The 72,089-nt window shown below is 44.2% G+C and overlaps 1 protein-coding gene across 1 annotated transcript; it reads right to left on the minus strand.

The window, feature by feature from the left end:
- Positions 1-8,645: 8,645 nt before the first annotated feature.
- Positions 8,646-27,835, minus strand: LOC144180162 (uncharacterized). Its single transcript, XM_077708549.1, has 4 exons — positions 27,643-27,835; positions 27,409-27,497; positions 11,161-11,392; positions 8,646-8,749 (listed from the first exon to the last, which is right to left on the minus strand). Exons 1-4 carry the CDS (start codon positions 27,833-27,835, stop codon positions 8,646-8,648), a joined length of 618 nt encoding a protein of 205 aa, XP_077564675.1.
- Between the last annotated feature and the right edge of the window lie 44,254 nt (positions 27,836-72,089).

Raw genomic sequence — 72,089 nt, forward strand, 5'->3', positions numbered from 1 at the left:
TCTGCCCATTACTCACGTAGGAAAGGCATTTGTAGCCAATTATCAGATTTCTGCACATGTTTTTCCCTCTCTCCTACGGACATCTTTGATCTATAGATCTCTCGAACCCGAAAACAAAGCTACGCTCCAAACAATGAGCATAAGAGCGGCTGATAAATAAATTTCAGCCGCACGTACGAACACCAACTGCAGAAAAATGCAATGCGTGCATTCCTCAAGATATTGGGTATCTTTATAGTACACTTTCGCCGCTACAAATTTTGTGTCAAGAGGGCAGTATCGACCTAAGGCATTCGGAAACTTTTATCGGCCGGAAATACCGGTCGATTCCGGAAAATTTGGTGCATACAAGTTTTTAGTGCATGACCCGTTGCAAATAAGCACATTTTGGGGAACAGTTTCGAAGATGGTAACGCATACTTTCAGAAATTCAAATGGTTTGCAACAATGCGGGTTGAAATGAGAAGGGCGCTTTGGGAGTGGGTTGTAACGGGAAGGGCGTTTTGGGAACGGGCTGAAACAGAAAGCGCCCAAACGGGAAGGTCGTTTCGGGAACGGGCGCAAACGGGACGGGTCAAGCGGGAAGGGCGTTTCGGGAATGGCTTCAAACGGGAAGGGGTCAAACGGGAATGGGTTCTTTCGGGCTACACCCGGAGGAAGCAGCCCAACTAGTCACGGCGCACATAGTCGACGCCGCCGAAAAGTCCATGCCCCAGGCCTCCAGTGCGTCCCGCAACCCAGCCCTGGTGGAACGAGGACTGCAGGCGGGCGCGAGAGGCCCAGAACAAGGCGTGGGGTGTCCTTTCGCCGGTACCCCACGTCAGATAACCTAATTTCTTTTAAACGGGCAAAGGCTTTGGGGAAGGGAGTGCGTCGTGAGGCAAAAAGGGAGAGTTGGCGCGCCTTCCTCACTTCCATCAACTCATACACTGACACACACAAAGTCTGGACACGAATACGAAAACTAAAGGGACAACAGACACACAGCCTGCCCCTGGTTAGTATAACAGGGGACACACTGGAAGACCAGGCTAACACACTTGCACAACACTTTCAACACGTGTCAAGCTCTGCACACTACACAAACACTTTCCTGAAACATAAAGCCTCTTCTGAAAAGAAGTCCCTACGTAACAACAACAAATCACAGACTTCCTACAACTCCCTGTTTTCACTACATGAGCTGAGGGCTGCTCTAAGCACGTGTAAACCCTCAGCTCCAGGCCCAGACAACATTACATATACAATGATACAGCACTTACACACAGACACCCTTGTAACACTCCTCCACCTTTACAACAATATATTTCTTTCGGGGCACATTCCAAAGTCTTGGAGGGAGGCCATAGTTGTAGCATTTCTGAAAGAAGGGAAGGACCCTTCCTCCCCTGCTAGCTATCGACCCATTGCCCTGACCAGCTGCCTCTGCAAGCTTCTCGAGAAGATGATAAATCGCAGGCTCGTGTACTTCCTTGAGTACAACGGTCTTCTCGACAGCTTCCAGGCAGGCTTCAGGGCGGGGCGATCAACGAACGATCAACTCGTAGCTCTTGAAACATATATAAAGGATGCCTTTGTGCATAAACAATTTTGTCTTACGGTGTTTTTCGACATAGAGAAAGCCTATGACACCGCTTGGCAGTACGGCATCCTGAGTGACCTGAAGTCAATTGGTGTTGCGCGCAACATGTTCAACATTCTTTGTAGTTATATGTCGGAGAGAACCTTTGGCGTCAGAGTTGGTCGTGCACTGTCAAATGTTCACGTGCAAAAAAATGGCGTGCCGCAAGGTGGAGTGTTGAGCTGCACCCTCTTCATAGTAAAAATGAACTCTCTTGGAAAGGCACTGCCACCTACAATCTTTTATTCCATGTATGTAGATGACGTGCAGATATTCTTTAAATCGTGTAACCTGTCCATCTGCGAACGTCAAGTCCAGCTCGGCGTCAAGAAACTTGCCGGCTGGGCTGACAAGAATGGCTTTAATCTTAATCCAGCGAAGAGCTCTTGTGTTCTGTTCTCCAGGAGGCGTGGCGTCCACCCCGACCCTGACATCACTCTTGCGAATGTGCCAATTCCTGTGAACAAGGAGCACAAGTTTTTAGGTATTTTATTCGACGAAAAACTTACATTCATCCCGCATATCAGACAGCTCAAATGCAAATGCTTAAAAACAATGAATATTCTTAAGGTCCTCTCACATCAATCTTATGGGGCCTACAAACAACTGCTGCTGCGCCTTTACACGGCCTTGGTGGGGTCTCGGCTCGACTATGGCAGTGTCGTGTATGGGTCTGCTACAAAAACAGCACTGCAAATGCTCGACCCAGTGCTGCATCTGGGCCTTCGCCTCTCATGTGGCGCATTCCGCACTAGCCCTGTTGAAAGTCTTTATGTCGAGTGCGACAAATGGTGCCTAGGGCATCAGCGGGAGTATGTTTACCTGTTGTATGCATCCAAGATCGTGTCTCTGACCAACCATCCTTTTAATTCCATCATGAACGATACATCAAATTTACAGCTCTTTTTAAACAGGCCATCTATTCCCTTACCGTTCTCTCTCAGAGTTAGGGAGGAGGCTACTGCACTCAATGTCCCCCTTTAAGACACGCACAAGACACCCATCCATAATATAATTCCACCATGGCATCTACATCCTATATCATGCTACCTATCATTCACATTAGTAGAAAAAAATAGGGTACCCAGAAGTGCAATTCTGCAGCACTTCCTATTCCTGCAGGACAAGTACAGGTGCACAGAATTCTATAGCGACGCGTCGAAAACTGGTTTTACTGTATCTTGTGCAGCGCACGGACGAAATTTTTTTGTAACTAAAACAATGAATTTTCATAGCAGTATTTACACGGCAGAAGCCTATGGCATTGTAGTCGTTTCAAACCACATCCTCGAACATAAAATTCCCTAGTCCATCATCTACACAGATTCTCTAAGCGTTGTACAGGCACTGTCATTAGGAAAGTCATCTAAAAACTATGTGATCAATGCTCTTTTCAAGGTACTAATGACTGCATATGCCTCAAATCTTCAAATAACTATATGCTGGGTACCAGGTCACTGTGGGATCCCTGGAAATGAGACTGCTGATCAAATGGCTGGTGCTGCTGCTCTCATGACCACAGTTGACATAACAACAGTACCTTACACCGACCTAAAGACACACATCAGACGACAGCTTCGTAACACATGGCAATTACACTGGAGTCAACAAACAGACAACAAACTACACATAATAAAACCACAACTGGGACGCTACATAACTGACTCACACAACAGATACACTGAAGTCGCCCTGGCTAGGCTGCGGATAGGCCACACACATGTTACGCACTCCCACCTGCTCACTGGAACCTCGGGACCCACGTGTAGCAGGTGTGGAAAGGACCTATCCGTAGTCCACATACTAATCACATGCAAGGCACTTGACACAACACGACACAAACATTTCCCTGAATTATACAGACGACGCATTCCTTTGCACCCATCATACGTTTTAGCCGGCGAACCAATGTTTTCTAGTCAACGTGTTTTTAAGTTTTTAGCTGAGGTAAACTTTCTACAGCTCTTGTCATATCTCGTGTAATCACCCTGGCCCTATACACCAGCCATCTCCATTGTCTTTTGTTTTGCATCACCTTTACTTTTAGTCACATGTTTTAGTACTTACGGTCTGATCAAAACTCAATAACTTCTTCTTTAGCGCTGTTTGCCCATAGTCGGCCTTGCGCCAATAAAGCCCAACCATCATCATCATCATCAGATTTCGTCAGCTCATCCCATCAGTGTCTCATTTGTCCTGCCGCCATGTAACAATATATACTATGTTATTACAACAATCTGTATTATACCCAGCACACCTACCAAATATTACCTCCTGGTAGACCAGCTGATACAAACCATGGCTGACGATGAACCGATGTATTTATAAGATGAGGCGATCTATTTACAAACAGCCATGACAGAGTTCAGTGAGGCTACACCCACCTATTCCTCTTCGTCTTCGACGTCGGGCAATGGTTCAATGGGGCTTTATCCGCCTGTCCATGACACATATATTGAGATTTGTAGGCTATGTGATGGTTTTTATGAGCCATGCCCAGCACACTTGCCTGCTAAACGGTACATGCATTTTTGAAATGCCTTGAGCATCTAGCGATAGCCCGATTACTTGAAAGTGGTGGATCGTATGGTTCTAGCATGTTTGAGAAAAGGGCGTAGTATTGAACATGAAGGTGCCTATGGAGGGATGCGTATGCCTCCGCTTAGTTCTACGGGTTTATAGCTCTATAAACTACAAGCGCATCCCTGTCCACTTTGACAAAAATAGGTGAAGGTTTAAAAAAGTTTGATTACAACGGGAAAAGTGAAGATCCTCTTGCGAGGTCACCGTGATAAGAGCTTTGATATGTTGGGCAGCAATGGTCTTTACAGAATGATTACATTCAGGCATGATGATATGCTTACTCTTTGCATAAACCCAGCAAAGTGATACCAGCGCCCAGAAGTTAAATTACACGCAAGCTCGGTTCACGCAAAGACATCCATACTTTAAAATTACATGGCTACAAATGGGCGCCTGTTACCCTAAAGCAATTGAGGAATTGTTTTTAAATTTATTCTGAAGGTACAAAAGGCACTGCTGACTAAGTTAAGGTGCAGCAGCCATACTTTTATGCCAATTATATGCACATCTTCCCTTTTATCAGCCAAGTACACAAAGATACCACGTTAGTAAAAGTGCTCACTATTTAAGCAAAACAATTTCAGATTCTACGGTCTACCATTGCAACTTGAGGAGCGCTGCAGAAGAGGCAGGCGCACTTCGTTGAAATTGGAAATGGTGGACACTAGGGGTGCGCCTAACTGGGTGAATAAAAATCTTCGCATTCCTCAGCCGAGTGATCGGTGCAGCATAGATGCCCTTCAACCCTACCGCCTGTCATCTGCGGGATACGAAAAGACGCCTTCGGATTTCTTAGGAGAAAAATGGCGAGTGAAATAACAGAGCAACTAGAAGATGAACTTTGGTTTATTTACATTGAAATAACAAAAACGTGCCCATCTTCAGCGCTTCCGTATAAAACTACAACAGTATCCCCATCTTGATCTTTTACATTTCAATCTGTACGCTGTGCTTTTTTAAGCTGTTTCTGTGGCCTGCTGTGGCTCGGACGCTTTGCTCTTTCTATATCTTTGAGACGCTCCAAGCAAATACTGCAATGACTGATATGCAGATATATATCCGAGGCACTGCGTGCTTCAATCTTAAATCTCGTGTTTATATGTTGCTGTTGCCTTTCTTGTTGTTCTTGCACAGCTTTCATTCTTGGCGCGGCGCGCCATCTCTGCAGATGAACTGGGGCTTTCACAAACAGCGCGCTGTCACAAAACCGTGGAAATTGCAGCCAGCTTTTTTGCTCTTCGCGGTAAACATACGGCATCACTGTGAGAAAAACATTGATGAAGATGCATCCGAGAATTTGGCGGTGCTGGTAAACAATTTTCTTCTTGCTGTCTCCTTGCAATCAATGCGCTTCATGCCTATAACCCATGGCTCATTTTTGGGTGGTCCCTCGCAAGGGCTTGGGAACTTTTTTATGCTGAAGTAACGCTGTTTGAAGTACGCCGCAATTATTGCTAACGGCACAAAACTTCGATGATAACGTACACTTTGTTTTTATATTATAGTGGTAATCACGTAGGCTACTCTTCTCCTTAAAATGCTTGGAAGGGCGTGCGCAGCGTTCAAGCAAATGGAAGGCGGTATTGATTCCCTGTGTGCCAAATACGTAAAACGGTTTAGATGTTATTACCCAAAACCTTAATTCGTTAATTTATTCATAATTGTAGTTTTTCGCCAGTGTTTTAGAGACAGTATTACGCAATACTGAACCTACATGCATATGTTTCTTCAAACCGTAGAATGTCGTATTACGAACGCTAAGATGAAGACCGAGTACTTCTGTTCTCAAGTGCCCGGCAATACTCGGGAAACGAAGATGCCTCTTCTGTATGTTCCTACCGTATTTACTGAAATGCAACCAGACTTAATGTCTGGACCTTAAAAGATCACCTGAAAAATAAACGTTCAAAGCACTTGGTTAGTTTCGTTCAGTTTCGAATACGCGGAATTGTTTTGAAAACTTGCGCCTGCGGCTAACATTCTTTGTATATTTTGTATTTTTTTATCACGTAAGCTGTATTTGGGTATTGTTTGCTTTGTAGATTTTTGGGCAAAGTCTCCAGCCGCATATTGTTTCGATGGGTCCGAACTATACGCAACCCTTCGAGAAATGGCAGGGATGGCAGTTTCCATCAAAAATTGATGCGGCTTGCACAAATGGTGCAAGGCTGGAGAAAGAGCAAAGTTTGCGGCCCCTCTCCCTTCGTCTGAGACAGGAGTCTTGCACCTGTCATGTATTTCCGAACTTGCCTCTGAAATGTCTCCATAACTGGCAGGCCCGGATCGGTTTGTCCGCAGCCTTTCACATCGCCCAAAGTGGACGGCATAAGGAAGCACTAGAACCAGCACCAACCGGCTGCGCGCACTCGGCGTCTGTAGCGCGAACTTGGCGCCTGAGCTCCCTACATGAGGTGTGGACGCACGTGATCTGGCGAGTAGAAGAGAACACGAGAGATCGTCCCACGAATGCTGGGCAGAGTGTTCTCGATCAAGCTGGCCAGCGACAGGCGGCTCCTCACGAGGCGCAAACTCACGTGGGCTCAGTATTTTTATTGGCATTTTCTGTGCCATTTCCTCGCGTGGTGAAAGCCTGGGTGACGCCGGGTGTACCTCGCGATGACCACGCTTACGCGCGCTCGAGTTTTCTTGGTTTTTGTAATCTTACCCATTCAAAAATTTTGTATGGTCGGCTATAGAAAATACTTTTTACGGTCGGCTTTAGCTATTTGGCCTGATTATCTTTAGCCATTTCTACGGCTGTCTTTAGAATTTTTTATCGAAATTTCTACGGGTGTCTTTAGCCTTCTCTATGGTCCTATGAACAGTCACCCACAGAATTGTTAACTTTTTCTATGGTTTGCTAAAGACATTTTTATGGTATGTTGTATATCCTTCTTTAGACAATGTGCTATAGCCCTTTCAAATGGGTCCTGCATACGGTTTCTTTAGACGTCTAAAGGTTTCTCTATGGCTTTCTATTGACATCTTTTTCACCTATGCCAGAATTTTCTTTAACCAGGAAGCTATAGCAAGCCATAGCATTTTCTAAATAAGCCTGTAGACTACTGCTGACTTCTCTATGGCTTATCCTATCTACACCTTTAGCCTGAATGCTATAGCCCCACCTATTGGTGCCTGTATCACTTATGCCACGATTTTCTTTAGCCGTGAAGCTATAGCCAACCATAGCATTTTCTAAAGAAGCCTGTAGACTACTGATGTCTTCTCTATGGCTTATCCTATAGACACCTTTACCCTGAATGCAATAGCCCCACCTATTGGTATCTGTATCACTTATGCCACGATTTTCTTTAGCTAGGAAGCTATAGCCAACCATAGCATTTTCTAAACAAGCCTGTAGACTACTCCTGACTTCTCTATGGCTTATCCTATCGACACGTTTAGCCTAAATGCTATAGCCCCACCTATTGGTACCCGTATCACTTATGCCACGATTTTCTTTAGCTAGGAAGCTTTAGCCAACCATAGCATTTTCTAAAGAAGCCTGTAGACTAATGCTGATCTCTCTATGGTTTATCCTATGGACAACTTTAGCCTAAATGCTGTAGCTCCACGTATAGGTTTTAATTTCAAGTGCTTTAGCTGCCTACAGTGTTTTGCACAGTTTTGTAAAGACACCTTCGCGACCACTCTTACGCCGCCTTTCAGCTGCCTTAGTCTTTTGTATGGTTTTCAAAATACAACCTCATGATTTCTCCTGCGGTGCTCTTAAGCAGCACGCATGCCACAGCTGCCTAAAACATTTCTTCTGGTTTCATATGTCCCCTCTGAACTTAGGGACAGCTAGAGACTTTTCAAAAGCTTGTCCCACCACAACTGTTTTCTTTAGAGTAAAATGTGTGTCCAGCTTTCGTTGCTTTTTTTTCTGCCCAAATGGTGACATAACAAAATATCAGTTCACTAGAAGCACTTCTTTTGGCATATTTTTTTTGGTCGTTACTGATATTTCGTTGTCTCCTGCCCAGCTGCCTAGGCTAAACTGTGTAGTATGCTTTTTGCCATGCCTTGCTTCTCAGCTGTTTTAACTAACCATAGGCCTAAAATCTGATTAACACACCTACCCTGAAAATGCGTGGCCTTCATGCAATAGCCATGCACAGCTCCATATGCACAAGTGATATGTATCTGCCATCACATCTCCAAAGGCTTCTCAATGCATGGTATTCCTTAAAAAGTGCACCTAACGCATATTTCACCATTGAGAACTCTGCTGCCTTGCGCTACAGGGTATAAGTAAGGAGTAGCCTACTGTTCCTTTAGAAAAGGAGTACAGTTGACCATTCCGAGCAAGACAGATCTTAAACAAAAGCAAGAACTACTGTTTATTGGTGCTTAATTTAGCATGGTTTTTCTTTTTTCACTTTACTTGTCCATGGGAGGAGCCGCCTTCTCCTTGTTCAAGATTGATGACAGGGACACTTTACTTGTCCGTGGGAGGAGCCGCCTTCTCCTTGTTCAACATGGATGACAGGGACGCCCGCACTGGTCCCTCTTTCAGCAAGCCAAACTTCTTGCATGTGTACTCTGAAAAATAAAAGAAGACCAATCATTAAAATTTGCCTGTCCATCATGGGCAGAGCTAAGTTAAACAAAAAATTTTTCTCCGAGTTAAGATACCGTAACTTGTTTTGGGGTCTAAGAAATGTAGGCACATTTGTGCAATAAACCTGGAAATCCCTGATAATGAGAGGTGAATCACTTTTGAAACCAATCATTCTAACTTTTACACCTTTTATTTAATTGCTTCAAATGGCTAATCGTGGTAAATGAGGTGCAAGAGGCAACTGACCGGTACAAATTACAACAGGCCAAGCCTACGCAGAACTGTTCATGCCAGCCTTTTTAAATTAGCGCTCCATTAGCTGCCTCTGACCTGTTGCCATGAAAAATTTGCCTTGAGACCAGATCAACTCAAATGCAACATCTTATCATGATCGTTCAGAGCAATCTGCTTGCGTAGCATGGCCACGTGGCAGCAGAGAACAAAAACAGACCAAAAAATTGGCAGCATTTCTGCTTCCTCGAAAGATGAGTCTCCACCCCCGTAACAATTCTCTTCTTTATGCCCTATTACTAATCATGCTCTTTCCCTTCCCTCTTGCTCCTCTCCCGAAAACGAAAGGGGTTTTACTCAATTCAAGTAAGTTGTTACCCATTCACACCGCTCGCTTGCCATTTGTGGAGAGTGCCTGCCTATTGCTGTATCTAGTTTTTTTCTGCTTGGAGTAGCTCAACCAAGTTTTTGTTTTAATGTTTGTTTTTGTCTCACCTCTCCGACACTAGTTTTAATGCATCGTTTGTTTATTTGCAGTCATCAAAACCAATTCAATTTGTACTCAACTCGGGTCTTCTAGCATGATTACACGCTTATGTTTGGGCTCAAATATGCCCGAGGTTTCCTTTGCACCAAGTACTTCGGCATGTGTAGGTTTATTTGAAATGGTTTTTCCTCTACATACAATGTCTTTTTCAAGCCCTGATTTTTTTCAACTGTTTTTAGCCGGGCAGCACAATTGTTGACACACACAGACAGGCAGACAGACCAAAATTTTTGCATTCCGATAGTCCAAGAAAGACTCATCTTTAAAGCTAAGATACCAAAATCTCACTGCAATGAGTCGTTTTGTCTAAGTAGGGTAGAGAGAGAGCAGCGCACACTCCCGTCTGTTGCCGCAGTACATGCGTGTTAGGTAAATAAATGTCACCACCTAGTGCCAAAGCTACATGAAATCCACTTTGCTGCTTCAAGACAGGAAAAAAAGGCAGCGTATTGAGCATGGCAGGACGCAAAAGCGCACAGAGACGTCTGGACCCCAGAAGTGCATCGGATGGTGTGGTGATGTGCTTTGCTACCCACTAGCGCACCCCGGTGAATTTTGATCCCAGGTGTCCTTGCAGCAACTTCTTACTAATGTTCTTACACACCAACGTTAATTTGTTTAAACAAACAAAAGTGCAAATTTTTACAACAAAAAATTCACTGCCATCCTCAATAGCATTGTGGAAGCTTTACACGAACCACTTTCAAGCGAAAATGAATGCTCCAAATACAGTTTCAACTTATTAATATCTACTGACACCCCGCTTCCTCGCAATTTCGGATTCATGTGGGTACCATGAACAATGCACTGATAGGATCTTATATATCTTGGATCAATTTGGTTGTTTAATTTGCAATCTGTAGCTGTTATTTGATTTTCCTTTTTTTGTTATTGGCCGCTATTACGCATCTATGCCCACTCTAAAATAAAATGTGTTATACTGCTGCCTCACATGGCTTCCAAATGCACTTCTCACATTCAGGCTTGTACGTACAAGTTAGCATATAGCTTGTTTTCAAGGCATGGCAGAGCCTAGGCACCACGCACCAAAAGGTAGAACTTAACCTATGTGCACTAACTGGAATCACAGCTAACAAACACAAACTACACGTGCCCACATGAGAGCCACACAAAGCAAGCTCACAGCCGAGCAAGCAGGCACATGCTCACTTGAGTCTCTTCAGATTGACTTGCCCGAGATACACCAAAGAAAACGAATGCAAACCAAAGACGCAAAAATGAATGACTGGATGAGGCCATAAAGAGTGCAGTATTAGTGGAAGGAGGAAACCAGTACTGGTTTTTCATACTCCACTGAGAATTTCCAGTTTCATGCAAGCTGTTGTATCCATCAGCACATGTGTTCCCATGCAAACTTTAAAAGCTTTCATGACCAGTGGGGCAGGAGTGCGCTGGTCAGCCGTAAAAAGCAGGTCGAATGGTTGGGCCCCTACTGCACCAATTCCAAAAGTTTTTTATTGGAAAGACATTATACAAGCTTCTCAAGGCCTTGATAATTACAGTGAAGATGGAAACCAATTGTAGCTCCTGACTTAAGTACACCAAGTAGATGCACTTCTTTACTAACCCAATGTGAAAACAGTATATACTCACTGACGACGGCGTTGACCCTGATTGGGTCCAGCTGCGGTTTGGCCGCCTTTTCTCTATGGGCATTGGACTGTTTGCCCATTATAGAGGTGCCGGCCAGCTCTCCTGGCTCGAAGAGTTGCCGGAGCAGTTCTCGCGCATACATAGTCGGGCTCTTCGAATGGCTGATCTCCAACATTTTCAGGAGCGAGCTCCGGACAGAAAAGCCCTCAATGTCCGTGTCGCCTTCAGGTTCCTGCAAATAAAATAAATTTAGTTATGTCACAAATAATATTTGGCTTAAAATTACATATTCCTGACATGAAACTTATTTAAAAATTTGATAATACTTCGTGAGGATTACACTTATGCATACCTGCCAGGTTTGCCGGGATGGCATTAGGGAGATCTGACCGGGGGGGAGGCGGGGGTAGTAGCAACAACAGAATGGGTTTTTACACACATTTTGGTGTTTACTTACAACATAGCAGGAAATGAACCATTTCTTTAAACTACCAGCAGGCTATATACAATGTTCACCCATGTGACACTTCGCCAAAACAACGTCGCCAAGGGTTGTGTCAGACATGGGTGCCCGGACCAGGGGGCGATTTTTCTTTACTACGCCGAACTGCCTTTCGCATTCAATGTTGCTGTGTGGTATTGACAGGATTCAAAGCATTACTGCTGAGATATGGCCAAACTTCAGGGATCCGTCTGCACATTGGATGTGGGAAATGGTGTTCCACTGGACATCAGCTTGCTCCTCTTAACCTCCAGAAAGCCACACAGACAAAATCATCTCAAACTATTTGTACCACATCCAGAAGGTATTTCAAGGGCTAAAGTTCACTCATGAGGTACAATTGAATGGAATCATAGATGTGAGGTGTGCACCTGCGGTGAAAGCCATGAGCACGTATGTTAAGCGTTTCAGCCTAGGTATGAACAGAGAATTTAAAATTACAATTTGGTGTGCTGAAAGCTGGTCAAGCACAGTATAGTGATAACTATCTGTGTGGCTTCCTCGTCAAGTCGTGTCTCTCAGGGCCCACGCGGCCCGCCTGTCATCTTTTGGGTTCCCTCAGGAACTGGTGGCGTCTGTCGCTGAAAGCCTTACCAAGGCAGATAAGACCGGTAGCGGTACCGCAAGTACACCAGCTGATGCGGGCGTGCCCAGCTGTCAGCGAGAAGAACGGGCAAGATTGCTAAAAAAAACATGCCACCAGGTTCATCCCGAGCAAAGGAGTCATCGTTAAGAGCATTCCTTTGTGGCAAATGCTACGAGATCAGACGGGACATCGCATAAATGACTAAGGGAGCTTCCAGCAGCAGTGGCGTCACTTTGCAGTGGGAGCCCACTTGGCAAGCGATGTGTACACGCGGCAGCATTTCATGCCCCTCGTGTTTGAGAAGGCATGCATGACCAAGCTAACATAGATCTGTAAGGCTTTTCACAGGAAGGCAGGCATATGTGTGAGCGTGCCATCTATTAGCCTCGTCCTGATAATGCTACCACCATGCGTTACATGTCGTGAATGTCCTGTGTGCATCTTTCCTCGTCCATGCCTCATTTCTGCTGGTGATATGTATTCAACTCCAGAAACTGGCCAAGAACATAGCCGCCTAGAGCCAAATCTGTAAGGCATCCGACATGTCATCAGAATGCAGGGGTTCAGTCGCCACCCTGGATGAGGGTTTTTCTCCACTTTCTTTCCTGACATAGTTTTAAAATTTGCTGACTCCACTAACCGTAATGCAAAAAAGAAAGTCAACCTGTTCCCCTGTATTGTAGATGGCCTTGCTTGCATATGCTTACAACAGAAGTGACAGAACTTGATGCTATGCAGCAAACCAAAAGCAATCAAATAGTGAATTTCACTCTTCAATCTGGAGGGGCAGCTAAATTCCATCAAAACTAACAGAATTCAGTACAGAGCAAGTAAATCCAAATGAACCAGCCGCAGGCGACTGATTACAGCCAAACATGGACCACCTGCAGTGGGATGAGCTGCTTTGGAAAGACCAGTACAGCAAATACCCTGCCGTCAAAAAATACACCTCTAGATTGCCAAGTGGAATTTCCCATGAAAAGCGTATAACTGGCAGCTGTTTTTCACAATGGCCGTAACCCTTGTATGGTACACGAGTATGCTGGTAAGGAGCACATGGGACCACCACCTGGGGTTCAAGATGCATAAATACCTCCTATAAATGTTGGAAATTTTTGATTTGAAATATTAAACACATGCTCCCTGAGAACAAAACAATTATTAAAATTTAGCTTAATGCTTCTTCCTTATTTCCCCTTCATTAGGCAGTGCTAACCCCAACTGCAAGTATTCAAACACTTCCCACTCATCGAACCCACTCGCACAACAAATTCTGTTTGCCGCCATAACGTTTTGTTGATGTAGCTCTAAAACTGACAACACAACTACAGCCCATTCATCCAGCTCAGTAGCATGTGGAGCATCAGCATCATGACATGCAAGTTTGGAAACAAGCATTGGCTCTCAAAATTTACAGCAAAACAGGTATTGTGAGAAAAATAAACAGCGAAAATTTAACGAAGACATGAGGCAAAGAAAGGAGAACACAACTTGCATCTCTGGTAGATTTATGCCGAGGCTTTTTTTCATATTAGAATGTACCAGCTGGCCCAGCAAGCTATACTACTAGAGGTGTTTTGCTTTCCATGTTAGTTCATTGGCCGTCAGATGGCTATCACGAGGAAAATTTATGTAATGTGCCTAAATTTAAAGTAGAAACACCATAGTTATGCAAGCCATAGACTGAACGATATGTAATCTATATTGGTCATACCCAGATACACTAAATGACCTGTACAAATCTGCATGCATCCCCTATTATAAACATGACTGCCAGTATAAGAACATTAAATAGCTTTAAAAAGTGTTGGCTGTAGTTTTATTTTCTTGGCCACACCTTCAAGACAGATGGACCTATGTGAAGTGTTTACTTTGATGAATTTTAGTTGTCAAGGTAGCTTTCTAACGGCTTTCTTTATAGCATAGCTTAAAATTCAGAGGGTTTCAAGAGCGGTAGTTACACTTCGGCTAAAAGGGGCACCATAGTTTTCTGAAAAGGCAACACGTGCTCAGGACTAATCCTCATCACAAGGGGATTTTTAAAACTCGGTAACGTGAGTACGTTGGTTTGAATTACATACCTTTGCCTGGCTGTTGGTAGTGGAGGCAACGGATGTTGCCTCCATTTCCGCACACACCACTCGCAGGTCTCTTACGGCACTTGCAAGGTCCACAAAACAAGATCAATAAATTACCTTTCAAGCTATAAAATGTGTTCTTATAAAAAAACATGTACAGTCATTACAAAATTAAAAACAAAAACAAAAATAGGAACTACAATGCACTAATGGGACATAGTGGTTCTTCAGGATTAAATAGTTGTGACCGATTGATTGTGTTGTTTAATGTGCTGAAGCTACATTTGGCCTATGAGGAATGCTGCAGTAGAGGGCTCCAGAACAATTTTGACCTCTAGGGCAGTGGTTCTCAAATGGGGGCATTTGAGGGGTCTGCAAAGCCTCCCTCATAACTCCTCTCTTCCCCCCCCCCTTCTTTTTTTGATTTTGCCAGCACTACTTCATTGCAATAAAAAAAGGTTTCGCCACATTACATGCACATTTAGTTGCTTCACGTAGCACATATTTTAACATCTGCTTTGTGCACAACACGCCAGCTATGAGAAGAAAAAACAGACGCAGAGAAGGCAGCTAACAGGTGTTTAAAAAGGCTTTTAGATTCAACAGCAAATTGTTTAACACTATGATGCGCATCATCATTAATACCACGCAGACAAGGCGGGTGGATAAGTGTGTAGGTGACGCAAGCAGCAAATGCAAATAGTTATTATAACACCGATCAACTTATGTTCTGTCTTGGGGTCCCCCATCACTTTCGCAAAGCCAAAAGGGGGTCCCTGGGGCAGTCATGGCTGAGAACCAATTCTCTAGGGGATCTTTACAGAGTCTAAGTATAGACACACAAGCATTTTCACTTTTTGCCTCCATCAGAAAAGCAGCCACTACAGCAGGAATTGAACTCCTGTCCTTGAGCTCAAATGGTTGTGCCGTCCGAGTTTATTTCAAATGTTATCACCCTACATTATAGTAATTGAGTCATGCATTAACTGGATCTTCACAGAAAGAAATGAAACAATTGTGCACTTGTGTTCATACAGCAAATTCGACGAGACCATGAAAATTTGTTCATATTATCAGAAGTTCGTCTTAAGCTGATATTTTGTACTGTGCATGCCACAAGCAATCAGAAGGGCTACTCACTTTAACCATGAAATTCGTTATAACGAAGTTTGTCTTAATGGGAGTTGACAGACATAATTTCGGTATTATATACCATTTTCGAATGACTATGCTCAACGTAATGCTGTTTGCCAACTTCACTTTTTTCAGAATCGCTGCTGTTAAAAAGAACAGCAGCGAATATAAAGAAAGTCAAAAAGCGTTCTCCGCCATTTCTGCTTTTACTATAACAAAAGGTGGTTTAGCGTATTTATCAGAGCACCATTATGGGCTAGTTGGTCACAGCAATTGTTAAACATGATTACTACACACACAACAGAATGGGCTGGAGGAGCCCGCAGGTGAAGAGCTCGGCAACAACTAATCTTTTCCTGCAGATGAAATAGCACCACTAGCGTCACTAAATAAGCTACGCTTAAGAGTACCGCCACTTCGTGCATAAGCAAGCATCTGGGGGCCATTTTGTTTCTGGCTTGCACTGTTGCCATCTCTCCCAACGAAACCGCCGCTGGTTGTGATGGGCAGGGTGTGACTAGCCGCTCTGGCGTTCGCGCAGCAAAGAGAGAGGGAGGCGCCAAGAAACAAAATGGCTGTGCCCATATGTAAACAAATATGTCGTGCCGACCGACCAATGAAAATCCTGGCAGCACACAACAATGACAGAAAAGAGTTCCGATACTCTAAAAGCCTTTATTTAGTCAAGCTAAGCACCACGACCCGCCGCGGTGGCTCAGTGGCTAAAGCGTTTCGCTGCCGAGCACGAGGTCGCGGCGGCCACTTTTCTGAAGGAGGCGAAAAGCAAAAACGCCCGTGTGTACGAGATTTTGGCGCCCTTTAGAGACCCCCAGGTGGTCAAAATTAATTTGGAGCCCTCCACTACGGCGCGCCTCATCGCCTGCGTTGCGTCGCGCGTTAAACCCGACAATCAATTGAACTATTACCACCCAATTACTCCTACTTTCATTGCACTATTTCATGTGCAGTAAAGAATGAATTAGCTAATGCCTAATAGTTATCTTGCGTGCTTCGTCCACCCTGTTGTCTTGTGCACTAAGCAACTACGTTTGACAATAGTGCATTAAGGTCGCCTAAGACAGAAAATACAGCCTGCTGGTGGATTTATTTAACAGTTTGCACAATGCAGAGAATGGCAGTCCTGCAGTGTACAAAAAAATGAAAATATAGAGTCAGAATACCAAAAACTGGTGCCAACTTCAGATAATCCTCATCTTGGCATGGTAGCAAGCTTCCACTTTTTGGCAAATCGTTGATGCAAAAAAAGGATACAAATCCTTGCACATAAACAGACCAGTTCTTGAGCATTGGTGGGACAGGCCACCTCTGACTGGTGCAATCTTTTACAACTGAGGGACCTAAACTTTCGGTCCTTGAAAGCTGTGCAGTTGAACCTCGTTATAACAAAGTGGTATCGCTGACGTAAATTAGTTCACTCTATCTGATATTCAATATAACATTATAGATAAAAATCGGCTCAACAAATCGGCAGCCTGGCTCTCGCAAAAATACTATAAAAACACATTCTGGCCTTCAAACCCACTAGAAACGAGGTAATCCTTATGTCTTCTTGTGGCATTTCAAACTAAATGAAGCGGAACATGAGAAGAAGAAATTACAACAGAAGAAAGTCCGTTGGACATTACAGGCCTGGAGTTTTTACTTGTATTTTGGGTTGTGCAACCAGTCAAATGCACTGCGTCGGAGGACAAAATTCTGAAACTTTTTCAAACAATAAAAAATGCCTGTTATCTCAATTTTTCATCTCGTTTTAATGCTAGCTTTCAAGTTTTGAGCCTTGCACAAACAAATAACTTCTTTGTCATAGCCGTAACTGCAAGTGGCTCTCGCGGTTCGGTTTCGTCCTAAAAAGAATAGGTGCCACAGAAATGAAGTGCGACCAACCAAACTTCATATTTTTTATCACTATAGCCGACAATTCCCTATATCGGTGTTCATTATAATAAGGTTCAACTGTAACAGGTATTTCGCTTCAGCATAAGAGCAGCACAGCAATTTAACTTACCATAAACTCCGTCTCTGTACGATGTCATGTACTCTATCGTAGCTTGAAGTTTCTCGTTTTCTCCCTCCAGGTCAGCAACCTTCAGTTTCAGACTTGCGATGACCTCCAATTAATCCTCGCACTTGTCACAAGACTGAGACAGGAAAATGATGCCGGTATTTATCATTTTCTCACAATATACACACATCCTGCTACGGTAGTAACTCAGTTGCAACTACACCGCAGAATATTTCGATAATTCAATGCACCAAGCCCAACTGTATACACAGCAAGAGAAGTACCCATAAATGGTGCGTCCAAGGGAAATATAAACAAGTGCAATATTCAAGTGCCAGCCTCTTTGACATTTCAAACTATCCTTTAAAGGGACACTGAAGTGACTTGTAAACATTGCGGGATTACTAGCACAAATTGTAGTCCAGAGTCCATAGGCCATGTTTGGACCACTCTGAGTGCGTTAAGCGAATTTATTCTGTAGAAAAATTAATTAAAAAATGCTGCCCTCCTCTCTGCATCCTCGCCCATTTTCTGGGGTGTATTCATGTGACGTCAGGAGGAAATGATTTGGCTTGACTGCGCTACTGCACGGCTCGCCGACCTTCCGACAGGGTCAGTCGGCCCAACGTTTAGTCCGCTGGCCGCCGACGGGCAGTCGAAATTCATTCACTCAGTTGAAACTAAGCCACGACACGTTTGTGAATGGAAGAATGGGCGTTTCTTTAGTTTGTACACTGTGTCAAGGTCCAAGTCCAGGTCGCTCCACACAAACGCTACGCAAGTGCACATGCGACGCTTCGCTGACTGGTATATATGCTAGGAGGAAAATCTAAGGACACTTGAAGGCGGGAGAAGATTCAGCAAAGTCAATATAGGTACTAAGGAAATAAAATCAACTGAAACTTTTACCGTACAGCGTAAACCTAAGGAGCAGGAAGCACTTTTTGCGCTGGGTGAACAAGCACAGCGGTCAGCAGCACGACCACACATCTGCGAACGCTTTTCTGTCTAAGAAACAATTGCTAGACATAATATAATGTTGAAATTTGGGGGATGCTTACAGCACGAGCGCTATAGAACAAATAGTCACCTAAGCTGCTTGAAATGCTAAAACTAAATAAAAGTGTACACTGGTTATATATTATATACCTTATATTTCCAACAGCGGCAGCGCTGGCCCGTCGCTGAGTGGTCTGGAGCGCTAGGTATGTCATTTTGCAAGTCGCAAGTTCGAATCCCCGAGGGTACATTTTTTTGTAAGTTGATTTTTTTCATTTCCGGCCGATGTTTTCTATACTGAGTTCACCATTTTTGGGCCGTAACATTCACTGCTCCACGAGAAAGTTCGCAGAACGCGCGCAGACTGTCACTGACGCGCTAGCGAGTTCTTGTTGGTGGGCTGTTGCCATAAGCAGAGACTGCTTGCGGGCAGTGGGCACAGGCCAGAATAGCAGACCCTTGGCCTGCTGCAAACACGCTTTTTACGATACAGGCATGAGTGAGGCAAGCTCCAAAGATGGAAGAAAAGCGCATAGCATATGAGCATCTGTGGGGACGCAGAGGGCATTCATCCACTGCGTAGCCCTCGGCTAGTGATTGCTACGATTCCAAGCCATCCTGGGAGGCTTATCTTAGGCATTTTACAGTTGTCAACACGGCAGAAGCGCGGTACGACGATTACTGAGATACCGAGAATGCCCATCCAACGACGTTGAATGTCAAGCATGTTGTTTTACAAAACCGAAACCAAAACTTGCTTGAATGTTAACCTTGGACATCGTCCAATCACGGTGCACCTCCTCCCGACGTCACAGCCTTTAGTGGGTGAGGCAGCCGCAGACCACGCATCGTAGTTTTTCTTCTTTCGAGCTTTAAAAATAATTACCGACTTGTCAACCGAATAAACGATGAAAAGTGTGTTAATTTCAGCGAGTCTACGCAGTGCAAGCAAAAACGGGAGCTTGACAAATTCACTTCAGTGTCCCTTTGAATGAACCCTCAAGAGCAGTTTCCTACCCCTCTACATTTCGGTTTGTTTTGCATGATGGCGCCATTCGCGAAGAAAAGTTTGAAAGGCAATAATTTCAAAGTACGCTTTTCTTTTCCAATAACATGATTCACCCAGGGAAGCGGCCATGTTACACTAACTCTGGGTCATCCTGGTGTAGTTTCACAGGAATGTTCCCTTCAGCTATTACCAATTACATGATGATGATGATAGTTTGATTTTATTGGCGCAAGGCCGACATGGGCAAAGAGCGCCAAACAGAAAGTTATTTGATGAGGAGACAACACGAAATAAAATAAGTTAAAAACTATGAGTACGGCTGGTGTAAAGGGCCAGGGTGAAGAACAAGAGTGGTTAAAAAAATAAATAAGGTGGCTGGTGTATAGGACCAGGGGTAAAGCTATGGGTGGTATGAGATGAGTTGTAAAAAGCGAACTTCTGATAGGAACTTAAAGGTGCGCTGAACAGAAAACATGGCATCATCTCCTAAGAAGTATGATGGGTGTGGTGGAATATGTCGTGTGTGTAGTTGAGGGAAGTGTTTGCGTCGTGTAGTGTCGAGTGCCTTACATTCTATGAGGATGTGGATCACGGATAGGGCCTCTCCGCACCTGCTGCACAGAGGTCTTGGAGATCCAGTGAGCAGGTGCGAGTGCGTTGCGTGAGTGTGCCCTATCCGTAATCTAGCCAAGGAGACTTCAGTGTGTCTATTGCGTGTGTCGGTGGTGTATGGTCCCAAGTGTGGTTTTATTACGTGTAACTTGTTGTCGGTTTGTTCGCTCCAGTGTGTTTGCCATGTTTTGCGAAGTTGTTGTCTGATGTGTGGTTTCACGTCGGTGTAGGGTAATGTGGTTATGTCTACTGTATTCGAGAGTGTAGCAGCAGCGGCCATTCGATCCGCTGCTTCGTTCCCGGCTATACCACAGTGGCCAGGGACCCAGCAAAGGACTAGTTCAAATTTGTGGACATACACAGACATAATACCCTTGACTATTAGATTTACAACGTGATTTTTTGAAGACTTTGTTGACGACAACGCCCGCACGACACTGAGGGAGTCTGTATATATAACGGATTGTGGGATGTGACTTTGAAGGATACGATTAACAACAAGAAGTACACCATAAGCCTCTGCCGTAAAGATACTCGTATTACTGTTAAGAGTTTTAGTGACATTAAGGCCGGGCCCATGCGCCGCGCAGGACACAGAGGTGGCAGTTTTAGAGGCGTCCGTATAAAATTCGGAAAATTGATACTTCTGCTGCAAATAGAAGAAATGCTGCAGAATTGCACATGTGGGAGCTCGGTTTTTATCTACATGTGTGAAGGATGTGTCGCATGATATAGGGCGGAGATGCCATGGTGCTATAAAATCTGTTTGATAACTTTGTATGGTGTCTAAAAATGAGACAGAAAGCTCTGACGCTTCCTCTCTAACTCTGTAAGAGAAGGGCGCAGAGAACGATGGTCGGTTTAGGAGTAGTGCAGTCATAGACGTATCATAAAAAACTGATGTAAAAGGATGGTGAGGCATTGATGAGATTTTAAAAGCATAAAGCAGGTCTGTGTAGGCTCGCTGACGTTCTACGCTCCATTTGTTGCACTCTACATACAGACTTTCGACTGGACTAGTCCGAAAGGCACCACATGACAAGCGGAGCCCTAGATGAAGCACAGGGTCCAGCATTCTGAGGGATGTTTTAGTGGCTAGCCCATAGACAACGCTGCCATAGTCCAGTCGTGAGCCTATCAAGCTGGTAAAAACACGTAAAAGAAGTTGTTTGTCAGCACCAAAAGAAATGTGCAACAGAACCTTCAGGATAGTCAGTGTTTTTAAGCATTTATGTTTTAGTTGTTTTATGTGTGGGATAAATGTGAGCTTTTCGTCAAAGATTATACCTAAAAACTTGTGTTCTTTCTTGACAGGAATCGAGACACCATTGAGATGATTGTCTGGATCCGGCCGGATGCCACGCCTCTTGGAAAACAAGACACAAGTGCACTTCCCTGGATTAAATTTAAAACCGTTGCTGTCTGCCCAACCAGCTAGCTTGTTAACACCAAGCTGGACTTGGCGCTCGCCGACAGACAGGTTACAAGACTTAAAGGATAATTGAATGTCGTCTACGTAAATGGAGCAGGAAATCGATGGTGGTAGCGCCTTCCGAAGGGAATTCATTTTTACAATAAACAAAGTGCAACTCAAACCTCCACCTTGCGGCACGCCGTTTTCCTGCACATGAACCCTAGAAAGTGCAGTTCCAACTCGCACGCGAAACGTTCTTTCAGACAGGTAACTGGCAAGCGTGTTCATCATGTTACCCGACATGCCAAAGGACTTGAGGTCGCTTAGGATGCCATACCGCCACGCGGTATCGTACGCTTTTTCTAGATCAAAGAATACTGTCATACAGTACTGCTTATAGAGAAAAGCATCTTTTATATACGCCTCTAATGCAACGAGTTGATCGTTGGTAGATCGCCCCGCCCTGAAGCCCGCCTGGGAGCTCTCGAGAAGACCATTGTACTCTAAGAAGTACACAAGTCTCCTGTTTATCATCTTCTCGAAGAGCTTACACAGGCAGCTTGTCAGGGCAATGGGGCGGTAACTGGCAGGAGAGGAAGGGTCCTTCCCTTCCTTTAGGGCAGCCACTACTATGGCCTCCCTCCAAGAGCGTGGAATGTGCCCCGAAAGCCATATTTTATTGTATAGGTGTAAGAGTGTTTCAAGAGTGTCTGGGTGTAGGTGCTTTATTATGGTGTATGTAATCTTATCTGCGCCTGGAGCTGAAGGTTTCCACGTGCTCAGGGCAGCCCTCAACTCATAGAGAGTGAATTCAGAGTTGTAAGAAGTTTTTGATTGGTCTTTGTTGTGTAAGGGCTTTTTTTCTGCAGATGTTTTGTGTTTCATGAAAGCGTTTGTGTAGTGTGCTGAACTAGACACGTGTTCGAAGTGTTGTGCAAGAGTGTTAGCCTGGTCTTCCAGTGTGTCCCCTGTTGTGCTAACCAGGGGCAGGCTGTGTGTCTGTTGTCCTTTGAGCTTGCGTATACGTGTCCAGACTTTGTGTGTGTCTGTGTATGAATAATTGGATGTCAAGAAGGTGTGCCAACTCTCTCGTTTTGCCTCACGGCGCACACGTTTTCCAAACGCCTTGGCCCGTTTGAACAAAATAAGGTTACCCGGCGTGGGGTACCGACGAAGGATACCCCACGCCTTGTTCTGGGCCTCTCGCGCCCGCCTACAGTCCTCATTCCACCACGGCCTCCTCTGGTTGCACGGGGCACCAGAGGCGTGGGGAATGGACTTTTCGGCGGCGTCGAGGATGTGTGCCGTGAGGAGTTGGGTAGCTTCTTCAACGTGTAGGTGTCCTATGGATGTGTGGTGTAGTTTCGATGTCTCTGTAAATGTGTTCCAGTTAGCTCGTGCTTCTTGAACCTATTATGGGAAGATGAACTGCTTGGGCCTTTACCTATATATGTTAGTGGTGTGGGGAAGTGGTCACTGCCATATGGGTCCGTGCCCACACCCCACTCAAGACATGGTAAGAGAATTGCCGAACCAATAGCCAAGTCAAGATTTGAGTATGTATTGTGTCCTATGTTATGATATGTAGGCTGTTTATTTTTGAAAAGGCATGCTCCAGAGGATGTAAGAAACCTCTCTATCAGGCGACCCCGGGCATCCGTACGAGAAGAGCCCCAAAGAGAATTGTGAGCATTAAGGTCGCCTGTTAGAATGTACGGCTCCGGCAGCTGGTCGACCAGCGCCTCAAGTCAGAGCTCGAAAGTGCAAGATCAGGAGGGATGTAAATGGAGCATACCGTTATCAGCCTATTAAATATTATTGTGCGGATGGCTACTGCCTCAAGGATAGTGTTCAAGGTGACAGGGTGGCATGCTAAGGATTTGCGGGCGATTATGGCCACACCGCCAGAAGAGTGGGTGCAGCCATCCCTGTCTTTCCTGTATACCAGGTAACTATTCAAGACATTTGTGTTTTTGGAATTCAGATGTGTTTCCTGGACACACATTAAACTTGGCTGGTTGGCATGCAGAATCTTATGCACGTCGTCAAGATTATTCAGAAGGCCTCTGCAGTTCCATTGAACTATGTTTTCTCTTCCCATTGTTATGTGTTCAGAGCTACTGGAGTGTGATTATTTATGTAGGGTCTTTCGGGGCTTGGACTCTTGGGAGGGGCTTTCTGGCCTTGTCTACTGACCTGGACGTCACAGCCCGTTCCTTCCGCTGCGATGAAAGCCGGAAGGGCTCGACGTCCATGTCGTCATCTGAAGGCAAGGGGGTCCTCAGCGGACTAGGCCCCCTTGACGTGGTACCCTTTCGGGCATTCTTTGCCTGCGCAGCGAGTGCCGAAGGCGTGGGAAGCACGACAGGTGGCACAGGCAGTGAGGCAGAGGAGGGGGTCGCTGCGACTGCCTCCGTCTCCATCTCCGTGCCCTTGCGTGTGCTTTGGGCCGGTGGGGAGGATGCAGTGGATGCAGCGGCATCCCCAACAGACGTTGCAACCACAGCCGCTGGTGAGTGAGCGAGCGGTGCAGAGGCTGGTTGGGCTGCCTGAGGCAACCCTGGGGGGGGGGGGGCGGGGGCGGGACCAAGTCCGACTCGCGGTACTGGGTCCCCGCCGAAACCAGACGCCGCTCCGCCCCCCGGCGAGCTGCGTCGGCCTACCTGCCCAGAGGGAAGGAGGCGAACCTCTTTCGCGCCTCGGGGAAGGTGATGTTCTCGTTTAGTTTCAAGGCAATAATCTGTTTCTCTTGTTTAAACTTCTCACAACTTCTGGAATAGGCAGCATGCGGTCCCTGGCAGTTCGGACAGGTGAAGTGCTCAGATTCACAGTTATCGGTTGGATGATCTTGTGCTGCACATTTGGCGCACGTCAGTTTCCCACGACAAGAGTTTGTGCCGTGGCCAAACCGCTGACACTTATAGCAGCGGCGTGGATTAGGCACGTAGGGTCGGACCGGACATCTAACGAAGCCTGTGTTGACCGACTCAGGAAGCGTTGAGCGGTCAATCGTCAAGATGATGTGTTTGGTACGAATGATTTGATCGTTTCGGCGTATGGTTATTCGCCTCACTGCCGTCACGCCCTGATCATGGAGGCCCTCGAGCAGATTGGCTTCAGTTTCACTTATAAGATCTGGATCAGAGATCACGCCTTGGCAGCTATTAAGGCTGCGATGAGGTGTGATCTTGATGTCAACATTGACCATGCGCGTTTGTGAAAGGAGGTTTGCGGACTGCTGTTTGTTGTCTACCTCAATCAAAAGTTCTCCCGTTTTCAGTTTTTTAGCCTTGTACGACTTTCCAACAAGGCTTTCAAGATACTTGGAGATTAGAAAGACGGACTGGGAAGTGATTGGTTTTGTTTTGTCAACAAATTCCATGATCAGAAAGCGCGAGAAATTATCGGGCTTTGGGAGCGAGATTGATTGCAACGCAGGAAAAGGTACTTCGGTGCGGCCCCTTTTCGGCGGCCGATCACGTCTGGGGGGGGGGGGGGGTTTGGAAAATGCCATATGATACATTGGAAAGCAGGGAGACGGGGGTACTTTCTCCTTTGACCTTACCCTGGTAGTCAAAGAGGTCCCGGAGCTCCCTGCCTGGTAGACAGGCAGGGAGCCCATCGGCCGGAGCTTGACCAAGGCTCCGACGGCCACCGTTCGTGGTTTCTAACCCTCCACCTATAAACACATTGCCACGGTTGGATCCAGCGTATGTTTGGGGGCTCGGGGTCCGCGGTATCGCCAGTACCGTCACCAAGATTGCTCAAGGTGCCCCGTGCGGGGATTACCAATTACATCTATCAGGCATTACTGCCCAAGCAACTCCACGAAGGGTACTGTTCCTGCTTCAGGTGACAAACTTCACACTCAGAAACGCTAACTTAAGCTTGACTGAGCTATTCAAATGTTCTCCAGCATAATCCACTCATTGTCTTACTGAATGAAAAAAAAATAGCACTATTTTCAATTGAAGCTAAAATGTATCATGTTCACCATAACACCTGGCAGCGTTCCCCACGAACGAATACTTCTGTTAAAATACAGCCTACGCTCAGAAAAAAAAGAACTACATTCCACAACAAACTGCTTGATGCCACTTCCCCCCCCCCATTCGTCACATAACATATGGACTCAGCCAGACATAAAAGGCCATTTTGTGACATGGCACCAGTGTCACCAGGTAGTTCGTAACTGAATGTTCATCATTAAGGCCCGAGAAAACATTTAGTTATTTGTTTTTTCTGCGGAAGCCATAATATGGGCTTCCGTAGACACAGTGAGCGACGCTACAACACAGTTTCCCTCAAATAACACTGTTGCTGAGTAAAAATACTTTGCAGGATGTGGATAGTGTGCTGGGACTTCCGTTCACTAGGATACATTGCTAGCAGTCTGTGTTTTACTGTGTTGTGCACTGCTGTATTTTTTGTACGTGCTTTATCCATATGAATTAAGCCAAGATTTAAATTATCTAACCAAATTCAACACACAAAAATTCCAAAATGAACAATGTGACCTCACACACAACAAAGGCCATGGCTAGATGGGTGGTTTTCACTCATCCAGACAGTATGCTTCACAACTCATGGTGAAATCAGACTCTTGATTGTCAACTATTCCGCCAAACCACTAATGCTCACTGGCTAACCAAAGTTGCTTAGGTGTTAACTACTATTAATATTACAGATGACTGGACATGATTCCAGTGACGGCTATATCTGCCATGGCTTCAGTAAGCAGCTCAGCCGGTTGGGTAGACGTCAAAACGGCGTATTCTGAATGCAAGTTGTGCAGAGAATCTCGAAGTGCGAGCCAGAGGAAAAAAGTACAGAGGAGGCTATAGAACCTAGGACAGTAACGTTAGCAAGTAGAGACATAACACCAAATACCAGTACTAGATGGTGTTCACCCAGCAGATATGAACAGTTTCTGCTCTCTAGATGGAAATCTAGACACTTTAAACTCCTATCTGCATGGGAGTTTAAACCTCTGCACTACACTGGCACGGCTGGTAATGACCAGCGTTCAGAGGGATAAATACCAATCACACGTTATCAAGAACATTCAGCTAGCCAGGAGACAGTGCAAGCAAAACAAACGGCTGGAGGCAATGTGTTGCCCCGTTTTGCATTAATAATGGCTATTGCAGTCTTGTTAGTGCCAGCTCCACTCAAAGTGGAAGAGCAAATGCTTGCACTTGAAAAAAGATGTTTATCAACAGTTGAAGCTGCAGTCTTGCAAACCTCCTTTGGTAGCAGGCATACCAAAGCACTGTTCCATTAACCCGATGTAAATGCAGGAATATCTGTCCCACAACAGCATAGTCCTAACTGCCGTGGTGGTTATTAACGCTACGCTAAAATTAGGAATAAGGTAATACAGAAAAATGATTTTCCGTGATACACAGACATCTGTCATGCTTAACGAACCCCAAAATTCCTACGAGCAAAAGAGGAAAATTGTTACTTCGAAATTTATCTGTTTGTCAGATGCGACAGAGTAAAAAAAAAATACATAACAGGCTCGAATCACGAGACCTTTGTTGGCCACTCGCACGTCCATTAATTGCTGAATATTCTAACAGCCTATTATCCAACCATGGCGTGCGGCTCAGACAAACGAACTGATGGGGACGCAGGGCGTTTTCGAGACGTCGGCACCCACTTCTATGTAATGGCTCTCGCATTAATTCCGGGTTTTTTTAAATATCTATACTACATTTTGCTTACACAAAAACAGAGAACAGTAGTTACTTTGCGTCGAAGCCCCGCGAGGAGAGTCATATCACGAACGTTCCGCCGGTACCAACCAGCCTAAGACGAAATTCTATGCGACGAATCGGCGGAATCTTTAAAAGCGCGTGCTATTTTCCTCAAAAATGTGTACATACACTCGCCTCGTCACTGCGACCAGCAGTGGCAGCGCCAGAACCTTGCTTGATGTCGACCCTGCAGCGCTTCTCCATCTGCTGGAGGGTACCTGTTGGGAAAACAATGTAAGGAACGCGCAATAGCACATTTCCCTCAGCGAAAAACAAAACTGCTTTTTCAACATAACGGACATATGCGCAAAGGCAGATTTCCGTAAACGAACAGCTTTTTCGATATAATGAAAGCGAACTCACCCACTGCGATGATTTGCGCCGGGTGTTTCTCGCCGCTCCAGCGAATCAACACCTCGGCGCCCACGACGCCAGCGTCCTTCGGGTTTTGGAGAATGGCGGCCCCCACCTTCGTGTCGACAACATCCCTTACCGACACCACATCGAAAATGCGTGCCCGACCCGTCTTCAACCACTTCACCAACACGTGGCTCATGGCTGGCTCTTGTTCCCGACAAATACAAAACAAAACTCTCCTAAACTCAGCAGGATGACGGAAGAAGGTCGCCGAGGGATGCTTCCTTTTATACCTCCGCGGCTCCTGCGATCAGCCATTTTCGTTTCAACATCCCGCGATCCCGTGAACACCGCGACACTAGCGACACCAATGACACAGTGGGCCTCCTCAATTTAAACAAAAAAATAATTTTTCTTGTAAATTAGTGCGTTACAAAGAAATAATATTGTCTAGCGGTGGTATAAAAAATACCGCGTTATTACACCACAACGGCACAGCGAAAACGAGCCAGCCGAGCCAGCTTGGTATGCGACCTACTGGGGAGTCCAACATGGCCGCCAGCGAAGTGGTGGTGTCCCGCATAGAGCTTCTCGCACTATGATGGCCCATGCTTAGTAGTCCATGTTTTTCTTTCCTCCATTTGTGTGGTCGTTGTAGTACCGGAATATTCTAGTACGCTGTATGTGCATGGACGAAGAAAAAACTCAATGCACTGTGTGTACTTATCTATAATATAGAAACTGAAGGACCATATTCCAGTGTTCGTTTCAGCTCATACAAACCTCGTGTATACGGCATTATCAGATGCTGCTCATTCAATAACATTTATTTAGTTCGGTCAAACTGAAGCTGGTGTATCGAAACGTTTCCCGAGTACATTTTTGTTGTTATCATAGCACCCGGTAGAAAACATGTGAACAAACACTTCCAGGTCGCAATCTCACACAGGTATTCTATCGTAACGCTATACCAGCGATCTGCGTAAACAGCATGAGGGCGCATTGTAGAAACCCCGTATAGAGCCAAAGGGACTTCGAAGATGGCTTATAATGTCTTGTTTATTATTTAATGGGAGTCTTCTTGCGGAAGACGCTGTCGCAATTATTTCTCAGACACTCGTAAACCGCAGCTTCTACTGAAAAGTATCGAAGTTTTGGCGAAAATTCTATAAACAATGGTGATTGAGCGTTCCTTGCAAGAAATTCATACATTATCAACACGCAAAATTTCGGTGGCATATCCAACCACGTGTAGAAACTGAGTTCAGCTGACTAGCACAGGGACGTAGACGCGTGCCAGGCAGCTGTTTGATGACCCCAGTTTTTTTAATGCAGAACCAACATGTAGAGTTTTTTTAGAGAGCTCCGCACAACTTGAACCAATTATGAAAAAAAAAAAGCTGAGTGTGTAAAGCATTGTCATGCATACCTTCTTGCTTTATATAACTATAGGATGAACTTTAACAACAAAATCCGTCTGAAATTTTGTAATGAAGTAGTTATGGAGTGTAACCTTTTTTTTCTGCAAAATATTTATTCGGTTCTTAGAGAAAGCCCGCCGAACTTTGCGGACGGTGCGCATCATCCAAGATGCTCGCTATCTTAATCAGGATATGCGCCGCAATGTTGCGCTGTTCCGACGTTTCCGCAGTCACTACCAAGCATCATCAGATACCTCCTGTCGGAAACATTGATATATATTTTGCTAAGTTCGGAGCTGATGTATTTTTCTCCACAAACTTGTAATTCTACGAACTAAACCTAGTCGTTGTAAAGGATGCATGTTCCCTTTTCTTGAACAAGAATTCAAACCAGAAGTAGTGTGAACAACATATTAGGAAAGCGTGGGCATACATTCTTGTAGTACTTTCTCTTGTAGTAAATAAATTATTTATTACAACATAACTTTTTGGGAAGGAAATCGATACGTTTTCCTTTTCGCTAGAAATGTACGATGTAGAAAGACCGATAGAATATAATATTTTTCAACGTTGAAAGCAAACAAATAAATATTTTCGACGCTTTACCGCTTTGTAATGAAATTGTGCTATCTCCACGAACGTCCACAAAACCTACCTGCATTAAAATAATTTCTTTATTGCAGGGAAATACAACATTTTTATTTTAGACGCCTCTGGCCCAAGTTTCGCGAAAGGCACTCGGGGGCTCACCGACGGGGCTTCCCACTAATGTGTGATTTCAGCTACTTGTTTTTTAGAAAACACATCCTTTTGAAGTTTTCGTACGTTAGCTACAGGGCGTGCGAAATAGCCGACAAACGTATTTCAGACGTCAGCCTTGCAAGGTATGTTTTCTTCGCATTGGCATAGGCAAGGTCACCCCCCCCCCCCTTCTGAATTTCTTTCAAGATTGGAAGGAGGAGCAGAAGTTGCTCTCATTCCTACCGAAATATTCCAGCGCGGAGGGAGGGAGAGGGAATATCAAATAATCAGTGCAGATAATTGGTTTTATCTAGAGTCTCCCCTTCCGAATAAAGAATTATAATTGTAACACCACACCACTTCCAGTTCGCACCAACCATATTCGGCTTCGATGGCGCTTTTATTGCTTGTTATGCCTGTCAACTTGATCAACAGGCATTTTTATTGCCGTCAACAAGCCGACAACGTGATATGTGGTGTCTGGAATCATCGTAATAGGCAGCCATTTTACCTCGGTGGGAAAAATGAAAAAAAAAATGAAAAGTTATGTAGAGTACCTTCAGAAATCCCAAGTTTCACATTTAAATAATATAATAATTGTTTTCCTATTTTGCATCATTTTCTGCTCAAATATTACCTCAAAATTTCTGTTTTTTTGTTTTTTAGGTGCATTGCCGGTCGCATCCATTCCGGTTGTAGTGTGCACCCACTCTTCCATTCCTTCGGTCATACCTTGTTTACCTCAATTGTTGTTGTTTAGTTATTTGGTGACCTTGTTTAGTGACTCTAGTTCCGACATATGTGCACACCGTGAGCGTGATGTTCAAGTTAAGCGCTGTGGACGTAACGTCTGAAGCAACCTTTTGAAAAGCAAGTGTTTGGGGTCGTCCACGGCTCGATTGATCTCGGCCGATCTCAACGTGAGTATCCGTATTTCTGACTGTTTCCTATACTGCTTCCTTTGGTGGATGTAGAGAGTTAAAGTGGGCTGGGGCGTGCGAATACAAATGCTAACTTAACGGCACGCTCTATTTTATTTCTGTCGGCTATCAGATTGACGTGAGCATGGCCGTGAGATGGTCGCCCTGCATATGCATCTGCGTGGGCTTCAAGCTCAATGTGAAGTCAGCATTGTGTGTAGCGCTACATTTGACTTGGGAAAAAAAAAGATCGTTTGATGTCCAAGATCAGAATTGTTTGTTCGGCGTTATAAATCTGCCGGTATAAAATTTGGTCAGCCTTGACTAGCATGTTCAAATGATAGATGTTTGTTCGGTTAGGCGACGCCAATTGTGATACTGTAAGAATTGTGCTTTGTGGTATCATTACGACGCACTTTCATGTACGCGCAAATAGACCATGCTTTGAGGGGCTAGAAAAGAGGTGCATGCAAATGAGGGGGGCAGTGCTTACCAAGCCAACTGGCACCTGAGTGCAATAATTTCCTGCTCTGCACTCCGCGAAGAACGTAGACATTTTGTATGTAAATAACTCGTGCACAACACATCTGTGCACATGTGTGAATCCTGAAAAGCGTCTGAAGACATTGCACATGCAGTGAAGAGAGTTGACCATGGCGAAAGTAACAATAATAAACGGGAGCGCCGGGGCGGGGGCAACGAACGGCAACACCAAGAAAAAAAAAGAGGACGTATGTTATCAGCACTCAAGGCGCCCGCGCGGTGGGGAAGCGCGACGGTGTGGTGCGTTGCTCAGGTGTTCGTGTGCATGTATGTGCACCAACTCTGCGATTTGCCAGGCGCTGCGCCGATACGGAGAAAGGGCGATATGTGCAGAAAGAAAACAGTAGAGAGGAGACGTGAGCTAGCCTGTGCAGGCCAAAAGAGGTAGGAAGTGTGTGAAGGTCGTCCTGAGGCGTCATGCTTCAAAAGAAAACGAGAAGACATCTAAAAGCATGAATTTATGCCGAATATGATACACATGCGCCAAAGTTTACATTTGGGCTCACATTGTAACTCATATGAAGAAAATTAGGTAAGCTTGTATCCTTTGAATATATCTGCATCAAATCGCCTAAGAATTTTTATTGTCATTTGGCTGTGTGGCGTTTCAGGAAATATTTTTCAAAAAATAAGTCGTGCCAATGTTTTTTTGTGCTAGGACAGGCAGTGCTGCTCATGTGGCTCAGAATTTTAAAAGGAATCATTAGTTGCTCATTTGGGTACATGATGAAATGCATGGGCTCAGTCTATTACCTGTTCAGCTGCACTTACATGGATGCGGTAGTACTGCATTGCATTTCCCAGAGTATCCTTTCTCATAATGCGTCAACGTTTACATATAGTGCACAGACTGTTCCAATCAGACAGTGAAACACTTGCGTGCTCCCGTTAAGTCGATGTCTGTGTGCCTCCTGCTCTGAGAATTGACCTCGATGAATTACTCCTACGATGAGGCATCCATCCTAATCCACCTTGCCGCATTTGTGGGATATGCCTTCCTAGCTCATCAGTTTCCTCTACAGGACTGTGGTGAGCCAAAAAGCCATTATGATGCACAATATTGCATTTATGTAAACACAACTAATGACTAAAAAATTAACTGTTCATAATTGGCTTAAAAATATGACACACAATTCTCATGGCTACAGCTTCGCAAAGCAGTGCCATTGCGTCAGCTTTGGCTGCTTGTGTTTGGGTCTACTTAGTCCATTAAAAAATTTTAAAAAAGGCGATGCAAACAGACTGTGTGCGTGCATAATTTGAGGGTGAAGTGAAAGCAATCAGACAAATACCCTTAATGCTCTTTATTTGCCATTGCATAATATGTTCTGTTTGAATGCACTAAACTGATTTTTTTTTGCAGGATGGAAGCACAAGGAAGATACAATTCCGAGGCGCTCGGCATATCGCTATATACATCAGTATGCAGCACTAGATGAATCTGACAGGTAGTATGTTTTCTGCACATATACAGCGTTGTTCTTTCGTAAATGACCACAGCTACAAATTATTTGGCCTTTAAATTATACAATACCCACTTCTAAATTGTGACGGACTTTTTTACTTAGTTTATTTATTGATACTGTTAACCCCAAAGGGGATCATATACGCCTCGAGCGCGGCCTGTAGGGACGCCACTGAAATCCCCCTAGCGGCCTGTTTCGAAAGCAGCCGCGGGAGTCCGCGCCCTGCTCCCCAGTGCCGCCGCTGCTTTTGTGGCACGTTCACGACTGAGCTTTACCATTTGAGGCCGCTTGAAATGCATGTTTATGTGGAGCAGTCACTCTGTCCGCAAATAGGGTGTGTTTAGGAGAGTGTAAATGTTTCTGACGCGATCTTAGTGTGGTATATTCGGTCTGTATAAGCGCCAGGTGTGTGTCACAAGCCAGCGTCGCGGAACCGGCGTATGATGGAGCCGATTGTAGTTACACTGACCTGAATTTACTAGCCGTGTCTCCGTAACCACCGGTTCCTCAGATGTTCATGCTACGGCTATACACTACGATTGAAATCGGTTATGTTCGCTTACATAACAGCGGAGCACTCATACCTGACAGCACGCCAGTTAGGTTTGCCAATATTATACCTCAGATATTGATCACCACCATTTACAAGCCAGTCTGTGTTAGTTTCGGGAATATTTAACAAACGTACCATGGACAATGCATCACCACACGACAGAGTCGTCTTGTGAGGTGAGCGCCCGCAAGCACTCATCTGCTACATATATCCTCTGCGAGCTGCGCGGAGACGGGCTTAGAATATAATCCGCGTCCGCGACTAAATGCTTCTTCGAAATATTGTCATATGGCACAGGGAGCCTGCAGAATAAACCATGAACTGAAATCAGAGGGCCTTATCACATACCACACTCTTACAACGACACCTTTCATCGTTTGTTGAACAGCCTACCCTGTATACTTCCAAAAATGCGTCCGCCGTACGATTAGCTCTTCGTTGAAGTAGCAAAACAAAAGGAAAGTGAACGAGAGATTTGTGTGTGCGATTACTAAAACATGCATTGCTTGATTCCGCTCCGCATTTGTACGCAGCGTCCCCCCCCCCCCCCCCACCACCAATGTGTCGCGCAATAGCAGCGCATTTCGCGTATAGTTGGTCTAATCAACCCTACCTAGCTTATGTTTCGACGAACGTCTTTAGCATGTCAGAAGCTGCACAGTTTTTTTTTCATTTCCGTTAGAGCTATTATGTTTCTTAATTCCGCACTTGCACAGCATTTATTTTTCCGCGGTTTCATTAACTTGCCTTGGTTCTTGCTTTATGGCGTCTGTGGGCACATATTTAACGACGCACAGGCTTGAAATATACTTAACATTTTCGCATGGTTTATATTCTTATATAAGGCATAAGTTATTGTGTGGGATTGGGTAATCACATCCCCAAAACATATTTTTCTGTGACGTATATATTCGAAACGAAGCCGCATTCGTTGTCCACGCTGCAAAACGAAGCCAACCTCTCATTGTGACAGTATCAGGTCGAGGCGACAGTATAATTCAATTGTGCCTGATGTTTTGGAGATGACATGGGTGATATGTTGCGGCCGTCGCCGACGCTCGGAAGAGCAGCGACGAAGCGCGCAGAACCGCGTCCCCGGGTATCACTTGCAGGCGATCGCGTACTCTACGAAGATGCAGATGCATTTTAAGTGATCTAAACGTACCCTTCGCCTATAGACGTCACCATACCATGTTTTTTAGGGCGCGGAAAGGCGAAAAGAAGCGAAACAGAACCAAAACACTGCACGAGCCCCTATCAGCTATGCAGCGCAAATCCCGTCAACGCCGTGGAGAAGCGGCGGCAGGCGGCGCAGCGATCGCGAAGCTCGAGGCGTATAAGGTGGGCTGCAGAAGCAAAGGAAAGGAAAAAATTTAAAGTCAAAGGTGTGCTGACAGCAATCTGGTCAGAATGAATTTTCAAGAAGAAACGGGCAGGACGCCGGCCACAAAGGCATTAAGTAGGATCATATTTAACATTTCGGCTCCCCCATGGGAGCCCTTTTTTTGGAGCAAGACTCCCATGTAGAACCGGAATGTTAATAATCCTGGTTAATGACTTTGTGGCCGGCATCCTGCCCGTTTTTTCTTGAAACAGAGAAGCACGAAATTCCACGACTTCTGGCTACGTGAATACACCCAGATCATCACACTTCGTATACAGTGGTAAAAAACTCAACATGCCTACTAAAAACCACGCTTTATGTCTGCGAAAGCCATAGATCTCCCACATTTTTTTTGCTTGCATAGGTAGCTCTTTCGTATCATCAGTGTGGAGAGACTAGAAAAAATATTTTTTGTATTGAGGTACGATGCTGGAAGTCAGGCACGTTTCCACTGTTACATTCACTATTTTTGTGCGTTTAACTGCAAGAAAAATTTAGATTTTTTTCAGGGCTTTATCGCCGCGCTGCTTAAAATGGCTGCGTTAAAGGGACTGTGCAACATGCTTTGAGCAGTGCAAGTAAACCTGTGCGACATATTGGTTACACTGCCAGGGCTACCTAGGCCAAAATTAAATGTGCATGCAAGCTGCAAGCTCACAAATCGCTGTGTAAGACGCGGCAAAGCTAGCTGTCCTAACTAAATTTTTCTCATTATGCAACACTAAATACATCATTGCAGCGGTGGCTGACCTATTGGCTGAAGCTGATCAACTTTATGGTTTATTACTCGCATTTCCTGTGACGGCCTGCCGTCATCGGCACTGTGCACCAGCCCATTCTGTGCCCAAACTTGTATGAACAGTTCTGGTGTTTCTTTTGGGTTTTGAGTGCTTGCGGAGTTTTAGTGAGGAACCCCATACTTCTCTTTCAACCAGACGACTCAACAACAAACATTATTGCTTCAAAAACACCTTACCAGCCTGAGTACGTGCTTGCGAGCAGACATCAATGCCTGCTTTTTTTGTTGCACCATACTGGAAATAGACCACTCCACATTTCGAAGAAAAAGAGGAAATTCCCTGTCTTGTGATATATCGAAGGCTGCCGAAGAGAATACCACGAGCTGGCCTCTCTCTCCTAAAGAAAGCGCGCAGCTTTCGTCGGAGTCCGCGGTCGAGTTGAGAGGAAAGATTATGAGTGATTGATATCTCGCATAGCTGCAGTGATAGTAAACGAATTTTTATAATTATTGTGACTGGGGCAAAAGACTTTACCTAAAAATACATTTCGAGTAGTCGGTGGTAATCGCTGCAGGGCCCCTATAAGAAAAAAGAACAGCTTAGCAGGCACTGCTCTTGTGGCCTCTTTGTGCATATGCAGTGACCTCAGTAATTATACATTTTATCTGTCACGAAGTGCCGTTGTATTCAAAAGGAGCATTTGCCTGAGACAAATGAAAATTTCAGACTTCAAATGCCATCAAGCATTTTTTTGACAAATGTGTGGTAAGGAAATATATTGCACATATGTTACTGAAAAAAATGTTACTTTTTTAAAGTATAAATAAACACTGGCTTTGTGCAATGTACAGGATGTACCTTATGGTAAGATGCCTTAGCCACTGAGCTGTAGGTAAATATGGGGGCAGACACTACAATTCCTGTTTGCCTGCTGAATAGCACTATTAATATTGTTTGCTGGAGTTTGTAGCTTTATGGTTCAATTTTGATAACCTGAAGTTGTGGTTATATGTCAATAACCTCACTTTTGTGCAACTTTTTAAATTTCCATGAGTGAAACTTAAACGCAAACTGACACAGGGATGAGAAAGGGAAACGACACCCTTTATTGTCTCTGTGTCAGTTTGCGCTTAAGTTTCGCTCATGGATGTTCACCAACTAGCACGGCTCTCCATTTTGCTTCATTTTATTTATTTATTTATTTATTTACAGACCGACAGATGACCTGCATTCTGAGGAAGCGCCACCAGCAGAACAAGAGCAGCCTAGCTCACCATATCAGCCAACGAGCTTTAGCGGACAAGAATGGGGAGGCGTAAACGCTGGTGTGACAACATTTGGAAGTGCTACTGCTGCTAACCAGAAGCCCGGCACTGCTTCTGGACAACTCCCTTGTACCGCAGCATCAGGGCGTACGTGCATAGAAGATGCTCCGCAAGATCCAATGGTGCCCATTCTGTTTTGCTATGCCTCTTGGATTCCTACCACAAGCTGTAGTTGTTTGCACTATGACAGTGGGTATTACTTTAGCCAAAGCTCCTGCATTTATAGGGGTAAATTAAAAGTTTGACAAAAAAATGTTTACATGTCAGCTAGGGTCCTGCCTTCATCAAAAAAATATGTGTAAATATGGATGTATGTTAATAGCATACGTGTGTGTGCATGAAGACATGCACAAACGCGTGCATGCACGTTGGCAGACGTGCACGAGGGTAAATCCAAAAGTACCTGGAACGTGAAGTTAGTGCATGCTGATATGGACCCTCATTATTCTTTCACCTTTGTGCACCAGTTTGCTCTTTGGTATGGCGTTTAATGAAGGGAACGGTTTGGTTTAACCAGTTTTTAAAAGAAATCTGTGCAACGGCAGTTTTGTGATGGGAGAGCACAAAGCGCACAAACTGAATGCATAGTGTTGTTTATCTTTGGTAAGGTAAAACTGTTGCTGAAATTTTCATGCTTGAGCAAGCTGGTATAAATAACACTATTGGTAAAACTCAAGCCTAGGAGTAGTTTCTGAGCTCAAAGGCATATTAGAGTGAGCAAAAATGACTTTACCAGAGTTCTTCTAAACGGTGAATATTTACAGAAAACCATTCCTGGAGTCTTGAACGAGACAGATTTTTCTTAAGAGTACCTGGCAGTAAATCTTCAGCAAAGAGTTTCAACTATTGCATGTCGCTGCTAAATGTTGGCCACAAGTGGTATTTGAAGTTCAGAGACTGAGCTAGGTTTAAGCCTGCTGTAAATTGGAGGACACTGTTACTCTGCAGCTTAACTCTTTCTTGACTGTGGAAAAATTGACCGATTTTTAGGGGTCCAAGAAAACATTTTTTTGTGCTAGAAAAATTGATTAGGCACAAATTACAGGAATGCAAAAGGAAGAATATTTAGAGGCCTTTCCAACAACACCAGTTTCTAAAATGTTTTTATACATCAAGGTTACGAAAAAAATATCAAAATCAAAATTTTTGTCAGTTTTCAATGAAAATGATAAAAAAAGTAGTTGGGTATAACAAACCACCGGTAGAAGGAAAAAATTATAATATACTTTTTGTAGGGAAAAATTTCAAGAACACGCTCTAAAAAAATGTCGACTTGCATGGAACAGTTTGTCAGATATAAAAAAAATGTTAGAACGCATGGTGCTCATGCCATGGGGTGAAGCGCGACCTCTATTTCAAAATGTGCAATTTTTGGTGGTTCACTGGAAGAAATCTGGTGGTTTGACATTATCAGAGGCCCCAATTTGTCCCAACGTAACGTAAAAACATCTTGTCAATGACTAACTTTGCATTTACGGCCAGCACAGTATTTGGGACAAGCACGCGGTGCGGAAAAACATACATGATGTTGAAAACAGAATTCCGTGGTTGATGCTTATTGACGTTCACTGTCACTTATCTCTCAAAACATAAAGTTGCGCTTTATTGTCATCTGCTGACTCGCAATTGTAGCCTTGCTTGCAGGAATGAGGTGTGATGCGCTAGAATCATGCCCTGCAAACTGTGGCGGAGCAGCTGTTGCGCAATAAAAAAGATCAGCACTACGAGCCTCCTGCATTGCAGCGCCACCTAACATTTTTGACATGAAATAGTACAAAACCTATTGGAGACTCCGACCGACTAGACAGTTCAGCTAAGAGGCAACCCTAGACCCCTGGAGATACCCTTGTATGGAAACAAAACTTGCAGGCGAACAGCTGGCGGTGTGCAAGGCCAGTTTGAAGCGCTCTCCTCATCGGAACAGATATCTGGGTGTTATCTTTTGACTTGCATCGGAAGTTCTTATCGCAGAAATCGAATTAGGGTTGCCTGAAATCGTGAGCGGCATGCTTTTATTGAGGATCAGTTGCGGACGCTCAAGGCACCGTGGCAGGTAGGCTTGAAGTTGGGTAACTGTGTAGTAGCGCCGAATTTAAGGATCCACAGGTGGTCAAAATTATTCCGGAGCCCTCCACTACGTCGCACCTCATCGCCTGCATTGCATCAGCGCGTTAAACCCTACAATCAATAAATCAGTAGCGCCTGATATGAATTTCACAATGCAGAAATGAAACTGTTGTAAACTGTTCGCGAATGGTCCTATGGCAAGTAGAACTACAACACAACTTAGAACAACGTACGCTAAGGCAATAAAACCACTGTAGTTCATAAATTAGCTTTGCAAACAAGCACTGCTTGACATTTTCAGCTGATTTCAGGGATTATTACAGTCAGAGTGCAAACCTGACGATTGCAAATCATTTCCTAAATCACCATTCATGCCCTGATAACAAAAACCAAACGCTGATGCAGAGTTATTACAAGTAGCACGCATTCTTCATTGGTATCAGTGAGGCGCGGTGACCACACCCCTTTTCCACACCCAGGTGATGCAAATGCTTGTCAAAAATCACGTTTTTGTTGCAAAAATGAAAACAAAACTGATTTTTAAAGGGCATTTTCTGAGCTAACTTCAAATAGCTTTACTTGTTCCAGCAACACATGGAACGCGGTGAAAACGGGCTCCCAAGCTATCGTTCAAATTGAAAGATTTTGAGTGCGGTCATGAAATAGTTAAACTTTCTGGCAAAAGTAGTAACCAGGAATGAAAGCTGTGTCTAGACCACAATAGAGAAGCAAGCATCAAGTGAGTGGAAGCGCTATGATTTTTTTAGAGTCAAGAATAGCGATCAGGTTCAACCAAAGGAGAAAAAAAGTGATGATTTATTTTTATGACATTATTGGGCATAGTACAGCAAGAATTTTCCCCTTTTGAGATACAATCACTTAGGGGTTCTACCTTGTCCTAAAAAAATACTTGAAAAGTGTGTGGCAAAAGTAATTGGAACTACAGAGCAAATCAGATTGGTGGCTGCACCAAAACATTGCTGCTTTGTTTATCCATCTATTCTTGGTGAAAAATAGGATGGTGTTCATACCCCACACTCCCACGATCTCTCTTGCAACTTTTAATAATTCCAAACAAAGAAACGTTGAACTGGAACGGATTTGCTGAAGTTGGTGAAGTGAAAGAGGAATGGAAGATTATTTCAAGACTCCAAAGACTGCGTGTACAAGTGCATCCGCATGGACACTGCTTCGCAAGAAGCCCGTGTAGTACCTGAAAGTTGCATAAAGCTGTGTGCTAAAAAACATTTCCTACAACTTTTGGGCCAACTCGTGCGTGCGCGTGCCTGTGCTCAAAGAGGAGGGGAGGTGGGGGGGCATTGACATGGCACAACTGCTAGCAAGGCCTTACAGAGTCATTGAAAAAGGCAGGTGGTACAGGGAAAGTCGGGCACCATTATCAGGAATTGCTAGACACAGCAAAAAAAAGCAAAAAAAACAGACCAAGCAGTACCACCTAGATTTATGAAAACCCTTCGAAGAGCTTGTTTCCGTTAAGGCACGATCTGCTGAATAAAGAAAAGACAATGTTGGAACCAAGTAGGGGACAGAGATTAAAAGCACTACAGGGAACTGAGAAACAACAGATAGGAACACAATGAATGACTATTCGCAAGCAACTGGGTGCTTTAAAATAATAAGCAGGAAGGGGGAAAGACGGCAATTTGCAAAGAACCCAGATAGGTGCACATAAATGCCCTATTGCTTAGGTCGATGGCAAAACTACCGATTCTAAGTTGTTTTTCAAAGCAGTAAATCCTGGTATTTTCTGTCCCGGAGAAATTTGACGTTTGACTGCAGTATATATACTGAAAGTTGGGAGAACCGGTAAAAGAAGACACCAGCACAAAAGAGAGCAGAGACAACACACATATTGTGGTAGCCACTGACATTAACTTGAAAAACCCTGCCACAGTAGCTCAGTGGCTAAGGCGCTGTGCTGCTGAGAAGAAGGATGCGGGTTTGATTCCCGGCGACGGCGGCAGCTTTTCTGGAGGAGGCGAAAAGCAAAAACGCCCTTGTGTACGACATTTTGGCACAAGTGTTAAAGACCCCCAGGGGGTCAAAATAATCCTGAGCCCTCCACTAAGGCGAGCCTCATTGCCTGCGTTGCGTCGGTGCATTAAACCCTACAATCAATAAATTTACTTGAAAAAAAAATACAGCTTGTGAACAATCCAGGCCAACGTATGCGCCAACAAGCACACGTTTTGATCAAACCGCCAGCGACCTACTTCACTTTTTTTCCCTTTAACTTCAGCTCAGCCTTGTAGGAAGGCGATCTCTCTATCACTGACGAAGATAGTAGGCACCCTGATGCAATTTTCTTCCTACCGTTGGCCGATGTAGAACGGTTTTAAGTGTTTTGGTTCTACATCGGCCAACGGTAGGAAAGAAATTGCATCAGGGTGCCTACTATCTTCCTCAGTGATAGAGAGATCGCCTTCCTACAAGGCTGAGCTGAAGTTAAACGGAAAAAAAGTTAACTAGGTCGCTGGCGGTTTGATCAAAACGTGTGCTTGTTGGCGCATGCGTTGGCATGGATTGTTCACAAGCTGTATTTTTTTTAAAGTAAGTGTCAAGTGGCTAATCCAGCATCTATTGATCGTTGCAAATGTGTCCCTGGTTGGTTGAAATGTTGCGTGCCTGCTATTGACACTTTATGTATCTGCCTGGTGAACATTAAAGGAGCACCGACATGAAATTTTAAAGCTGAGATAACTATGTAAAATGCCTCCTTTTTATCAGGAGATATCTCCCAGGAAGTTTCAACAGCAACCGTTTGGCGTAACATATTTTAAATCTATTTTAATCGTCACCCACACGAGAAAGCCAAGAGCGGGCCAACATGACATCATGCCTCAAACTGCCGACGTCGGGGCTCCTGTGACGAAGCCGATGCGCTGGCTGTGGTTGGCGCGCGTTGCTCCAGCGTGCGTACACGTCATGGTTGTGGGACTGACGTCATGCTGCCCGGGCGCGTGGGGACGGTGAAAACCTCGGCCGGTCCGGATGCGTGCGTATGCTCGCTCGCATACGCACGCGTGCCCGGAGCGGCAGCGGTACGGCAAGATTGTTGACGTCACGTGATACCTCCTGTCATGGCAGCCGCTCGGCATTCGTTTTTTCGCAACCAAAACTTCACGAATAAATGGCGCCATAAATGAATGTTTACACTGTGCTAGACCGTCTAAGGTGGCGTTCTATGATTAGTGGGCTCGTAGGCACCATTAGCAGCGAAAAAAACATAACACGAAAATTTTGTGTCGGTACTCCTTTAAGGCTCAACCTCATAGGTGCATTAGTTTCTCTGATACATCCTGTTTTTGACAAAATGAGCATTGAATCATCTACACAACGTTTCATGAAGTGCGTGTCTACCTTGAAAAATAATCTTATGAGAGTAATTGGTGGTGGGGCTTCATTAACAATGCAGGCAGTTTGCAGATGCTTACTAGTCGTGCAATTTGGATGGGAATGATGGTTTATGATGGTTTGCTGAGAAAGACCATTTCAGCATGTAGGTCAAATGAAACTGAAGGTAAGGTTAATAAGTTCACACTTCACGCATCATACACTTAGATGCCGAATTCTGCTCGATCTCTGGAAATTCTCGCATGAAAAGGGAAACTCAAGAAATATTGGAGCCAACCGAGTTATCCACTAATTGCAAAAAAATGACCCCTTTTGTTTCAGGCCCACCCTCTTTTTCCTGGGGCTCAAGTGACGCATGAGGAGAGCCTGCTGGTCATCATGGCACATTCCCTGCGTCACCGCAGTTCCAAAGAAGCAACAGAGGACCTGTTGAGATTGATGCAACACCACCTACCGAAAGGCAACAACCTTCCTGCTACAAAATACTTGTTTGAAAAGTACTTCACGCGCCGGGAGCAGCCATTGGAAAGCCACTTTTACTGTCCTACAACTCAGCAATACATTGGTGTGCAGCTGAAAGGGGACGAACTTACCTGTAGATGTGGTAAGACACATTCTGCAAAATCATTGCTGCAAAAAGGCTCGTACTTTCTCTGTTTAGATTGGGTGCAAGAGCTGACAAACTTGCTGGAAAAAAAGGCCCTTTGCCTGAAAAGCCAGGGTTACAGTTTGATGTTTGAGACATCAATGAGAGCCCAGCTTACAATCAGCTACCACTGGGCCCAGATGATGTCACACTGACATGGAACACTGATGGAGTGCCGATTTTTCACTCATCAGAGTACAGTGTGCGGCCACTGGAAAAAGCAGTAAATGAGTTGCCTCTTAAAGAGAGGATAAACAATGTCCTTCTCGCAGGCTTATGGTTTGGCCCCAAAAAGCCAGACATGCAGTGCTTTTTCGTGCCATTTGTTCAAAAAATGAATGAGCTCAGCACCGTTGGCTTCTCTTGGACAGATGACAATGGCCTTACTCACGTCACTAAAGCGTACCCTGGCCCATGCAAAGTTGACTCAGTTGCTAGGTGCATGCTGCACAACCAAACTCAATTCAATGGGGAGCATGGGTGTTGCTGGTGCTTTCACCCAGGCCGCGTGGTTAAAAAAGGGAAGGGCCATGCCCGGGTGTATGAAGTGAGAAAAGTAACAAAGAGGACCGATGGTGACTTTGAAAAAGATGCTAAGTCAGCATCGCATGGTGTACTCGGGACCACAGTGTTGTCACTGATGCTATTTTTTAGTATCACCAACAACACTGTGGTGGATTACATGCACGCAGTTTGTTTAGGTGTGGTACGGAGAACCACAAACCTTTGGCTCACAAGTGCACGTCCAGGCTTTTCTTTGAAGAAAAAAGTTGCTCAGATCAACATGCGCCTGAAAAAAATATCCCCACCGTATGAGTTTTCTCGTCTGCCGCGCTCAGTTTGCCAGCGGAAGTTTTGGAAAGCAACCGAGTGGAAGGCATGGCTGTTGTATTATTCCCCTTTTGTTTTAAATGGCCTCTTGCCTCTCCGCTACTATAAGAACTGGTGCAGGCTTAGCAGTATAATGCACTCACTGCTGGCTGACGAAGTTACGATGGATAGGCTTGCCATCGTTGAAGCAGAGATGGACTTGTTTTTGAAGTACCAAAAGTTGTATGGCCGGGCACAGATGACCTTTAATGTACATTTGCTCTCTCATTTATGTGATAGCGTGCGGCAGTGGGGTCCGCTGTGGGGCTTCTCAACATTCCCGTTCGAAAACATGAACGGAATCATAAAAAGGAGTTTTAACGGGACACAGTACGTGCCACAGCAGATCTGTCGCAAGCAGCTCCTCGTGCAGTATTTGCCAACATTAGCAAATGCCAGTAATTGCTTTGTTGGCAAAGCAAAGATGCTTGAACACTTTGAAAGCCTCACAAGGGGCTACAGAATAATCTTTAATGTCCAAAAACATGGTAGTGTCATTACTGTTGGTACTGGGTCACCAGCGCTTACTTCAAGCGAGGCAAGCTTTGTGGAAAGCATGGGCATTCCCACATGTGCAGTGGTGAAATACAAGATAGTGATTGTGGATGGAACGAAGTTTCTTGCACATGTCCGGAACAAAAGCACTCGCATAAACTCAGTTGTATATTTCAAGGACGGCACTTTTGGTTGAATTGAATGTGTCCTTGCCATGTGCCATCACCATGCCTCCTGCTGTAGCTGTTGAAAGGATGTTTATTTTTTTGTGCAGAAAACAAAGCCAAAAGTAGTTAAGTTTACCTCTACTTTTGCACACATGCACATTCTTGATACAGAGCCTGATTACAAGGTTGTTCATGTTACATCAGTCAGCAAGAAATGTGTTGCGTTCATCGTCAATGGTAAGCTCTATGCATCCCCTCTTTCAAAAAACTTTGACTATTTAGTCTGCCATGCTGCACCATGTAGGTCAAAAACACCAAGGGGCCTTCCAGGTGATTCCTCACAAAATTTGTACATTGAATGTTTTGTTAGAAAATCACATTTTTAGTGTTTTACGGCATGAACCTGGACTCGTGACACTCATGAAACACGCCATATCATATTTAGGACATGAGCATCTGAACTTTATTAATGGTTTAGCAGTGCACCTTGGTAAAGGGCTGCGGATTAATTTATTAGACCACTTGATTATCTTTAACTTGCCCTGAAAGCTTGACACAGGCATTTTCATTCTTCGCCTTCATCAGAAAAATTACTGCTGCAGCAAGGATCTGCTGTGGCACAAATCTGTTGACATACTGAGCCCGGCGTCCTAGGGCTGAGCAGCACAATGCATTAGCCACTGCAGTGGGTTGAATAGTGTTGAAAATGATGCTTTGCTAATGGTTTGCTCACGTTTTGTTGCCTATATGCCTATCTTATTCTATGTTATTTTCCTTCTAGTGTTAGGCTGTGCCTGGCTCTTTTGTTTGATAGGAAAGAGTATAACCTGTTCCTCACTCATTTAGCCTGTTCCCTTTTTAATCGGCAATTTGGAAATGTGGTTGGATGTTGCTGGATCAATGCATGGATCGGCTAGCTGGCCTGGTTTTATCAACGATGTACTCAATCTACTTGGGTGCTTTTGAAAATGAATTCGCTTTGAAATGCTGACGAAATGCCACAGCATTCAGTTGGCCAACTCCCAACTAACAGCGTCAATTTGTTTCAGTACTTCTTTTTTAACGGGCTTTTCTGTGTCCATTTTTGCCTTCCTAGAAAAACATTTTCGTGTTCTTTATGTACTTTATTTATGTTGTCTTAAAGGGACACTGAAGTGATCCTGTCAACCTTCTTGCATTGCATTTCTTGCTTACATTTTGCTTGTGTTGCATAGACTGGCTCAAATAAACACACTTTCAATAGTTTTTTCGGTAGATAAGGCACTATGTAGCCCATAAAGCCAAAAACAAGAAAAAATATTCAACATTTGCGGCGGCAGCAAAAACTAGTGCAGATGACGCACATTCCTCCTGCGATGTGATTGGATAATGTCTACGATGGAGTTCAAACTAGTTTCGGTTTCAGTTCCATGCAACAACATGTTTGGCATCTGACACTATCTTTCGTCGGCCATTCTTGGTATCTCAGGAATTATCATACCACGCTTTTGCCATTTTGTCGGCTGCAGAATGGGTCAGATCATCACCGCCTGTATAAACACTGCCTAACACGTCACCCAGTTTCCAATGCGAGCAGTAGGGACACTCAGTTTAGGTACTCAGGCACGTCACTGCTTGCGAGTCGCGAATGCTGCACTCACTTCTACGACGTATGTTTGTCGGCTTGCCTGTTGGGTTTCAAGAGCTGTTTTGCTTGCTGAGATGTTAGCCATGACGGGGCGCTAGTTCTGGGGCTCACTGGGGACCTTGTCATGGCTCAGTTTTAACTGAGCGACTGAATAATGACGACCCGCAGGTGGCTGACTGGCTCTGTCGGAGGGCTGGCAAGCTGTGAAGTCAAGCCAAGTCTGCTGCAGTAACTGTCACACGAAACGTAATAGGGCACGGAAATAGGAAATTGACAAGGAGGATACGGAGAGGAGGACAGCACTTTCAAATTCATTGAGTCATGTAAATGCACCCAGCGTGGTCGAAACATGGCCTGGGGACTGCAGACTTCAATTTGCGCAAGTAATCCCAAAATAATTAAAAATCACGCCAGTGTCCCTTTAACTATGTTCTAGTTACTGTATTTTCCTGTATAGAAGATTGACTTGTTACTTTTGATTGTGTTTTGACATGCTCACTTGAATAAAGGTGAAAAACAATGCCAGTTTAAGGCTACCACATACTTTTGTCCTTGGTTGACTTGCTACACAAACATTGGGTGCTGTATAAATATACAAACGGTGGTGGGTGGTTAGTTATTGTGTAAATTAGTCCATTTGCTAATTTGTTTGTAGTTGACTGAGAAGGTTCTCAAAGTAGGGGAACATTAGATACTTTGATTGTATGTAGTATTACAGATATATTTTTTCAGCTCATTCCCGCAAAGGTGTAATTGTTTGCAACACCACTTCAGGTTTATCACAGCAAACTTCCTACCCGTTTCTATACTTGGAGGGTCATCGGCTTGGGTTCCACCCAAGGAGCATTTTTTTTTCTTTGCTATTGTTCTTTCATTAAAATATGGACTTCACAAAAAATTGGTGAACTCCTTTTATGCATCCCTGGGGCCTTCTTATTATCAACTGCTGGCTTTTGTTTTGCATATTCATGTGCGTATATGTGCGCTTGTAATCATTAGGACAGTGAAACTGCGTATGATTAATGATCAAGCAATCATTTTCTTTCATTACTATTTGTGCCGTAAAAATTTGTCCTTTATAATTTTAAACCATACAGCGACCTAGCTAGGCATATTTCAACCCTGCTAGGCAGTTTCTTATAAAACAAAGCAACAAGAATGCTGGTCTTGGAGATCTGTTATGCAGCTAAATGAGCATTACATTGAACAAGGTATGAGACCACCTCACAACAAATCTAGCTTAGAGCACACTATACTTTAAAACTTACTGGTTTCACAAAAGGCGCTGCTAAAGCTACATTTCTTTCAAATGGCACTTCGTGAGTGTAGATGTAGCTCGCATTCATCGAATACATGGTGTGAGAGCTAAATATTAAACATTTGTAACCAGATATGTTATGCCAAAGGAATGGCTGTTTATTTTGTTTTTGCAATTGTATCAGTGATTCAATTTCGTGCAATGTGTTGAATTTCAAATACATAATGCTGCAGCATTTTTAGAAGAATTTTCAGAAGCTTAGTATTTATTTTAGGAGTCTAGCTCGTGTATCGCAATACTACAGTGAATCTAAGCCTCTTGTTGGTGAGAAAAAAATTGTGTCATTCTTAGCATACAACTCCAAGCTAAGAATTGGAGGCAACGGCATAGTTTCTTTGCAATCAGGCATAGAACATAGAGGCCAGTGCTCGTTAAAAACAAAAACAAAAAAGCTTGTTTGAACTGTATGATGGATAATAAGGTGCCTGTGAACAATGCGACCCCCCCCCCCTTCTCCAACATGTTCCTGGTAAAGATTAGGTTTGAGCTGCTCTTGAAAAGGTTTGATGTCATTCAAAGTCCATGTGTGAAGTGCCGCTGGCAACTAATTTTAGTTCATTCCAAAACTGCCGTGGGTATACTGAGTAAAGTAAAGACTTCCAAAAAACAGCGCGAATACAGTGAGCGACAAAGGGAGCAGAATCGTCTTGCTGAGCAGTTACGTATGCAAAACCTAGCAGCTTTCAACTAAAATGCTGAGCCCATGCATCAGGCTTTTGACAGGGCCCAGCAGTTCTCATCCAAGACGCTGGGCATATGCGTTAGGCTGCAGCATGTGCAGTGGTTTACAGCAGCTTCACTGGCGAAATTTACTTTCGCAGGGCGGGACGAAAGGCATTTTTTGTGTTACGGAATACTTTGTGATGTATCTTTCTAAAAACAATTATCTCCTCCTTTGTCACTGGAGAAAGAAATGAGCATGTTGTCAGTGTCTGCAGGGGTAGGCAAACCTTATAAATTTTTATATAGCCTGCTAATATAGAGAAAAGACCTGGATTCTGTTGCTGCAGCCATGGTATGCATTGGCCATCTAGAAAAGTTTTTTGTAGCTCTGAGTTGAAAGGTTCAAGGACACTTGTCGATAACCGGGTGTGCATAGCTAAATGGTCAAGAGTATATGCCCAAAGCCGTACATCACTCTTTAGCCCGTTAAAGAACTTTTATTGCTGTTGTACATATTTAGGGCCAAATATGTTTCATGACAGCTAAAGTTAACATGCCTAAATGATAACAGGTTATAGACTGAGAGCCCATAGACGGCTTTATAACCGGTTTAAAGAGCTTTTATGGCTGTGTTTCTAGACCTTTTGGGCCAGACAATTCACTATAGCTGGCTAAAGGAAGTAAAACGTGCAGGACTATATAGATTTAGGGCTTTAATTGGCTTTATAGCCAGCTTAAAAACCTTCTATGGCCATGGTTCTATAGCTTTTGGGCCGAACAATTCGCTATAGCTAGCTAAAGAAAGCGAAACATACAGGAGTCTATAGATTCACAGCCATCGATGGCTCTATAGCCAGCTGAAATAGCTTTTATGGCTATGTTTCTATAGCTTTAGGGACAAACACTTCTCTATAGCTGGCTAAAGAGAGCTGATTGATCTGGGGTCTATAGATTCCCAGCCATATACTGTTCTCATAGACAGCTAAAAGAGCTTTTGTGGCTGCTGGTCTATAGAACTGAGGACATACACGTTTCTTTAGCTGGCTAAAGCAACCTGAATAGCTCAGATTCTATAGCTTAAACACAATAGCATGTTCTACAGCCGTCTAAAGAGTATTCTGTGGTCTAGATTCTTTAGCCTGCAGTACATCAAAAATTCAATAGGTGGCTATAGCCTGTTTTATGTAATCTTATGGGCGGCCATAGAGATCCATAGGCAATGATAGCATACCATACATTTTTCCATAGGCACCCATAGACCATTTTTGTATGGGTAATTCCATCCCGAAGAAGTAAGAGCTACAACAGCTCTGCTGTTAAAAAATGCCGCACATGCAAATAGCCCGAACCGCCCTTCTCTCATTTACACTCACGAAGAAGGAACAATTGGTTGGGCCAAGTATTTTCAGCGGTAGATATTTCGCTAACTATCCATTTTTAACATTTTGAATCTCCAATCAGCTGTTTTGGCGCTGTAGTATTCAGTTTGTTTCTTGCGGTCTAGCTCATGTTCATTCGAAGATCATTTGCAATCTTCTGCCCTGTACGGCATTCTGATGCAGTGCTATGGACAATGACAGCGACGGCGATTCATTCCGTCGAAATGTAGGCGTGGAGACTGTTTACTGGACGACGATTGCAGTGAATAAGAATTGAATAGAGATTGACAATACAAACAAATACATATGAAAGAAAAGGGTCGCACTGGCCGAGCCTTTGCAACCTGCCCCTCTCCCTCACGGGGCACATTATAGTTATGGTGAGAGGGAACACCGCTTACCCCAAGCGCTGAAATATTGCTGTAACCAACCATGGTGATGTTATTTAATGTGAAGGATAAAAAACCGCGGATGTTCATCGTTGGATTCTTGGTCAAGCTGGGGGGGTCCGGCTTTTTGTCTATCACCAGGCAGGAAGCTCTGAGGCCCTATTGGCTATGAGCGTAAAGCGAGGATAATATGCGGTACCCGTTCGCAGCTGTTTTTTTCTATGAGATACTGTATTTAAAAAAAGCCTGCCCACTGATCGAGCCTAGGACATGGCCTGACTGGTTTTATTGGTACTCGGGTATGAATACAACAATAGGTTGTATTTATACCGGTAATTCAATGCTACTGATTAGGCTGGGCCCCTCTTGCCAAAGGCCAACGGGCTTGCGAGCACTTTAGCTTTTTCACGATCAAGAAAACTACGAATATTGAGTTGTTTTCCTGGAAGCCCTTAAAAATCAATTACATAGTATACCAACAGCCAGCGCTTGCCGGAAGTACATCTGGTTAGAAGCTCTTTGAAAAAAGGCGCTAATAATGGGCATTAGGCTAACATAGTAGAAAGATTGAGCTAACGAAGTCAACAGGTGTGCAATACAACCTAATTAAAACAGCATTCTGTATTAGGAAGTATTAAAACGCACCCTATCTATACTTGCGAGTTCAGATAAGGGGTCTACGTATTACAGATACCCAAATTACTCAAGATACTCAAATTATATCCTAGGTTAGTATCTAAGGTATGTCATTTGTCAAGCCTTTCGAAAACCGCTTTTTTTTCAACTTTTGTCGGGTGGATTTGGTGGCGGAGTTCATAATTACTTGCTCGATCTATTGGCCTTTACAAAACGTTTTCGAAGTTTGTTTACATGTTTTGGCCAGTGGAGTTTTCATTTCTTGGAGGAATGTCAGATTTTACGACTTCCGCACAATGATAGCTACCCGCACCCAGTCTCAGAACGTATAGAACAAAATGTGGCTTTGTTTTTTCGTTTTGTTAACTGTGAGCAAACAAAAAACAAGGTTATTACGGAGGAAAGCCCCAACTATGCACACAGCAATTCGTAAAAGCTTACCTTCTCTTCAGATTTTCCAGTACGCCGTCTAACTAGATCAGTTGGATGATTTTATTCAGCTTGCAAGGGTTAAGGCTTGGGCGAGTTGGTGCATGATTACAAAAGGGGGACAGCGCAAACCCCGACAAAAACACAATTCGAAGAAGGTGACCTTTCGAACACAGCGCTCGTGTTTGTCACCTTCTTCGTATTGTGTTTTTGTCGGAGTTTGCGCTGTCCCCCTTTTGAAAGTTGAAAGTTGAAAGTTTATTTCCAGGAAAGCACATACAAATCTTTATCAAGGGAAATCGGGAAAAAGTTGCTCAATTGCAACTTGACGGGCCCAAAAACCCTTTCAGCAGCAGGGCAGTGGGCTAACACAATACTCTTGCATATAGAGGAGGAGAAAAAAAAGAATAAGAAGAAAAAAAAAGAATTAAAAAAAGAAACATTGCAAAATTGAAAGGCATAGAGACAGCAACCGGTATCATGCACGGGGTAAAAAATAAAGATACGAGAATACCTTCAAACTGCAGGTCATCCAAAAAAAAACGCGACAGACACAACGGCGTTGTAATTTATTAAGCTTCTTCCTCGCGCTTAATTGCACCCACAATCAGACCAGCCCGTGCGCCATCGACGGCTTGAGTAACCACTGTATTAGCGAACCTAACTTAAGGATCCTTTCTCCTTCCGACACTTTTCGGCGCATTAACGTGTGTAAAGAAGTGAAGTGATGCTGAAAAGACCCTTTTTCGCATACTCATCGGTCAGAAAAATAAGCTCTGCTTACGGCAGATTCTGACCTACCTTAAAGGTGCAATGAAGACAAAATGCAAGTTTGGTTCATTCGAAAGATTGCCTCGTTAGGATCATGCTCACACCACTTTTAACGTAAGCGTCGCTCAAATAAACTGTATAATTATAAAAAAAGGGAATGGCCATTTCCTGCAACAGAACCCGTGACGTGATACCACCCACCTCTGCGACTGGCGGAGGCCAGAAAAGCAAACGCAAATTAGGCAGAACTTATAAGCTCGCCGAATGAGCTATTTGCGCTTAAATTTAGGGCTCATTCTTTTTATATAAGTAAAAATGGGGGGACAAACATTCTAAATTACGAAAGCACACGAAAACATTGCAATACCGATGCCTACTGCAATATCGATGCCCGCACTATGCTTGGTTTAGATGCGCAGCACTGCGGGGCTTTCGGGTTGTCTCAGACGACACTGGCCGATTCAGGCAGGCGACGGTGTCTTACGTCATATTATTTTCCGAGCATGCACCACGTTTCACGAAACCATGATTTTCTCCGTGAACAAAAACAAGCCAGGTTTAAATACGGTCACAAACATACCAAAGGCAGAAAAGGGCTTGCCGCGATGGGGTAGCGCCATCTATGGTGACTAACAGTCAGCAAGTTTCCGCTCCACACCAAGTTTAGCTGAAAGACCTGTTGCGATGATGCGATTGCAAACGTCGTTTAAACACACGTTTTGGTGCGAGAATCAAAATGTTAGCGTAAATTGATTACTTTCGCAGTGAATAAAGCATCGTTTTCTTCCCGACAAGTGCTTGTGGCACTATAGAACACGAAATCTTTCGAATAAAACAACCTTGTAATTTGTCTTTATCACCCCTTTAATTAAGGTGCGCCTTTTCCCGACCAGCATTGCATACTACGACGATGGTTTAGCTAAAGTGTCAGATTTCGCGAGCAGTTCCCAAGAAATTGATGAATCAGTCAACCATGAAGCGTTTTCTGCGAGCAAAAACGATCGCCGCACACACCAACCTCCATACCTGCCGCCTTAATGCGGCCGCACCCGCACCTGCACACCGGCAGGGCCGGTCCGCGATGCAGCCGGCGTCGGCACCAAGGCGCTACCTCTTCGCGTAGAACGACTTTGGCAGGTGCGGCTACAGTTCGTGGCCCTTTGCCAGAATGCAACCAACCGGGCAAACGAAGTGACAATTGCGAGAAAGGGAACGAAACTGTGGTGGAAATTTTCGCAAAGGACCGTCATGCGCGTCTGTACAGCAAGCGGTGATTAAATATCGGCCGTGACATTAAGCCTAAAATTCTTTGCGGGGACTGGTTATCGATAAAGCTGTCTGATCCGAGCACATAAAATCTGGTGCAGCGGGAACGTGTTGCCTGATAGGCGCAAGGGTGAAGTCCCACTCACACACCGCACCAGGATTGGCGCGTCGTGCGCTAGACTCGTTCACAGGAGCCTAGCGGGGTCCGAAAAGGGCGCCTTGAGGAGGGCACCTTATAGAAGGTTTCTGAATTTTCCAATTCTGGTCCTTTTTGGACACTTACGAAAGGCTTCTTTAAGGCATTGGATAGGTTTGCTTTCTGAATACGGGTGCAAGGGTCCAAGTGAAGGCGAAGCGGCTGTTACACGCTCGCAATTCAAGTGATTCGGTGGAGCTGGAGCGCACGGGTGAACGGCCCACCCAGACTGAGTAACCGCTACAGAGTGCACCAAATACCTCTTGTCAGGTGTTACCGCATAGGCGCGGCTCCCAGCCAGCGAAGCGATAATAGAAAGTCGAAGCTTTCGCACGGGCAGCTGAAGGTGCCTTGATGATAGTGAACGAAGTAGCTTAGTAGAGCTTTCGGTCTAAAATATTCGGGCACTTTGCTCCGTGTAACGCAGGAAAACACGATAAATATTTAATCAACAACTAAACTAAAGGGAAAAAAATATTCGAAGCCGCCCAGTGTAGCGCATTATAGCATTTACAGCTCGAATACACAATAGGTATTCAAAGTTTCATTCCTGGCTTCCTTTGTTTGTCAATGAGCTGTTATGCAGCCCACACCGTCGTTCAAACCTCAATAAAATTTCAATCTGATTTTCCTCATCTCCGGTTAATGAAAGTGGCAGAGCGCTTGGTGTGGAACGTATGCGTACGTTGTGAATTTTGTTCGTTTATTTATTCATTTATTCACAAACCTACAGTTCGCCCAGAGGGCATTACAATAGGGGGGTAAGAACGCATTTTCGCACACGAAATGCTCCAACAAAGTGAAAGGTGCAAAGAATAACAAGGAACACGGAAACAAATAAGCCAGTAGGGGGTAAAAACTCATTTTTCACACATGAAATGCGCCAACAAAGTGAAAGCTTAAAGAATAACAATGAACAGGGAAACAAATAACAGACAAAAATTAAGAAATGACAGCATGAAAAGTAGCATAAAAAGTAACACTGGCCAGCATTCAAAGTAACACAAGTATGCAGAAACGTATGCATTAACTAACCTATAAAAGAAAAAAAGTATGCAAAAACAGAAATGCACGCTAGGAAGAATAGCGTTCAAATTTTAGCATTCAAGATGACTGCGTAAAGCCACCAGGAATTCATTGTCGCTTGCAACTAGGATGATGTCCCGGGGAAGCTGGTTCCAGTATTTTATAGTGCGGGCGAAAATGAATTCATAAAAGCAGTTGTGCAAGCGGGTATTTCTCTTATCTTGAGCGTGTGGTCAAGCCGATGGGAGAGATATGTGGGCAGCACCAGGCAAGCATCTTTGTTCAGCGGTGTTCGGTTCAAGTATACGTCTCTTAGAGAAGCCATACGAAAAAAGGCCCGACCGGGCGCAAGCGCAGGCCAGCCAAGAGAATCTTTTATCCGAGTAATGCTGCTTGGAAATGAATAACTCTACGTAACAAAACGAGCAGCGCGGTTTTGTATGGCCTCGAGACTAGCTATCAGATTTTGCCTGAAGGGGTCCCAAACCGTACAACCGTATTAGAGAATAGGACCGATATTTGTGCTAAATAGAAGTTCTCTTACAGCCTGCGGAGCCTGCTTAAAATTTCTCCTAATAAAGTTAAGCGTGTGGGCTGCCTTTGCGGTTATTCATTCTCTTAAATATTTAGCCTGGGTTACCTCAGTGATAGCTTCGTTACCCAGATTATATTATGTTTGGAATGGTTTGCGTTTCCGGGAAAATTGAATATGTTTGCATTTAGATGCGTCTAGGGACATGAGTCACTGGCTGCACCAAAAACAGATTTTGTCTAAGTCAGTGTGTAACGGCAGCCTATCATCATCCCCTCGGATTTCTCGTACTTTGAAACAAGCAGAAAGAAATGGACAGCGGGAAGCGCAAGTGCGCAACGCTCTCGTGCATACTGGTCACGGAATGTATGCTCGGGTCCCCACCATAACGATGTCGGCAAACGACAAAGTTCCTAGCAGCGACTGCAGGTGCTAGGGAACCACCGAATCCGAAACCGCCGCTTCGCTGTGCACGGCCAAATGTGAACCGTAGAGGGATAATTGCTGAGACGGTATGCCAGGCGAAATCGTTCCAGGCGCAACGATCGCCGCTGCCATCACCTGTGCATAATTATCCACATGCAGCGTCACGAATTACCGCGTGGCTCGGCACAAATCCCTTTGGCATTGGTAGGGGGCGTAGGCACCAAGTAATTGTTTCGCATTCATTCAATGCCGCAATACGTAATCATTGTTCAAACAGAACGAAATCCAGCGTTTTCGTAATTACGAAGCCTGACTGCTTCTACACCTCCCAACAGTGAACGCCGTGCTCCGCAGCAATTTCCAAATCAAATCAAATCAGTTTATTCTAACACCAAGTGCTGAGGACCGCGAACAAAAAGCTTCAGAAGGGCCTGACAGGATCGACGGCCCTTGTACAGAGCAGATGAACAAGAGCACACGTTCAATATATAAAATTTGCTAACATGTAACACATGGCTGATTAGCAGTCATGGTACATCATAAAATTCACACATTCACACATCATAACATTCACACACATAGCGCAATATCTGAACCTTGTAGAAATAAAACTGTTCTTTTTGATATTTATCCGTTAGACAACATGCTGGAACCCGTTGTGATTGGCTTTAATGACTTGTAATTTGAGTTATATTTATCGCGTATTCGTCACGTAAATAACGGGTAACCTCTCTACCACTATTCAAGGGGCGGTGCTAGGGTTGAATAAACAAGGAATCCCCCTGCTTTCAACAAAACGACATTCACGGGAAAAAATTTCCTATTCTCATGTTCGAGAAAGAGTGCAGTTGGGAACATTTAAAGCAAACATGTACATGGCTTGGCTAAAAAATAAGCAGATGGTCGAGTGTCTGTTAAAAACTAAACTCTGTTGGAGAGGAGTTAGACGTAAGAAGAGAATGGTTGGCTTGGTTCATAGATGACCTAGCCCCACTCTCGCATCTACCGGGACTGCTAAGTCGCAACGGTACATCAGAGAGCGAAGCAGAGTCTTTCTAGCAGCAGGGCGCGCGAGCGCAGCGAGCCACTGCGTGAAGCACAGCTCAAAAGATCACGGCTGGACCGAGCGACGCTGGTGCGGCGTAGCAGAACCAGCGACCATGGATGGCGCCCAGCCTCTCTGGTAATCCTTCACAGAGTGGAGGGACACTGAATGTGTTGTAGCGCGAGCTACACTGGCCGAGGCAGAAGATTTTCGCGCGGCTACTGAAGAACCGTGCTGCGCGTGTGCGGGGAGCAGTGACGTCACACGGCGCAAGAGAATATTGCTCGGTGCCCGGCCTCTCTCACACACCCTACGCGACCCGGTCCACTGGATGATCATGCGAGGGGTGGCCGAATGTGCAACCGATGGATTGTGCGTCGCAGCAACACCGGCATGCGCCTGTGGAACCAGCTTAGCTCTGGGCCGATTGGTGACGCTGCGCCACAGCCGCTTGATAAATATTCATGTGCCGCTTACTACGATACCGTATGTGTGTGTGTGTGTGATTGAAGCAGCAGTAAGCATGATAATCAAGCTAATCCTAGACAACCAGAAAAGCTAAGACCAACCAGCTGAACCTTAGCTCACGCTACGTATACCCTGGCATAGCCGAGCTAAGCCACTGGTAATTTTTCCTTCTTTCAGTGCTTCTGATCAGGTTTGTTATTTTAACGTACAAGAAGGGCAGCAACTACACAAACTACGCAACATTCTTGAATACACAACGAGTATTCAAAGGGCTTATTATCGCAATGGTGATACTGAGATTTTGCGAGACACGTCTATCTCAAAGCTCAGTCGCCTTTTTTTGCAATCCATATTACCCCAATTTATGTGTAATTTATTATGTGGTTGAAAATCTCGCGTTCCTGGCACCAAAGATGGATTACGGACTGCAGACAAAATAGTCGAGTGCCGGAAGAGTAACATAATGAGTTCGGAATGCTACAATCAACAAAATAATGATGGAGTTAAAAAATATGAGTAATTTTGCTCTTGCTGGGAATGCTACTAGAGCTCCCATAACCCAAGATGAGTCGCAACCCGCGCACCACCACAGTTCGGTGATCCTAGTTGATTAAAGGTAGAAATCGTAAATGGCTTGCTGCCCTTGATTTCACAACTTTCGTTATAGAAATAGAGCGGCCTGCAGCATGAATTTATGAGGGTAACTAAGCACGTAGTGAATAGCCGACTAGAAAAACTAGTTTCTGTTAAAAGCATTAACAATGACGATTGACCGTAAAATATAGGAGTAGTAACGAATACACAAAGAGAGAGACGGATAGGAAAAATGATGGTGGAAGCAAGGAGACGACACAGCCGTACCACGAGGCACGCACTGTCAAAGCGGACCTATATAAAAATGGTGGCGCCACTGTTGTGCCAATGTATGAGTGTAGATAACAAGAGTGCGCTCCTTTGCACCCGAAATGTGTTTTTAGTGTTCAAATCGGTGCAGTGGACGTTCAACCATCCACGTCAAGGGCAGCTGCAAAATTTGCTTACCCGCGGAAATGTGGTACCGAAGAAGGAAACAGCCAACCCAGCTGCCTACTCTAGGCAAAGGGACTTGAAATCTCCATACCACAGAAACCAGCGATAACGAAAAAGCTGAAGTGGCTGAGGCATCTCAAGAGCGCTTGTGTAAAACTGCGGTCTTTGGTATTTACGATTTGGTAAAATTGCGATCTTTAGCCTTGCTGCAACAGGTGGCACACAAGAATACCATGTAAAAAAGGATTCGACATGCCATGACGTCACCCTCCATGCAAAAAGACGGTGCATACAATACCGACATATTTGTTTGTCAATTCAATCCGAATGCCGTATGATTTAGTACATCTGAAGGAGTGCTTGGATGTCCTGAAAGTTGTTTGTGAATACGATTTGCGGTAAATAGTTATCATTATATTTATCGAGAATATAAACGCTTCCTTAGAATATTTAAATACAATCAATTGCAAAACTAGAAAGAAGCAGTTCACAATACAATTTTGCTTACTTCGAAAAGCAAACGGCTTCATCCACATCTCCTTCCCACCGAACATTTGCCTTGAGCGCTTCACTCCCAGCACAAACTCTTCTGGGGTAGCCTTTTAAGTTTTGCACAAGCAGAGATTGTTACCTCAAGGTGCCACGACTTACAGCGCGAACTGTTAACATAGCCCTGTTTAGATATTCTGGCTTTGGCAAGATTTCTTTGCTTTACCCCGCACAAGCCTGAGATGACTAAACCAGACATTTATTGTGTGTTTGTGTCTTGCATATACACTTGTCCTTGACTTTTGTGGTCTGAAGTCCAAAACCCTGCATCACCAACTTGCGCAAGCAACAGCATTAACTGCAACCGATGATATGCTAGCGCATGTGATAAGCGCAATTTGATGCGCTATGATTATTGAGGCGTCCTAGAACACAAGGTAGGTCAACTGTGTCGTAATACCACTGTCTGACCTACAACTTTTCTGCACCATCTCTCGCTCAGATAAACGACGTAGCTCACGATAATAAAATACTTTGTTCGATACAAGTCCGCATATAGGTGTTCTTTTTCTGATATTTTGGTATTTGTCAGAGGTTTAACACGTGTGACGGATTCACCGCTCCTTCCCGAATACGCCAATGCTGCTGCGCAAAAGAGCAGGCAGAATCACCCGTGAAATTACTTTCTTTGCTTAAAGAAATCCTGTCGTGTGTTTTTTTAGTTTATAGCCGAAACGTGGACTACGAGTTTCTTGCATTAGAAGGCAGCACGTTTGCTGTTCTTCTAGCTGTCGTGTATCAGCATCACGTAACGCCTTCACAGCCAGTTTTTATAAACGTTTAGAAAAGTCATTTGCTCTGCGAAGCTGAGACTCACGTGACACCATCCCCACCATTTCGTGAAGTCGTTCACGAAGCAGATGTGAGCATGCTTTATGTGTTAGGGAAATCATGCCCTTCGCTCTCTCAAGCAACGCAGCACTTTCGCTGATGTCTTGATTGTGCTTAATGCTGCTTTCATTCAGCAACAATATCCAGGGATGCTGTTTACTGGCTTGTTATGATTCTTAACGATTTTAGGTTTACAAACTCCGGAACCCATTTTGTGTGAAGTTTCGCCCACTTCCTCACTCATGCTATTAGTGTTAACCTGGGCCGTCAAGAAGCAGTATAAACGATGATAAGTAGCTTACTGAAGCTTGAGGAAGCCGCGGAGTAAGGGAAGGCAGTGTGTTCCGTTCACCGTTAACATTGGCTTCTAGTAGCTGCAGGTAGTTCTAGCTGCCAGGGGGTTTAGGCAGCCGCCTTTGTCGAAACATTATCGCACAAAGCATTGGAATGCAAACAAGGGGTTTATCGGAATCATTCGCCAACATACTTTAATGTCCAGTGGCTTACTGCATGGGGGATGAACGGCTGTCCGCTTCCTTTCATGCATTCTCCAGAAGGGGGTTGGCAGTGGCTGCACTCTCCTAGCTGACGGCGCTCTCTGGTAGCGACTCCCCCCGCCGGGGCCCTCCGCTGCGCTTTCTTACGCCCATGGGAAGTGCCACGCCCCCCATTTATCACAGTTATTCTGCTGTTCGTTGATAGATGGCGGGGGAGGTGGTGCAGTTTTTATCGGTAGACGCCGCAATTACAGTTCAACAAAGCCCTACATACTTCAGCACTAACTCCGGCTTCGAATAGTAAATAAAAAGCATCCATGATTCATCTCATCCAAAGTAGGTGCAAAGGTTTTTGTCAGTGCAATAAAAGTGAAGTGGCTGGCGTTTCCAGTTTTTTGCTTGGCTGTTGCTCTCCAGTTGACCTTTTTTTTTTTCATTTTGTCCTGACGCATTCGTGAACTGGGTAAAACGGCGTCACCTGACCCTTATTTGCACAGGTGATATTTTCAAGATGGTATACATATATACCACAAACGTGCGCAGAGGAAAAGTTACGAAGATTCCTCCAGGCACGGAATTATCCTTTCGAGGGAATAAGAGATGCCTTTCACCACTGCCTGCATGTTAACCAAACCTTACATATTCCCTACCCTCCTCCGCCCGCATTGGTGGTGTCTTTAAAGTCTCCCTTCAACGTTACCGCATTATTTCTTTGTGCAGAAAAATGCTCGTATGACCTCTCTCACCAGATTGATGCAATCACCTGTTCATTCACATTCATGGGGACTGTTACAAGACATGTTTCTGGCTAACTCACGACTTTCTGAATATATTTATTTTGCAACTCCACGCCTTTTTGTAATGTCCCTTGAAAGTATTGAAATGAAATGAAGAGAATTGTAAATATTTGTTTCTCTCGCCAGGTAGCGACGGAGCGCGCTTCCTTCCACAAGCCGAAATAACCTTGAATTACTAAGTTTTTAAATTATTACAATTTTTTTGTTTCTTTTGGCCGTTTTACTTTTTGGTCTCATTTGTCATCAGTTGATAATTTTCGGTTTTTTCTAGTATATCCTGTTCAAAATGAAATCTTGGGCGCACCCATGCTGTATGTGTTGCGTAATCAGTTCGCAACTCGAAAGAACATACATGCGGATACATGTTCTAGTCAAAGCAGTGTAGACACAGCAACCATGAACCATTCTACTTTCTAAAGGCTAATAAGCACTGAAGCTGAGATGACAGGCCATTTATAAAAGGAATATTAACTCTGCAAAGAAAATGTGCTGCCCCTACGCGTTCATCGATCTAATGCAATCGGTTCTGGAATCGGGGGGGAGGGGGGGGTAGACGCACCTGTTTGTGGTGTGGAATTATGACACGGTACGCTTTAAAGTCTTTACATGTTTCGCACTATTGGAACTTTTCTACACCCACAGAATCCAGTAATCCAAACTGTACGCGACCTCCCTATTAAGACATGGCAAGAGATGTGAAATTACATAGTAATATGGCGACTTTTCCAAGTTAGGGAAGATATGAGCGAAATAAACCAACTAACCAAGCAAGCAAACAAGCACTCCAACTAAAAAGGAAACAAACAAATTCACACAAACGAACGCCTAGTGTTTTTGCATTAAATTCGGAAGTTGAGTGTTTGACCGCCCAGATTTGTATCACAAACATAAAAACTCACAGAAAGATATCCGTAAAAAGCGTCGCAGTTAAAGGAAACGTTCCTTCCCAGAATGGATGACCAAGCGACTCTTCCAGCTTTGAAAGCTGGTTGAAGACTGGCTGAAATAGGTAGGGGATTGTTTATTGGCGTAAGGTGTAAGCGTAACACATAGGAGGCACTCCCTGCTCACCAGCCGGATGACACATGATAGCAAAAGTTGGCTTCTCTCTTAGTTTCCCTCACTGTGTAGTTAGGAAGCGGGGTCACCACCACTGAGTCTTAACAGCGCTGCCCACGAAGAGAAGCACCCCCGGGTGTTGCGAAGGCTATAATTTCATTTCAATCATTTTTCATTTTTCACTTTATTTAGATTTTAGACATGAAAGCCAAAAAACTGCTTGGACCCGGAGCCAGAGGCTAGTAGAGGGTCCAATCTAGGAGTACAAGGCACTAAAACAAAATCAAACCACAAAAGAAAAGTGGTAAACTAGGAGTACAGGGCATTCAAACAAAATCTAAGCACAAAATAAATGTGGTAAAGAACACTGTGTAAAAAAGAATTAGGCATTACACGAGCATATTTTGTTTGCACACTTTAGTATACGCAATATATGATGCGCATTATGATGTTTATCGTGATTAGCCATGAATTCTGCAAGTATCAGTAGCTATCTTTCTGGCAGACTATTCACGCAACACATTCTGAAAGAAAGCAGTCTTCCTCACGTAGGCGATATTCCATTTTCCGGTGGGTACAAGTCCAGCTGTTCCTCTGCGCACCCATCACCAGCTACTGGTTCGCTAAAAACACATTCCATTCTTCCCTCCACTGATGCAACAACTGCGCTGCTCGGCCGATACGTCTAGGAGTAAAATGATGTGTTTGGAGGAAACAGCCAAGGTTAGAAACCGTCCATTGCCAATTTCTTTCGAGACCGGTGATTACCTACCTGTAAAAGGATCTCTTAACTAAATTCTGCTCATTCTTTTCTGAATAAGGGTGCTTCGGTATCCTTTAGGTCGCCTTAAAGGTGAAGGGGGGGGGGGGGGGGTACCAACACGTTTGAATAACTTTCTGCATCCTACGGGAAGTATGATGCTTGTGCCTAACTTTAAACGGAATAGTGACTGACGGACCTAATGACTGCTGCGTAACCGTGGGTCAACAGAAGCGTGGGAAACGGCAGCACACTAAAAAGATCTCAATGATGTTTGGCCATGGGTCGTGCCCCGGTTATATCAAGCGGAATTGAATTATGGTGGAGGATCTGCATACCCGTGAACATACACAACGCGTTTTTTCCACTGTAACAAATTCCACGACTTTTTAGTTAACCAAACGTCTCCACTTCAAAATGGGTCATAATAGCGATGTATTTTCTCACCGGGAACCCCATTTTTGATATGTTGCCTCGGCAGTCCGACGGGGTGTCAGCTCAAGAATAACATGCTTTGTCTGTTATAGCCGTATCGCCCGCTGGCCTGCTGTTCGTCGCTGTGGAGCGCTTTCCGGATCGCCGGGCCGTTCGTGATTTTGCCTTGGCAGTCTTCGAGCGGCGCATGCGCCGAAGCCCCCCCCCCGGACTATCTTGCTCCAGCAACCCTTCGGCGGCGCGGGTGACACCCACAGCGGACCCAACAGCCTACGAAACCGGTGGGAACAGGCCAGCCGATCGCAGTCCGACGGGGTGTCAGCTCAAGAATAACATGCTTTGTCTGTTATAGGTAAGCGAAAACCTTGGTATAACTTTCCCATTTTTTGTACCTCGTCGGACTGCGATTGTGCTGTTTGAAACATGTCAAACTGTGTAGTTTCCTTGAAACCTGTTCAGCGTGACACGCCTACGTTGAGTTGTTCTGTTTGCAATGGTCTGTGTCACGCTGAAAAATGTTCTGGCATCGCGAAGAAGGACGCTAAACCGAACTGGCTATGCCCAGGCTGCGCAGGAAAAAAACTGCCGCCTCAGGCTTCTGTTGACGCCGCCGAGCAGCAACCCACACTACGAGATGTCATGGAGGCGATACGTTCGCTTGGAAACAAGCTAACAGAAGTTAGCTCCCGCGTAGACGGGCTAGATAAGGCAATTCAGTTGCAATCCTCGAAATATGACTCTGTTCTGGAAATGATAGAAAAACAAGGAAAAGTTATTGAGGGCATCGAAAGTTCAATGGGCTTGCTGGCCACAAAATACGAGGAAATGAGAACTTCCATTGACGTTCACAGTGGTCAGGTTGCTGCTTTGCAGAAACACTCAGATGAACTGAGTGCTAGCCCGGCTGCTAAGGACAGAGAAATTGTGCAGCTGCGCGCAGCAATCCTTAACCTGGAAACATATTCTCGTAGGAATAACCTTGAAATCCATGGATTAGAGCCAAGTGGTACTGAAGTCCTTAGCTGACAAGCTTCAACTTTCAACAGAGGGTATTGAGGTGGCACACCGGTTGCCGGCGAACGAAGGGAAGATACCGCCAATTATCGTTAAGTTTGAGAGACGAGCTCAACGGGATAGCTGGTTTAACAAGCGTAACGTAATGAAAACGGAAAAAATATTTATTAATGAGCATCTTGCACCTGAAACAAAACACCTACTTTGGCAAGCCAAGCAGGTGGCCAAGACCAAGTCATTTAAGTTCACATGGGTTAGAAATGGAAACGTTCTGATGAAGAAGAGTGAGGGATTAAAGACAGTAAGAATACAAAGCGAAATGGACTTGTTGAAACTAAGTTAGGAATGCTCAGTGAAGTTGACTGCTTCAAAGAATGGACAGAAAATAGGCTGGTATCCAGCGACACGTTCAATAGACCGTTGCTAAAACTTGTACATATTAATGTTCGAAGTCTTAGGAAACACTGGGATTTGCTGAATGTTCATTTACAGGATACGCGTGCTTACTTGGATGCATTGTTAATAACTGAGACTGACCTCATAGATTGTGAATGTACTACTTATGCGCTACAGGGTTTCCACCAATACTATTTATGTCGCCCCGGCGGAAAGGGAGGGGGTATAATGGTATTTATAAAAGAAGCATGGCTGGCGGAAACAATTAGCTGCAAGTTTAAAAGTGCTGAGGTCTTGCTTTCACCATAAGCAAGCCTGAGGCTAGTTTTGTTATTGTTGCTGTGTATAGGCCTCCGAATCCAAACCTGCACTCATTCTTTGAGGAATTTTCAGTGTTTTTGAGAAAAATGGCCGACGAAAACCTGATTATAGCGGGGGATTTTAATATTGTTATCAGTGACCCACGGAAAAGAGGAACCTCGGATTACTTAGATTTATTGACTGGTTTTGGCATAGAAAGCCTTATATACAAGTTCACTAGGGAGGAAATCTTGGCTTCGAGATTACTCAGGCGTGTATTGACCACATAGCTTCAAGATGTTCTAAGTTTGAAAGTTTAGCCACTGTAGTGCGTAAAAAAGTAGCTGATCATTATTTTACGGCCTTGTGTGTCTTATCAACGCAGTCTGTTGATACTGATTCAGCTCATTTTATTGACTGTATTGATAACAAAAGAATGGATGCACTCATACAAAAATATGACTGGTCTCTGTTAACAGTCACGGACCATGTAGCGGCTTATGATCAGCTTATAAGTCAGTATAACACGTTTCCTTCACTCGGAACTAAAAAGGTGAAACTCAGAAGTCGTAACCCGCAGAAAAAATGGATTACAATGCCTATACTGGAACTGGCGCACGAGAAAGATAGGCTGTGGAAGCGATGCAAAAATAACCCATCTGATTTACTCCTGCAGCAAGAATATCGAATAATTCGTAACAGGCTGACGGCCAAACTACGGCTAAGTAAAAAGCAATATTTTGTGGCAGAGTTTGGCAAGTGTCGAAATAATATGAGAAAAACGTGGGGTCTTTTAAATGATCTCATGGACAAGCCAAGGCAAAAAAATTTAGATGATAGTTTAATGAATACTTTTGCTCCGGAACACCCATTGACTATCGCGAATTCATTTAAAGAAACTTTTGAAGCTTCTTTGGAAAAGTTGAAGGAAAAGTCTAGTGTGGTGTCAGGTTTGTCATATATTGGCCCTACTCTTTTGAATTCTGCCTACCTGCCGTCAGTCAATGGAAATGAGCTATGGAAGGTTATTGATACACTTTCCCTAGTTAAGCCGCCAGGTTACGACCGACTGAGACTACGAGACATAAAATATAATTATTGTAAATTTAAGGACTTGCTTGTTTTTATTTTAAACGGGTGCTTTGACACTGGCGTAATTCCGCAGGGCATGAAGGTATCGGTGATTAGACCCATTCATAAAGCTGGCCGGAAGGCGGACAAGAATAATTAGAGACCAATTTCAATTATCCCTGTTCTAAGCCTTATAATGAAAAAACTTGTTCATAAAAGCATAACATCTTTCTGTGATAGATTTTCTATTATAAATCCAACGCAATACGGCTTCAGGAGTGGACTTAGTACTATTGATCTGCTAGAAGAATGCAGCGACTATATAAACAAGCATATAGATCAAAACAAAATAGTAATTGGACTTTTTTTAGATTTAACTAAAGAATTCGATACCATCGACCAAAACATAACGCTACACAAACTAGAAAATATAGGTTTCCGCGGTCCATACCAAAACTTTTTTACCAGTTATTTTGCTGATCGCATTCAAGTAGTGGGTGTTAAAAACGTGCATAGCGGCTTCATGCATGTTAAATACGGAGTGCCACAAGGATCCGTGCTCGGACCTCTTTTATTTAACATTTACGTTAATGATACTGCAAACCTTCAATTGAATGCCCAACTCCTTCAGAACGCAGTTGACACGGCACTAATCTTGTCGCGGGAATCTTACAATGAGGCTATAGAGCTACTTCAAAATGATGTAACCAAAGTAGTAAGATGGCTGGATACAAATCAAATATTTTTAAACAAGAACAAAACCACGTTAATTTGCTTTAGAAACCCGCATAAGACAATAATACGTAATGGATCTATTGTGTTGCATTCTGATTATTGTAAAGACTGTTCATGCGTACCGCTACAGCTTTCATCCACAGTGAAATACCTGGGTCTTCATTTTGACGAGCACATGTCCTGGGTGCTTCACGTTGAATACATTATCAAACGCCTCAGAACCGTGTCCGCCCAGTTATATAAACTAAAATTTAGTTCCGCTCTCAACCTGCGCCGGCTGGTTTTTAAGGCCCTAGGGCAGTCTATTCTGCGATATGGAATTTCAGTCTATGGTTCCTGCACACAAACCAGAATACACAGAATCGAAAAGTTATTGGATCGAATATCTAGTAACATATTATATGGTACTGACCTCGAAACATTGAACAAAGGGGTAAAAACGTACATTGCCGGCGTGGATTCTTTTGTGGATCTGTATAATCAAGTAGTACTTCTGCGAAACTTCTTTTGTACTCGATATAAAAAAGTAGTAAAAAAGCCTAAGGTGCTACGCAAAACAGACCGTTACGAATTGCCTAGAATATATACCAACTATGGCAAACGGTGCCGAGAATACTACGTTCCTTTTTATTTCAATCAGTTGCCCGAGGACATAGAAAGGCTATGCTAAATTAATAACGCGAAATCTCAAATTAAACATTAGTTAAATTATGTAAAGTAATTGAGTGTCGCTGACGGTGTGTTAGCGGGTAGAAGCAGTGTGATCTATTTCGAAAAGCTCCTTCTGTCCATTCAGTAGTTCTATTTGTTTCATTATTTTTTGCTGCCTCATTCATTTATATCCTGTATATGTTATCAACATGTGTGTGAACTTCAAAAATTTGAGATTTTGTGAACTTTCATGAGTGCGAATGTGCATCTTGTTATAGTTATGTGTATATGGTGTTTTCGTTTTTGTTTTGTCTTTGGCAAAAGAGTTGCCTCTTATATTGTTACCCCTGAGCGAGCATCCTCAGTCTGCCGTGACCCGCCCACAAGCGACTTGCGCTTCTGCGGGCACGAAATGTACAGTGAAATTTATTGTGAAATAAAGTTCTATGTATGTATGTATGTATGTATGTATGTAACAATAAAAACGTGGTACAAAACACGCATGGAGTTCCAACGAGCGAAGGTGGGGATCCACACGTAAAGCAAATTATATTTCTTTATTGCGCTCATAACCTCTCGACGAGATTACTGAATGACCTTGCCGGGCATTGAGTTTACGATCACCGCTATAATTACGACCTTTTTGATGTGACGACAGCACGAAAGCAGATACGCAAAATCAATAAACAACCTAGCCATTTTGCGGCAACAAGCTATTTCACTCCCGCTTCATTTTCTGCTCTGTTCAAGTTTGTTATTTCCGCACTTCGCCAAACTTACCAAGCCAAGTTTCTGTGTTCCCCGAAGCTTGGAGAGGCGTAAAACGTTTGGGAAGAGTCGTTAAGGCCGAATCGCCTGACGACCTTTCATGTTTTTTGTTTGCTTTCGGGCAATACCGTTTATGATTGTGGGGGCTTGTAATGCGGAGCGCAGAAATGACGTAATTTTGGAGACGTTTGATTTCACTGATGACGCAATTTGTAATTTCAAACTGGCACTGCATTTTTTTCTGAGTCTTGTTTAAAATCCCTCTAAACTCTGCCGGTTAAAAGGAGTAGCAAGACCTTTCAGTACAATTTACGAAATGATCGAAAAGAGATGTGTAGCACACAGCATCGTTTTTCACGACATCTAATCTTTACTTTCTGAAAAAAAAAAAACTCTTGACCCCGCTGTGAGAAAAACAATAAGAAATGCTATTGCGCAATTTTTCAATACGAGATGCTGTATCAGCGGTGTGCAGGTTTGCGTTATGTCTTTTATAGCAAAGGCTAAAAACTTTGGAGACAAATAGAGCGCTTAATAGAAGAAACCAGGTTGACGCAGAATTCTTGATTTATTTGCAGTCGCGTCTACGTTTTAACAGAATGTTTCGATCGAATACACTATTGTTTATTCTGTGTTTAAATTTGTTCCAGACAAAAAATGCATGGAACGGCTCTGTCAAAGACGAGAAACATTTTCAGGACTGTAAAATCTTTCGTGTTAAGTAACTGAGACCATTTTGAAGACGCACGTTGGTATAACAACAAGCTTATTAGTCGTATTGATGTGAAAACAATTTTTACCAGCCACGGCGCTCGAACCGAGATGCAAGGGTGCATACGCATCCAACGCATGAAGAGTGATCATAACGTCAGTGATGTGCAAGACACAAAGATGATACCGAAGCTATGTCAGTGCTGTGGGCATTTAAATACGCACATTCCGGATCCTTTTATCCCCAAGAATTCTCCGTAGAGTGCACCACAGCAGCAAACTTGAAACGCCTTATGCGCATAAAATTGCATATTTGACGCAGGAAAATTTTTAATTTTTACAGTATCACGTATGTAGAAGTTCTGTAAAATGAAAAAAGGAGATTTAAGGGATGCAGAGCAGGAACGTCAATCATTAGTAGACGATACTTGGAGTAGCCGCAGATTTAATTAAGAAAATACGCCAGCCTCAACGGTAGCAGCAACGCCTTAGCCCCAGAAGGGGGATTGCGGACGGAACCTTGTTATTTACGCCCCTGTACTCTGAGCAGAACTTCCGGTGATAGGGCACGTGGGGCGCCATTACATTCATAAAACGTATTCTGACTTCAAACACGCGATTCCATTGTTCCGATTGTGCGCTGCCTTGGAGATTTGGTCTAGTTTACTATATTTATTTATTTAAAACATACTGCAAGCCCATTGAAGGGCCCAAGCAGGAGGGGCATCACAAGGAAAAAAAAACATTTAGGCGCAATACACATGGTACACTGATCAAAATAGTTTTAACAAATACAGGAATGCACCAAAGTTACAAAAATACCAATACACGTGGCACACTGTTGGAAATAGATTGTACACATACACAAGAATGCATCAAAATTGAAGAAGAATGACATTCATAATTCCGGTTGTTCAAGGGATTGAATATTGGTCACAGCCGATTCAGTTAGTTTATTCCAATCTGTAATTGAACGCGGGAATAAGGAAAACTTGAATATGTTAGTACGAGCGCTGTACGGAGTCAAAGATTCGAGGTGTCTATGCCGTGTTTGTCGGGAAGTTAGTGGCTGAAGGAATTCCTCAGGTTTAAGTGAAAGTTTGTTATTTTTAAGCAAGAACAGAAATTTTAACCTTTGAATTTGACGGCGTGCTTGAAGAGTTGGAATGCCATGCTTTTCCATTAATCTTGTCAGCGAGTCACTTGGACGATATTTCGAAAAAATGAATCGGACGGATTTACGCTGTATCATTTCAAGAGCATTGATATTACTTTTAGTGTGAGGATCCCATACAGTGCAGGCGTATTCCAGCCGCGGTCTAATTATGGATGTATAGGCGAGTAGCTTAACGTTTGCTGGGGCCTTTTTAAGCTTGTGTCTGAGGAAGCAAAGTTTTCGGAAAGAAGCTGCACATGTGTTTGATATGTATTTGTTCCAGCTCAAGCTATTTGTTATAGTGACGCCAAGATATTTGAATTCTGATACTTGTTCTAGCGGTTGTGACGGAAGATTGTAAGGGAAGGACAGTTTATTCTTTTTGTTAGTTATGTTTATAAAAACGGTAAAACGGTAAATATATTATCATTCTGCTCATAATTATGATATAATTATTATCAGTGGGCAACTGATAAGAATCTCTCGATAAAAACCCTGATCGGCACCCTTTAGGACAGTATAGGTACATTTACTATGCACCATCTCAAGTCAGTCCGAGAATTTTCGGATGATGATGACGACACCGTTAATGCTGATCATGTGGTACTGGCATAATGAACGTATGATACCTTCTTAACAGCAGCAATCCTGTAATATGACACTTACCTTCTTGCAAAAACGCGAGGCATGTCTGAGAGCCTCACCAGAGAACGCTTCGATGTGAACAAATACCCCTATGGTCTTGCCAGTTTAAAGACGCTACCACGGAGATGGTACCAGCTCTTTAGAGTCCGCTTTTTTGGACTCAACTAAAAACGCGATTTGCTTTAAGCCTGCACAGCATTCCGTAGTGTGAAGTTTTCAGCCAGTATGAATCTGATGACTATCATTTTACTTGGGGCCCTGCTGGTGTCTTGTTACTGTTTGCGCAAATTAGCTGTCTTGAAGCGTCCTTTTATTTCTTGTCACTTCTTTAACGTACTTTCAACATACAAAATTGTTTCTTGTTATTCGCATAAGTGACCTGTTAAAAAATTTGGCTACAAGCATTCCACGGCTTAACTGTTTCGTATTTTCAGTCTTCATCAAATTCAATACTCGCGTTGAAAAATATTCGCCAACCTTCGCAATTGAGATGAGAACACAGAGGGAACGGCGGACTTGGTGGTTTGCACTAGCGTAAACTTGGGTTTTCTTAGCTCTTCCCACGAAGAAAGAAGTATTTGTGGATGGGAAGACGCTGAACTGGGACAGCGCGAGCGGGCGGCGCGTTAATGTCACTGTCTGGCGAGGAGAAAATGCATCTTGCAGAGCAGCACTACAGATGGTGCGTCAAGTGCTTTGCCATAGTTTACATGTTCTTCTACGGATGCGACGCAGAAAAATCGTGATATAATCAAGTATATTTTAAAATTACCAGATTTCTTTATGTACAGTAAATAAATAGAAGTACGGGACATTTTAACAACACTTATTAATAAATACGGCCCTAGTTACAAGCCCTGCCGCGTTTGAAACGAAGCACTAGAAGGAACCGGGGAGCAGACGACATCTGCTAACGCCGCCATCTCGCCACGAGTGGTTCACTTTCGCCGGTCCCCCCTCTCGCGGGCTTATAAGATTTGTGCGTGCTTTTCATGTTGCACAAGCTGGGTGGGAAAGTTACGACAGCCTAGATATGAACGACTGGCATGGAGGATAAGAACCATCATTCACTGAAACTAATCATAAATAGCTTCTCAACCACGTTTTTTTTTATTGTAGGTTTCGCATTCTAAAAAAATCAAAGCCCCTTCTTCTTATGTCAGCGATGTTGGAAACGCGAAGATTTCTTCTGCCGCAAAACGACTCCACTGAAAGTCCAGTCGCAGGAAAGATTCGTCGGCGTCATCTGCCCATGATGGCAGCCGGCTGTGCATTGACTGACCCTGACCTGGTAAGCCTTTTCGGAAAGCGCGCCGGGCGCGTTTCCCTTTGGAGCCTCGCGACAGAGGGCGTGTCGGTGCCATGCCGGGCTCCGTGACTTTATCGCGCCGCCGGAACAAGCCCTGTTGCTCCTCCTCAATATTTGTTGCTGCTTGGCTCTGCAGATTTTATTCGGAGATGCGACACTGATGCCTCGAGCACACCCGTATCTCTCACCTACGAGAACATCGGCCCATCAGGGCTCAGGTCATCATTAGGCGAAGTTAATCCTGGACGTGCGCCTCCTCACCCGAACATCTGCTCCTCGAGACGCACTCCCAGCACTGCCTAGTTGGCCCTCTGCCTTCTCGCAATTTCCGTTCGCACTTCCTGGCCTAGAATTTTACTCATCTCCACTGTGGTGAGCTGAGTTTTTAGCGACGCCCGGCACCGAATAAACTCAAGCATAAACAGCTGCGCTTTTAAACGTAGGTTACAGGTTGAAGGACCCTCCTTCCTGTGTGAAGGGTTCGCGAGCCTGACCCCACCCGACGAAGCGACACTGAAACACAAGGAACAGAAATCCCCGGTTTACTCCGGCCAACAGAAAGACATGTGTAAAATCCTCCGCATAGAACAGAATGGTCATGAGAGCATCGCGACATCAGAAAGCCAACTGCTTCCACTGTGAAAAAAAACAAGACGATTCTTCCCCAACACTCACAAATGTTTACGAGTCTATCATCATAAGCCACAGCGTCCACGTCCACCAGATGCGCCTAGTACTCCCGGGTGGCCAACGGTCGGGGTTGTGGTTTACGGCCGCTTTCCGCTCCCATCCCGCCGATACGCTGCGGCCGGGCTGTGTCGTCCAACTCCCCCGCTGCTGTTTTGAGCACCGCTTT

The sequence above is a fragment of the Haemaphysalis longicornis genome, unplaced genomic scaffold (assembly GCF_048455015.1).
Source record: "Haemaphysalis longicornis isolate Haplotype H1 unplaced genomic scaffold, Haemaphysalis longicornis Haplotype H1 scaffold_4, whole genome shotgun sequence".
NCBI lineage: Eukaryota > Metazoa > Arthropoda > Arachnida > Ixodida > Ixodidae > Haemaphysalis > Haemaphysalis longicornis.

Bases quoted from the DNA above. Each gene is read 5' to 3' on its own strand.
- LOC144180162 (XM_077708549.1), bottom strand. From the start codon at position 27,835: ATGAGCCACGTGTTGGTGAAGTGGTTGAAGACGGGTCGGGCACGCATT. The intron at 11,393-27,408 runs GTATGTACACAT...TTTTATTTGCAG, and splicing joins GTCGCAGTGACGAGGCGAGT to GAACCTGAAGGCGACACGGA. The intron at 8,750-11,160 runs GTGAGTATATAC...TTTATTTTTCAG, and splicing joins CAGGGTCAACGCCGTCGTCA to AGTACACATGCAAGAAGTTT.